This window comes from Nicotiana tabacum, chromosome 22 (assembly GCF_000715075.1).
Source record: "Nicotiana tabacum cultivar K326 chromosome 22, ASM71507v2, whole genome shotgun sequence".
In the NCBI taxonomy this organism is placed as follows: domain Eukaryota; kingdom Viridiplantae; phylum Streptophyta; class Magnoliopsida; order Solanales; family Solanaceae; genus Nicotiana; species Nicotiana tabacum.
In genome coordinates, this window is record NC_134101.1 from 52487363 (window position 1) to 52559451 (window position 72089).

Here is a 72089-nt window from a genome sequence, read left to right on the forward strand (position 1 = left end):
ACAGAGTGGACCAAGAGAAGGGACCACGTCCTCTGTATTAACTAATAGATCCCGGTCCAGAGGGATCAAAATAGTCTGCGTGGACCCCTCAAATCTCACCTCGAGCCGGGTGAGTCCTTCCCCCATCATCCTAACCTCCTCGGAATCCATGTAGGAGCCCGTCTCATAATCCTCTTCGGTTACACTTTTGCCCTCCGTATCAACCCGAGAGGAAGGATCCTCGGCCGATAACGAGGTCGATGGCTCATCCCCTTGTAAGGCGTCAGGTACTCGCGCCAACGGCCCTTCAAAACTCATTTCGGCCTCAGGAGGCAACGTACCTCCCTCGACCCCGACGACGACGGAATTGTGGGCAACATCTCAGCATCATCTCTGAGGTATATGGTTGTCGTTTCTCTGATGACGAAATCCTCCATCGCCGAACTCCCCACGCGGACAAATCCATCGCCGATATCTACATATTGCCTCTTGCAGGCAAGTAGATTATCATCCGGCAATGATCCTTCCTCATTATCCTTGTTGATTAGATAATGCAGAGGGGAAGTAGAAATACCCGATGCAGAAGTAGTCGATGACCGAGAAGGCCTCATCGTAGCTGCAGGAACAAAAACGGCTTTCCTCTTACGAAATGCTGAGCAGGAGCTTTCTGCCTCCTCGAAGACCCTCGACCTGCAAAAGAGATTAGAATGTCAACCCTTACTTAAAGTCGTAATGAGCAAGCGACCACAAGGTCAGGACGTCATATGTAAAAGGTCACTATATAGATGAGTACGGATGGACAAACTCACCGATCGCCGAAAGTTGGGGCCCGAACTTGTTGAAAAATGCTGGCCACTCAGAATCCCCACTGCGTGAGGCAAGACCTGGCTAACCCAGCCGTGAATATCCGCAACCAAATGAGGAGGCTCGGTCTCGGCTAAACGAGGAAAATACAGAATAATTAGGCTACGACCAAAATGAGCAAAATGAGCACTTAGTAAAAAAACTTACGGGCATAATTCCACGCCTCAGGAAATCCATTTGCATTTGCCACCATGTCCTCAATCTTGACGTAGAAGTAATTAAGCCAGAATCGACGATTTGCTTTATCATCCATCTTCACTACCAAGCTCTTACTTCCACGGTGACGAAGGTGCAACATCACCCCCTATGGAAACTGGGCGCGAAGAGGTGCATCAGGAGGCGAAGAGAGATCTCGTGGCCAGCCAATCCCGCATACTTCGTCAGCATGCAGATGAGCTTGTAGATATAAGGAGAAAGCTGGGTCGGGTAGACGCCGTAGTGGAGGCAGAATTCCTCCGCCATGGGAGAAGGGGAAAAGAGTAGCCCATATAGAACGGATATGCGTAGAACGCGCAATATCCGGGGTGATGAATCTGCACCCAATCGCGACCAACCGGGACCAAATCGATGTGGGCTGGAATTTTGAACTTCGCCCTAAAATTAGCAAGGGCAGTCGCATCCATCTCAGATTCCACAGCCTCGGGGTCGTCCTCGGGCAGCTTTGAGAAGTCAGATCTAGCCTTCTCGTTACGGGGAATTATTTCCTCCATCGTAGGAAAGCTTTCATCTTTTGCAACAATAGTAGCTCCATCGTCATGGGGAGGCATGGGCACTGCCAAGGGAACAGGGTCAGGTACCCTCCCAGAACTAGAAGACACGTTAACCATTTTTGTTTGTTAATAGAGGATGTGTAAACGCAGAAGAGTCGAGTAGCAGGAGCTATCGAGATCGGTGAAAGCAAGAATATGAAGTAAGATCAAGAAAACAGGGACTCTGAATGAGGAAGGAAGAAGAAGATACGAAAGTTTGATTTTTAGAATGCAAAGAGTGAATCAAAGGATTGTGTATCCCTATTTATAAGAGTTCATGCATCAATATCGAGAAAACAAATTATCGTTACCCATCTCGAGAATCGAAATGGCAGAGGCGCGTGAAACGATGCAAGGTATCGGAAAAATGCGCAGTAATGACGCATGATGACATGACGTCATTCTGAAACAATGTGACCCTAGGTTGCGGCTCACGGAAGGCCACATTTCCATCTTTTCCGAAACTCTACTACTCGACCTACTCGCCTAAAATTTCTCAAACATAACTAACAGAGTCCGCTCATCGAGGTCGCCCAGAGTCGACATCAGTAAGCAGATGGACTAACTGTATAGGTCAAAATCTGCCTCAATGGGATTTAGCATGAAGCGATATTATGGAAAGCGACGTGGCCGAGGTCGACTAGTAGATAACAGGGCTCGTAACTGAGCAGTCAATAACGACCGAGGTCGAGTATCAAGGGCACTTCTAACGGCTAGTTTTTATAATATGATATTTAAGCGAATATTCCACTGAATATTCTTTATACTTGTACTTTTAGGGTTGACTGGGATATGTCCCATATAAATAGAAAAAGAGATAGGGGGAAAGGGCATGTAACATTCCCTCACAAGAACACTTTTTGAGAATAAGACTTTCTCTCTAGAAAAGTTACAAATATTACCTTTCTAACAAGATTCGATTATCTATTATTCCACACTTTTTCATCAGATCCGAGAATAGTTCTAATATTATGGCATTTGTCTATCACTCATCACTGTTAGAAGAAGGAATCATCCACCTCATTCAATATTGGGTGAATCATTCTCCTTATTTACGTTAATGTCATTTATTCCTATTTATTACTTGATATTCTTCCATCATTAATCATCTTGAAACATTGAATGTACACAACATTTAATCCTCCATCAATACTATCCAGTTTTATTTGAGTTGACTAGTTATAAATTTGGGATATTATCATTAACTAGGTTTAATCTCTTTTTATATAAAATTAATTAATTTAATCAAAGATTTATACTTTTTGGTCAAGCAGAGAGAACAACGACAAAGCTCAAGCTTTCTTCCGTCTACCTGTGGTTGAGGGAGGTTGGGAAGGAAATGGTGGGTGGAGACTAGCAAATGAAAGAAAAAATGGAAGACGAAGGAAAAAAGAAATAGAGAAAGGGGAGGGGGAAAGAAACTAAGGTAGAAAATGAAAAAAGTTACGGAATATGGGTGGGATGTGCGGGGAAGACGAGAGAGGTGAGGGAGGAGCGAAAGAGAGAAGGGAAGGGAAAGGTTTTTTTTTTCTTTTTCGTTTTTCTTTTATATTTATATTTTATTCTATCTCTAATTTTTTTTTAATAAAAATAATACTATTCACGCGCCTTGGCAACGTGATTTGTACACAGTTTAACCATGTCAGTTGCACTACTACCACATAAACATAATTAATGGTCAAAAATATTTATTAGTACTCATTGTTTTTAAGCTGAAGTATTTAAATAGATAAAGTATAAGTTTATGTATCGAGTCTCTGCAAACTAATACAAGTTTGAAAGACAACGAGTGCATTTGGCCTTTCAATATTGAATAGCCAACTTTAATGGGTGAAATATTTTATAATTCATCATATATCCACTCATTCTTCTCTTCATATTATTCATATATAGTATCCGTCCTCTTTATCCGGTCCAACACACATATCAAAGCGAAAAACTCATTCTCCTCTTCTGACCACCATGTGCACGTTAGAAAAGTCAGGCAACATCTTCTATCTTACGCTTACCGGCGACGATGAGCACCGACTGAATCCTACTCTCATCACCACCATCCGTTCATTTGTAGCCGAAGTTAAATCCCAAGCCGTGAAGGGTTCCGTTCTGATCACAAAAGCCCAAGGCAGGTTCTTCTCTAACGGCTTTGATCTAAAGTATGCACAAGCCGCTGGTTCAGCGCAAGCTGCCAAAGATCGGCTACACAACATGGTGGCCTTGTTCAAGCCGCTGGTCGCCGATTTCCTATCACTCCCAATTCCGACCATCGCCGCCGTCACCGGCCACGCGGCGGCTGCGGGGCTGCTGCTAGCGATAATCCATGATTATGTAACCATGAGATCGGATAAAGGAGTGGTGTATATGAGCGAGTTGGATATAGGGATGACTTTGCCCGACTATTTTACGGCGATGATAAGGTCTAAGGTTGGATCCTCAGCTTCTCGGCGGAATTTGGTTTTGAAAGCAACGAAAATGAAGGCGGAGGAGGCGGTGGTGATGGGAATTGTGGATTCTGCGCATCCTACGGCGGAGGAGGCGGTGGTTGCGGCGGTGAGACTGGCGGAGGAGCTGGGGAAGAAGTGTTGGAATGGCAAAGTGTATGCAGAGCTGAGGAAATCGTTGGTTCCGGAAGTGTGTGGAGTTTTAGGGTTGAAACATACCGCTGTCTTGCCTTCACGCTTGTGAGAATCACTTTTTCATTCAGAAAGTTGTTTTTTTTTCGCCGGCTTTTTACAAATACTAGTGATGATAATAATTGACCCTATTTCATCTTTGAACAATATTGTGTCATCGCATGCTGTCTAAAAATTAATTCTCGATGTGAACGCCTATATTGAGATGCTAATCTAGGATTTAAAAGGTGACGGATGCCAAATTGTTTTTAGCGTACACGTTATAATAACTAATATATAGTTTGTTCGATTTTATTTTTTAAATTTTATTCGGACAATTTAATAGATATTTTTTTGTAAATATAAAAATTACATTACTTTTTTAGATCCTACTTATGAATTTTATTGGGTATGTTGTCATTGTCATATAAAAATTACATCTGAGACATCAAGAAGCAAATATAATTAGCATTTTAAAGAAAAAATCACACATCAATATTTTCATTAGAACTACATCTTTTTTGTATGCTAAAAATAAATTTGCACCGGTAAAATAAAATCTTCAATAAGGAAACTTCACTAATGAGAATAAGAAAAATAAAATAACATCTTCAATAGATAAATTATGTCCAATAAGTAAATGCAGAATTAGATAAACTACACGATCCCAAAACTTAAAATCATAAACTCATATTTTTCTAGGCGGAACTTGCAAAGTATTCATCATAATTTAATAATAAAGAGATTTAAATTGTATTTAACCATCATACAATAGCACAAATTTTTATGTTATAATAAAAAAAGAAATTATAAAAATTAAATTTGATCTCAATCTAAATATGAAGACCCAAGTTTTTTTATTTTGAAAGAAAAAACTAAAAGATTTGAGATTAAGAGAAATGCTTATTTATGGATTTTTTAAATTTTGGAGGTTCTTTTTTTAGTGTTCTTTCTAAAGATCACAAATAAAATAATAGAATAGAGAAAAATATATAAAAATAATAAATAATAAATAGGAAATTGGGAGTTAACCAAAAGGGAAAATGATGGGGACAGAAGAAATAAAAAATGCAACGAAAATTCAAATTTGAATTTTTACATACCAGAAAAGCTTTCAAAAATGTCTATCAGCTATGGTGCCTTTGTCTAGTTTGCGATTGGGGATGACAAGATCAAATATTTAACCTAATTTAAAAAAAATTATACATAAATATATAATAATTTTACGAGTGCCATACCACCCAGATGGTGGATCGCTTGTAAATGTATACTCTTTTCTTTAAGAGTTCAGTCGGTTGATTAAGTTAGCTAAAACCTTTAGGTTTATTTAATTAAATAATGGTAATGGGTATAAACAGATACTTTTGGCGTTTGCGCAGTTGTTACAGACCGGAGAGGGAGTGCAAAATAGATAAAGCAATCATAAATAAAGGGAAAATTGGAGAAATATATATATTTGAAACGCTCGTAAATCAGTTGCTTAAGAATTGATTCATTGGTATTTACCAGTCAGATAATGATACGTGTGGATGTAATTTTGAAAGTGAAAGCGCACGTTGGTTGATGCTTCTTATTAAAAAAGACAAAGAAAGTTCATTCGATAAAGGAATTTGCCTCTTTCGTTCCGCCGATGGACGGTTCTTCTTGTTTTAAAAAAAGAACTAATGTTCCTGAACATGTCGTCAGCTCTTTTTGGATTTTGAAATTTATGATTTTCGTGACTTAGTTATTGGGATTATTTTTCTTTAACTAGTCATGTGCAGATAGTAATTTTAAAATTGTTCCTAATCACCTTCGAAAAAGCTGGAGCTCTTATCTTTCTTTGATCGTGTGGATTTTGTTTATATTTTTAAATCTTGAATTTTTATTGCACATAAGATTCGTAGCTACATTTTCAGTTTTTCTTTTTTACTGCATAGGTTCTCTTAGGAGCTTGCTTTTTAAGTTGAATTGCAAATGATGTTGTAGTTTCATTTGAAAACTTACTTTCTTAATAAATACTTATTTCAATTTAGATGATATACTTTTCTTATTAGTTCGTTCCAAAAAGAATGACACATTTTTATATTTGAAAATAATTCAACTTTAAATTCTTCATTTTACTTATTTTACCTTAAATGAGAAGTTTTTATAGCTTTAAGACCACACGTTTTAATTTATTATTATTATTTTTTTCATTGTGCATAAAACAAAATCAAAATCATCAAGCTTCCTGCGGCCTCTCCAACACCTCTATGATTGAATTTAAGGCTACCTGACATTCCTTAGGTGGGGGTAGCCTACCAGTAGAATAATGGATTTAATGTTGTTGTTTGCATACGGAGTTGTTTGCATTTTACACTGCTCATTTATTTGATTTACAACTAATCTCCTTATTTTTTACAATTTACTTTTTTCTTTTTACCCATTCACTTATTCATTTCTAGGCAAAACTATTTGTGGTTTATTATTATTATTATTATTATTATCATTATTATTATTATTCTCATATTATTTTATCCTTTAATATTTAATATGTTATTTTTACTTCGATTATTTTATTGCTTTATTGTTTTGATGTTGTTATTGTTCTTGTCTTCATTATTTTCAACATGTCTTCTTCATTATTGTTTTCTTTTCCAAACCAACTTTGAAATGCTTTTTTTTTTAGCCGAGAGTCTATGAAAAATAATTTTTACCTCCATAGAGTGTCTTCATACACACTACTTTTCGTGCACTCCACCTGTAAAAAATACTCTGAGTATTTTTATTGTATTTTATGAGAAATAAAACAGGAATAGTAGTATATTTATATGTGGCAATATTTTAAAGCTTTTTGTTGACAAATGTCTTAACCAACACTATGTGGCAACCCTTCTAGAAGCTATCAGATAAATGGCAAAATGCTTTTGAAAAGTGACAATTGCATTTGCCACGTTCTTTTTCCTCAGCGTGATGGATACATGCACATGTCCCTATAAATAGGGTCAATTAGTCAAGAAAACAATTATTAGCAAGACTGTTATAAGAAAAATCAAATTATGGTGGATGTCTACTCTTCCTCCATGATCTACATCTCAAATGATTAATGACATATTCAATGACATATTTTTTTTCACTTTTCATGTCTATATAAAGGCCTTGTAATAAATAGAAAAATACACACAATTGAAGAAGAAATAAAAATCTCTCCTCTCTTTCTCTCTATATCTCTTAACTTGTTTTTCCTTATTCTATATTGTTACTTTGAGCTTTATTTCATACACGTTATCAACACAAAGTCTCTAACCTCAAGGTTGAATTTCACTTCTGGTAAGATATATCTCGATGATCTATTGTCAAAATTATCAAGCCTAACAATTCTTTTAGATTTTGAGATCAGATATACCTATCAAGTTACAACATTGTACCTGAAAACATGTTGGTTAATTCCTTAGATCAAATAGATGTATTGATAATGTGGAGTACCCTATCAAACTGCATAGTTTTCTATCACATTGATCATGTCAACAAGACAAGATTTTCTAGAATAACATATCAGATAATTTTTGTTTCTTGAATCGGTGGATTAAATAATTACATGTTAAATAGATAAAAGTGATCCTATATGTTATAGTCTTAACACTCTAACTTAACATATATCTACATGTATTAACACATGGATTGGGAATTCTACTTTTGGTAAGGTATATCTCGATGATCTATTGCCAAAATTATCCAGATTTTATTCAGAAAGGTATGTAGTATTACAGACACGTCTTTCTGCTACAGCAACAAGTCAGAGTTTTAAACCAGATAAGTTTGTATCACTATTTAGAACAAGCAATGGTCTGGTTATTAGAAAATTAGTATTTATATGGCTGCTAAGGATGTCACCTTGTTAAATTTTCATGAACTAAATAATAGGTGGCATGCGGTATACTAAATAATCTACAAAATTAAAATTATACTTTATTATGTATGCTTATGGTTTTACCTTATAATACGATTTTAGTATGCCTAGTATAATGATTATACATTAGTTTACTGTCAAATATAATATAATAATAATAATAATATTCTTAACTATTAATAATAATAATAATAATAATAATAATAATAATAATAATAATCATAACTATTTTATTTTGAGAAGATAAAATATTAGTACAAGAAGTATGTACTACACCAATTTTTTCATTGATGATAGTTCTTATCAAATTAACATGTTGAATCATTTCTATATGGAAAGCATATAGTAGTAGATAGTAGACAGAGATTTGTCCACTATTTTTTTGATCTCCTGATTGACTTAAAGGTTCTGCTATATCTTTTTATTTTTCTAGAGAGCATAATACTTAGTTTTTACAAAAGTGCATGGTAACTAGTAGTACTATTATTCTGTTTGATACATTATTTTTTCTTAATGTTCTGGTCATATCACTTTCATCTTGAAGTAAGCTTATTGCAGCCAAAACCACATGTGAATTTTTAATATTATTTTGTATTTTCATATATCTGTTTGACACTAATTACTTAACTGATTTGTGTAAACAAAAGTCTATTGTTGAGAATTATATCCAAATGACATTATGTAGAGTTTAACTCAAGAGGTAAGCATTTTCTTCATATTTGAAATTGTTTTTGTCATTTGCTATTAATGATATCAACTTCAATGAGTTCAAGTCGCAATACACTATGAGGGCAAGACATCAGGATCAAGTCTTGATACTCCATGATGATAAGAGTTGGGTTTGAGTCCCAATTCATTATGGCCTGACATGCCTTTATATTGGTAAGATATTGGGTTTGAGTCCCACTATACCATATTGATGACATAATGATGACTAAAAAAAATAATATATTTTTCATGAAAAGGCATGAAGATTGTCCCACTTGATTTGCTCCATTCTTGAAGTGAATGTGGTTGCAGCGCATAATAAATTTAAATGAATACAAGTGGTTGAACAATGAACGTGGGCATTCCAAAGATCAAAATAATAATAATCATCACTATGATTATAAAAGCAGAACATTAAGGGTTCTAAAAATAGTCCTTCAAAATGCGAAGGCAATATTTACCATCAAATTGGTATGAAAAATAATAAAGCACACCGCTGATTATGATCCATTCCTTGAAGAGAATGTGATTTGTGATAATCATTGAGAATGCAAACGCATTCCTAAAGGTGAATGTGGCAATATGTGATAAAAGTAATGAATAAAGACATACAATGCATGATCAGATGAATACCACACAACTCATCTCTAAGGGAGGTTTGAGTGAAATAAAGAGAATAAATATTATTGTGTGGTTACATGAATATGTCATTGGTCGCGTACATGTGATACGCCAAAAAATATTTTGTTGTGCCTTATAAAAGGTTATTAAAGGCAAAATTAAAGCAAGAAATGATTTTGCTTATGATGATTTTGCCCATGACAATTTATTATGATATAATTTTCTCCGTGAAGGAGACATTTACCATATGAATAGTGTGACAAAAGATCTTGTAGTACAAAAGTTGTTAAAAGCTCTAGAAAAATCAATTAGTTACTACCCGAATGAATAAAATTATTCACGATATTGATATTGTAGAGTCTTAAAAGAAATTTTTTGAGTTTCAAATGTATAAGTCAAAGTGGTTGGCATATTGAGACTACAAATGAAATATTTTCATATTTCTATAATCATAACGGGTAAATATGAAAGGTTACCCGTTTTTCTTTTTATTTGTACTACACAAATATAAGCATGATGATAGAATCATATGTCACAAGTAAACTAGAGGTTTACTAAAACAAATATTAGTCGGCATGACCGGTTGATCATCCCGGTTTAATTATGATGCGAAAAATTAATTGAAAATTACGTTGGCATATATTGAAGAAATAGAAGATTCTTCAAGAATTCTCTTGTGTTGCTTATTCTCATGATATACCAGTTAAGGTTGGGATTGAATCCCTTGATATCTGGAACAAATAAAAGGTGATAAATATATGAGTCCAGTCACCTGCCATGTGGATTATTTATTATTATATGATTTTAATAGATGCATCTATTCTATGGTTACATGTGCATTTGTTATCAACTTACAGTTTGGATTTTGCAAGATTGATTGCTTAAATTATTATAGCATAGTTCCAGAATATAAATTATAATAATTTATCTTGATAATGCTGGTTTAAATCCAAGTTGATTTAGCAGAAATTGTATGCCTCCAATTATAGCTAAACAATTGGTTATGAGAACAAAACTGCCAAAATAAAATTTAGTATGTGATGTATTATTTAATACAACAGCACTTGTATGCATCTAGCCAAGTTATGATAAGTTCTCCCTATGACAATCGGTTCAAGTTCAGGAACCAAATAATTTCCATCTAGAAATATAAATGTGCTATATGATTTAATTGTTCCACCACAATGCACAAAGATGGATCCCCAAATAAGGCTAGGGATATGTGTTGGTGATCCCAACAATAGGGGGGAAAAATGGGCAGCTGAAAAAGTAATGCATGTAATGAATTATTATGAGTACATCTAGATCCTCGTACAAGAAAATGTGAACTTGAAGTTCAAGTGATAATTCATTTGTAAAATATTTCTATGCGTATTTGCTGACCCAAAGCTAAATATCATATTCCAGCTATTAATGCTCCAAATAAAATAAAGTTCATAATGAATACAGTCTATGGCATGCATGAAGCATAATAGACTAATCAGTTTCAAAGATAAAACTCCTTGAAGAAGGAGAGGAACAAATGTTCAAGATGGTCATAATAAGGAGGCAAGTGCTCTAGAAGAGCACCACGACATAACACTTCATAAGACCTCATGTAGCGCTCAATATTATAAATATTGACGAGGATCTTGAGCTCAAATCTGTCATGAAATTTGGAGAGATAAATAATTGGCCAAATGAAAAATAAAAAAAATACGCAATCAAGATTGATTTCACCTGAAAAATGTGAAGTTAGACGGATAGTCCTAACACCTGAAAGTATAAAGCCAGTGGATGTATAAATGTATTCGTGTACGAAAAAAAAGGTCAAGTCGATAGACATAAAGACGACTTGTGTCACAAGAAGATTTGTAAATATCCTGGCATTGATTATATAGAGACATGTTCTCCTGTGGTGGATGTAGTTATTTCAGGTTTTAATCTGGCAATACATGAAAAACTTGATATGCGTATAATGGAATTCATTGAAGGATTTAAATTGTTCTGAAGCATATTAAGGTTTCCAAAAAATTTATTAAATAAAGCTTCCAAAATTCTTATACGGATTGAAACAATCAGGGCACGTGTGGTGTAATTGCCTGAGTGAGTACCTATTGAAAGAAGTGTACAAGAATGATTCAATTTGTCCTTGTGTCTTTATAAAAAAATTTGGATATGAATTTGTTATATTCGCCGTGTATGTTGATGATTTAAATATCATTGGAACTCCTGGGGAGCTTCCTAAATCAGTAGACTATTTAAAGAAAGAATTTTATACCACAAGTTCAAAAGTCTTTTCTTTTTTCTTAAACTCCGTGCTCAGTCAAATAGGTTCACACAAATTAAAATAAAGTATTTGAATTTTGTGATGTTAAACATATCATGTCATTCCAATAAGATACTTTCTTTTAGGAATAAAATGGAACCTATGGAATTAGAGACTCATTATATATAGACAGGTTAAATTTTTATGAAACATGTACAATCTCTTATTATTAATTGACTGAATAACTAATTTTCAGAAGTAATTTTGGTGAGAAACAATTTGTGTTTGGCATTACTTTGAAAAATATTTCTGAGCATGAATTATAGTTTGACCAAACTTTTAAAAAATACTTCTAAATATATTTTTTTTAAAAGTGCTTTTCAAAAAAGTATTTTTGGGGAGAATATACTTTTTTATGCCTCTACTTCTACTCAAAACACTTTTTTTCTTCTAAAAGTTTGACCAAATATTTTAACTATGAAAAAAACTTTTTTGAAGAAAAATAGAATCGAAAAAGTTTGGCCAAACAGACTATAATGGTCCAATGAAATTAATCACTTAGTTTATAAACTTATCTGTGTACGTTCTTGATGGGAGCAATGCTCAGCAAGGTCAAAATCCTTGAAATAATTGTCAGCAAATTAATGTGGTTCATTGTGCTATCGCAATTAACAACTTGTTTGGATGGTTGTTACCTATTGTATTGTATTATATTGTATTGTATTGTATTGTATTATTACTTTAAATACGGTATTTGTTTTGATTGTTACTTAAATATAATTGTAACGTATCGTTAAATCCGTCGTTACGTCACGATGAAATGTGCCACTTTATGTAATGATCGATTTGATGTGGTTGTGTCGGTACCTTATCTTTTTTTCTCAATCTCACTCTTCATTATTATTAAATACTTTTATTTTATCATTTAATATACAATTTAATATACTGTGTCATAATTTTTCTTTATAATATTGCAAGTTTATTCTTCATATTGTTGATGTGTGATATCATAAAACGACGGCAAACGGCACAATCTATCCAAACATTGTATTCATCAAACGATACAGTATAATACAATACGATACATTATGAAACGATACGTAACAACTAGGGGTAGGCATAAAATCCGAAAAAATAAATTCCGAACCAAACCGAATTAATTTGGAATTTCGGTTTCGGTTTTTTTTGGTATTTCGGTACAAAAATTTCGGTAATTCGGTACGGTATACGGTATTGAGTTTTTAATATTTCGGTATACCGAAATACCGAAATAGTTTTGTCACGACCCAAAAATCCAACTAGTCGTGATGGCACCTAACCCATCCCGTTAGGTAAGCTAATTTCCAACTAAACAATTTTAATAATAATTATTAAAGCAATTTAAGTGAATAAAGATCCGGATCTTACACAATCCCCAAGAACTGGTAGTACAAATCATGAGCTTCTAAGAATAGAGTATACAAAGCGAAAACGAAATAAATACATAGTCTGTTTGAATAATACATAAACAGAGCTTTTATAAATCTAAAGCTACCCTGAACAAGAGGCAGCTACAACAGGAACGCAGGTACATCTTCAAATCCCGCAACCATCGAGCACAGCAACAACAACAGCCAACATCTGCACGCAATGTGCAGAAGTATAGTATCAGTACAACCGACCCCATGTACTGAGTAAGTAACAAACCTAGCCTTAGGTTGAAAGTAGTGACGAGCTTCTACCAAGGTCAGGTCCAAATCCACTAATCCAACACAGTTAATAACGACATAAAGCAAATAATACCAGAAGTAACTCAAAGATAAAATGCTCAGTCACATCATGATTTCAGCAATAATAGTTCTTCCTTTTAAGTACATCAGTGAAAACCCAAATCTTTTGCCAAAGTTACCAAAAATGTGAATAAGTTTGAAAACAAAAATTTTTCCAAAATTCTTTCAATAATAAATAAAATATCTCATTTTTCTTTTCAGATAACCATTGTAAAACAAATGCATCACTATGCCCATCTGTCAACATATGTGAGAAATCATGAATAATGTGATACCGTACAGCATGAGAAAAATACATCTCTATGCATATATGTCATGTGTGCATGTCAACTCAATGTATCTCAGAGGTTGAACTAATGTACTCACACTCTCAAAGTACTCAATCTCACTGCCTCGCATTCTCTCTCGCTGTGCTCAGCACACTCAATCACTTAGCGCTATACAATACCTACTGCGACGTGCAGTCCGATCCCTATTTATAGTCGAATGCGCTCACTGGGGTGTATAGACTCATGAGGGGCTCCTACAGCCCAAGCGCTATAAGCACGGACAACTCACGTGCTGCACGGACAACTCACATGCCATAACATAAATATCTGGATCTGCACAGCCAACTCACGTGCAACAATAATATAAGCATCCGCACGGCCAACTCACGTACTGCATGGCCAACTCACGTGTTGCACGGCCAACTCACGTGCAATAGTAATATAAGGATCTGCACGGCCAACTCATGTGCAATAATAATATAATATATATAAAGCTAACATGGCCTGCTGCGGCGTACAGCCCGATCCCAAAAATATCCTCACAATCAGGCCCTCGGCCTCCCTCAGTCATCAATCTCTCCAGTCTCTCTTTCATGGACTCACAATGTCATGAGAATAGCCCAAAATGATGATATGATGTATCAATAAATAACAACAGAGACTGGGATATGATATGCAATGAAATGAATATGATTGAGTATGAATTTTCATTTTAAAATAAATATTCACAACAATATGACCTATGTGGGTCCCAATAATACTAGCACATAGCCTCAACATGATTTTTTTTAATATGCTTTTCGGCTAAATTTCTTTAACTTATAAAACCGCATGAAAAATGCCAAAATTATTTAACTACAAAATTCTACAGAAACAATTATGTCCCAATTTCTATAGTGCACTCCCACACGCCCGTCACCTAGCATATGCGTCACCTCCCAATAATTCACGAAATACATATATTCAGGGTTCATACCCTCAACTCCAAGATTAGAAGAGTTACTTACCTCGAACAAGCCAAATCCAATATCGAGCAAGCTAAGCAATGCTCCAAAAATTCCATTCTACGCATATCAACTTCCAAAGGGCTCGAATCTAGTCACAATTAATTTGATATAGCTCACAAAAATTATAGGAATTAATTCCATATAAAAATACTAATATTTTTCAAAAATCCAAAATTATGCCCCAAAAATCATCTGTGGGGCCCACATCTCAGAATCCGATAAAACTCACAAAATTCGAACCTCCATTCAACCACGAGTCCAACCATACCAAAATTACTCAAATCCGATCACAACTCGGTCTTCAAATCCTCAATTAAAGTCTATAAACTTTTCTACTATTTTCAACCCAAAATACTAATTTGTTGATAAAAATAATAATAGAATCGTGTAATTTAACCAAAACCGAGTTAGAATCACTTACACCCAATCCATATGGTAAAAATTGCCTCAAAAATCGCTTCAATCCAAGCTCCATAGATCCAAATGTGTTAAAATGGTTGAAACCTCGAAATATATCTTCTGTCCAGGCATTTACTCTTCGCGATTCGAAGCACAAAATTTTTTAGCCCCAAAATTGCTCTTCGCGATCGTGAAGAACAAACTCCTCAACTCTTCTAGACAACCTCTAGTATAATAGTCATAACTTTTTGTACAAAACTCCAAATGACAAATGATTTAACTTTTTGAAATTTAGACACCAAGGACTATAACTTTCATTTGTTAGTCATCTCCCAATTCCTTATAGATTGATAGATATAAGCTTCCAAAGTCAGCCCTGTGCAACAAAGATTTCCAAACTCTTCCCAGATAGTCTATAGTATATCTATCATAACTTTTTGTATATAACTCCAAATGATAAATAGTTTACATTTCTGAAAACTAGACATCAAGGGATACAACTTTTATTTTTGGATCATCTCCAAATTCCTTATAGATTGTGAGATATAAGCTTCCAAAGTCGGGTCAGTGCACCAGGATTTTCCTCTACGCGATCGCGAAAGGGCTTCCGCGATCACGATTCAGAGTGCCCAAACAATAAAATTGCACTTCGCGATCGCGACCATTTGTCCGCGATCGTGATGCATACCTCTGTGGCAAAAACCAGCAACTAAGAATGGCCTAGAAATGGTCCGAAACCACCCGAGCCCCTCGGGACCTCAACCAAATATACCAACAAGTCCTAAAACATCATACGAACTTAGTCGAAGCCTCAAATCACATCAAACAACGCTAAAACTATGAATCGCACCTCAATTCAAGCCTAATGAATTTTGAACTTTCAAATTCTATATCTTGTGCCGAAATACATCGAATCAATCCGGAATGACTTCAAATTTTGCACACAAGTCATAAATGACATAACGAAGCTGCTCTAATTTCCAGAATCTGATTCCGACCTCGATATCAAAAAAGTCAACCCCCCAGTCAAACTTTCCAAAAACTCAACTTTCGGCATTTTAAGTCTAATTCCACTACGGACCTCCAAATAATTTTTCGGACATGCTCATAAGTCCAAAATCAGCATACGGAGCTATTGGAATTATTAGAATTAAATTCCGAGGTCGTTTACACATAAGTCGACATCCAGTCACTATTTTAACTTAAGCTTTAAACCTTGGAACTAAGTATTCTAATTCATTCCAAAACCTCACCGGACCCGAACCAATTGCCCCGACAAGTCACACAATAACTGTAAAGTACAATTTGAGCAATAAATAGGGAAACAGGGTTGTAATACTCAAAACGACCGGTTGAGTCGTTACATTCTCCCCCACTTAAACATACGTTCGTCCTCGAACGTGCCAAGAGTTGTTTCTAAGCCATCAAATCATTGTTCCATCTTACCAAACACGTACCCGGGGGTTGAACCCATGTCACTCTATTCCATACGATCTTGACAACACAATACAACTGAAATCATTGATTTAACTTTAGCCCATAAAACTCTGAAGTTAATTTCCAACCTTTAGAATTTCTTTCAAGACACGAATCTTACATTTACACCCTGTATGAGTCTGAACAAGCTGTATCAAGCCATAACCATAACCATAACCACAGACATAATCACCTAACATATTACACAACTCGAATGCTCATAGCACCATTCCTGACCACAGTGATTACTCAAAAAACAACCAAATACTAGTATTAAACCCATTTCGAACCAAACCTCATCCTAAAACATTCGTACACTGTTGATAATAATAAAAAAAAAACATGCGAAATTTCATGACCACTTACCAGATCAACGACTCACGGAGCTCACTCGCCCCAACCAGAACCATAATCACTTTCTGAGCCAACTCTCAATATTATACTCCCGAATATACTGAAATCAAACCTGATACTACCCATTCTAGGTCCAATGACCTTATATTACTAAACACAATTGTTCCATAGACATGTCGCACCAATATAACTCAGAGCCACATCCCGTTCCATCCGTGCACCAATGCGCAACAATTCAAATGTACCTAGTCATGGAAATGACTTAAATGAGAGAACTGCCCCGCCAGATTAACAAATACCGCCATAACGAAACGCTGAAAATTCATTATACACCGTAGAACCATCACCCGATTCTAACACAAGTTTCATACCTTAACATAACTCCGCTGCAATGCATGACCCCATCCAAACGCTGGCCCATAATATGTACCTCGAGCCACCCCGCTCAAAATCAATAACCACAGAGAGGCAAATGACAAAATAAATGCCACACAAAACCTGAAAGAACATAACCATTATGTTATCGATCATGCAATACCCAAATACTCATCACACTCAAATTCCTCTATAAAGCTCAAATAGAACCGCACTATCTGTGCACATAACCAATGAATCACAACTCCTCGTAGCATAAAGGAGTAACTCACAGATCATTTGAGAACACGAATAAGTTCAACATGAACCGAATGACACATCCCTCAATAATAGTAATATGAAGCCAACCATTCCGGCTCGGTGTAGAATATATATCTTAATCGGGCCTACCTATGGACCCCCAAATCAACTCGGGTTACCCACAAATAGATAAAAATCCCTTCGAAAATCCATAATTACTGAATCATAACACATTTCATCATCTGGCTAACTCTGGCCACAACTTCACAGTCCACAACCATGAAACAATCTGCTCGTGGGAACTCCCAATCTCCAAATCTATTAAACGCGCGAATCACCATATTTGATTCCATCTCCACCGCCCGAATGCCTAACACCACTCTCATACACGATCATCCCACGAGAAATACTTTGAAAGTTCTTCCGTACCACTTGACAAAATTTGAATATCAGTAATCTATCAACCATGTGAGTACCGCAATACTAATAAAATATCCGTAAGTCAAAATACAATGCGCCTTCTAAAATACGCACCCTTCTCATACACCAAGTAGTAATCGTATTCATCTAGTCATTTGGAACCGCCCATGTTGTCTAAGAATTCATGACCATTCTGCCCAAACTTCGTTACCTTCCTTCAAGACTGAACTGCCACCTTGTACATGTAAATCTAACTTCCGCACAACACATAACATCTATCTTGCCATCATGTGAAAAGCACAAGAATCTCATTATCAACTCTGGTCACCAGCAAATTACATATCTGGTTAGTTAGAAACCTTTATCTTGCTTCCTTTCAAGAGGAAATCATAATACACAACACGATTCTTACACCAGTAGAAAATATCCGGTTCAAACCATGGAAAAAACCATCAAGAACACTTTAAATTCTATCTGTATAATCTCACCACATCATAATTACCCATGTAAATACCACAACCAAAATACCCACTCCGAGAATATCTTATTTGAGTCTAAGGCCGTTTCATTCACCTTCCTGATACCAAAATATAAAATCCATAATGATATACAAAACTGCCACAAGTCTCGACACCATCCACCTTAAATCTCAGATTTTAGCCGCAAACAAATCCGCCAAAAATTCTCAATTGTTATATATAAATCTCGAATACATTAGAACTTTCTCGAGAATTACCCCCTTTGTTCAAATCCATATTACATCGCCCAAATGGGCCAAAAGACACGTGCCCCATTAGCACAACAGCTCTCAAAGAAGTAACTCTACTTTAACACCATATACCAAATTCATACTCCGTGCGCACTATATCATTCACCAATAACAACTCACTCATCCCACGATTTTTTTCATATACTCATCCGTAACCAGAAATTTTCCTTATTCGAGTCATTTTCGAATTCCACCTCTGCAAGTCATCACTAATTCCCAACTATACTTTAGACCCAAACAAAATTTGACACATACCCATGAATTGATTTGTCTATAGCAGGCTCCCCCACTTGGCTCAAAGCCATAAATTAAAACACTCCATAATTCACAATACCCATACCCTATTACTATCATAATACCGTAGTCAGTGCCACAAAATCTTTCTCAAGCTCATGCAATGCCAACCATAAAAATACCCCAAATCATCTGCTAAGATCGCAATCATTCTCTTGATACCTAGGTCGACTTTCTCAGCCAAATTCGAATTCAAATCTCCACACATACGCCCCACTGGCAGAAAAGAAACCCTCCACTCATATTACAAGGAACATACCTACGTAGATTACTCTCCAGGAGATAACTCACCTCCCTAGCCTCAAATTGGCATCTTGTTATATCTTCTCGCAGCCAAAATTTCTACGCAATCACTAAATCTTTCTGAGTCCAACTCGTTAACGAGACCTAAGAGTTTAATTTGTCCCACAATTTAAACACGTGAAAGATCTTTCAAAACATTCACATTCGAGACTGTACGTCACATCAAAACGAAAATCAAGCACCCAATGGCCTTTCCTTTACATTTCACAGAAACACCTCTCGTCACATTCAAATCATCTTAACACATCCCGCAGTTACATCGTATTCATCATAAGGACATTCCACTGCTCATCGAGCCACAAATTCCACTCGTAGGAACATTACTAGACATGTAAGTCCAAATGTACAAGTTATAACTGAAGCTACCGCGCTTAAACTGCGGTCTAACCATGGCCTCTAGTCCTCCAGACTGCCCCTCACCAAAAAACAGAATACTCACCTCGAACCTCATTCATAGAATCACAAGCCGGTGATACACAGCTGATACCGAGCGCTCATGTGCGCGTACGAATACGTGGAAGGAATTCAAAGAGTTATGTCCCAAGTTGAATCAATCCCGCACGATAAGGAAAGAAAGATGGGAAATATATATCCTAAATGCCTTGTAGCCTCTCGAAGATAAGTATGGGCGTCATCATACCGATTCGCAAGACTCTACTAGACACTTGCTCATGACTTATAGAACCTATGAACCTAGGACTCTGATACCACCTTGTCATGACCCATTTATCCAACTAGTCGTGATGGCACCTAACCCATCCTGTTAGGTAAGCCAATTTCCAACTAACCAATTTCAATAATAATTATTAAAGCAATTTAAGTGAATAAAGATCCTGATCTTATACAATCCCTAAGAACTGGTAGTACAAATTATGAGCTTCTAAGAATAGAGTATATAAAGCAAAAATGAAATAAATACATAGTCTGTTTGAATAATACATAAACAGAGCTTTTATGAATCTAAGACTACCCTGAACAAGAGGCAGCTACAACAGAAACGCAGGTACATCTTCAAATCCCGCAACCATCGAGCACAGCAACAACAACAACCAACATATGCACGCAATGTGCAGAAGTATAGTATCAGTACAACCGACCCCATGTACTGAGTAAGTAACAAACCTAGCCTTAGGTTGAAAGTAGTGACGAGCTTCTACCAAGATCGGGTCCAAATCCACTAATCCACAACAGTTAATAATGACATAAAGCAAATAATACCAGAAGTAACTCAAAGATAAAATGCTCAGTCACATCATAATTTCAGCAATAATAGTTCTTCCTTTTAAGTACATCAGTAAAAACCTAAATCTTTTGCCAAAGTTACCAAAAATGTGAATAAGTTTAAAAATAGAAATGTTTCCAAAATCCTTTCAATAATAAATAAAATATATCAATTTTTTTTTCCAGATAACCATTGTAAAACAAATGCATCACTATGCCCATCTGTCAACATGTGTGAGAAATCATGAATAATGTGATACCGTACAGCATGAGAAAAATACATCTCTATGCATATATGACATGTGTGCATGTCAATGAAATGTATCTCAGAGATTGTACTAATGTACTCACACTCTCAAAGTACTCAATCTCACTGTCTCGCATTCTCTCTCACTGTGCTCAGCATACTCAATCACTCAGCGCTATACAATACCTGATGCGGCGTGCAACCCGATCCCTGTTTATAGTCGACTGCGCTCACTGGGGTATACAGACTCATGAGGGGCTCCTACAGCCCAAGCGCTATAAGCACAGACAACTCACGTGCCATAACATAAATATCTGGATTCGCACGGCCAACTCACGAGTTGCACGGCCAACTCATGTGCAATAATAATATAAGGATCCGCACGGCCAACTCACGTGTTGCATGGCCAACTCACGTGCAATAATAATATAAGGATCCGCACGGCCAACTCACGTGCTGCACGGCCAACTCACGTGCAATAGTAATATAAGGATCCACACAGCCAACTCACGTGCTGCACGGCCAACTCACGTGCAATAGTAATATAAGGATCCGCACGACCAACTCACGTGCAATAATAATATAATATATATATATAAAGCCAACATGACTTGCTGCGGCGTGCAGTCCGATCCCAAAAATATCCTCACAATCAGGCCCTCGGCCTCCCTCAGTCATCAATCTCTCCAGTCTCTCTTTCATAGACTCACAATGTCATGAGAATAGCCCAAAATGATGATATGATGTATCAATAAATAACAACAGAGACTGAGATATGATATGCAATTAAATGAATATGATTGAGTATGAATTTTTATTTTAAAATAAATATTCACAACAATATGACCTATGTGGGTCCCAATAATACTGGCACATAGCCTTAACATGATTTTTTTTAATATGCTTTTCAGCTAAATTTCTTTAACTCATAAAACCGCATGGAAAATGCCAAGATTATTTAACTATAAAATTTCACAAAAACAATTATGTCCCAATTTCTATAGTGCACGCCCACACGCCCGTCACCTAGCATGTGCGTCACCTCCCAACAATTCACGAAATACATATATTCAGGGTTCATACCCTTAACTCCAAGATTAGAAGAGTTACTTACCTCGAACAAGCCAAATCCAATGTCGAGCAAGCTAAGCAATACTCCAGAAATTCCATTTTGAGCATATCAACTTCCAAAGGGCTTGAATCTAGTCACAATTAATTTGATTCAGCTCATAAAAATTATAGGAATTAATTCCATATCAAATACTAATACTTTTCAAAAATCCAAAATTACGCCCCAAAAATACATGTGGGGCCCATGTCTCGGAATCGGATAAAACCCATAAAATCTGAACCCCCATTCAACCACGAGTCCAACCATATTAAAATTACTCAAATCCAACCACAACTTGGCCTTCAAATCCTCAATTAAAGTCTATGATTTTTTCTATAATTTTCAACCCAAAACACTAATTTATTGATAAAAACAATAATAGATTCGTGTAATTTAACCAAAACTGAGTTAGAATCACTTACCCCAATCCATATGGTGAAAATCGCATCAAAAATCGCTTCAATCCGAGCTCCATAGCTCCAAATGTGTTAAAATGGCCGAAAACTAGAAATATATCTTTTGTCCAGGCATTTACTCTTCGCGATCGCGAAGCACAAAATTTTTCAGCCCCAAAATTGCTCTTCGCGATCGCAGAAAATGCTTCGCGGTCGCGAAGAACAAACTCCTCAACTCTTCCAGACAGCCTCTAGTATAATGGTCATAACGTTTTGTACAGAACTCCAAATTACAAATGATTTAACTTTCTGAAAACTAAACATCAAGGGCTATAACTTTCTTTTGTTACTCATCTTCCAATTCCTTATAGATTGATAAATATAAGCTTCCAAAGTCAGCCTTGTGCAACAGAGATTTCCAAACTCTTCCCAGATAGTCTATAGTATATCCACCATAACCTTTTGTACACAACTCCAAATAACAAATGGTTTACATTTCTGGAAACTAGATATCAAGGGATATAACTTTTATTTTTGGATCATCTCCAAATTCCTTATAGATTGCGAGATATAAGCTTCCAAAGTCGGGTCAGTGCATCAGGATTTTCCTCTACGCGATCGCGAAAAGGCTTCCGCGATCGCGATTCACAGTGCCCAAACAGCAAAATTCTCTTCGCGATCGCGACCATTTGTCTGCGATCGCGATGCATACCTCTATGGCAAAAAACGAGCAACTAAGAATGGCCTAGAAATGGTCCAAAACCACCCCGAAACTCACCCGAGCCCCTCGGGACCTCAACCAAATATACCAACAAGTCCTAAAACATCATACGAACTTAGTCGAAGCCTCGAATCATATCAAACAACGCTAAAACTACGAATCGCACCTCAATTCAAGCCTAATGAACTTTGAACTTTCAAATTCTATATCTTGTGCCGAAATACATCAAATCAATCCGGAATGATTTCAAATTTTGTACACAAGTCATAAATGACATAACGAAGTTGTTCCAATTTCCAGAATCGGATTCCGACCTCGATATCAAAAAGTCAACCCCCCGGTCAATTTTTCCAAAAATTTAACTTTCGGTATATTAAGCCTTATTCCACTACGGACCTCCAAATAATTTTTCGAACACGCTCGTAAGTCCAAAATTACCATACGGAGCTATTGGAATCATCAGAATTAAATTCCGAGGTCGTTTATACATAAGTCGACATCCGATCACTATTTTAACTTAAGCTTTAAACCTTGGAACTAAGTATTCCAATTCATTCCAAAACCTCACCGGACCCGAACCAATTGCCCCGACAAGTCACACAACAACTGTAAAGTACAATTTGAGGAGTAAATAGGAAAACAAGGTTGTAATACTCAAAATGACCGGTCGGGTCGTTACATTCTCCCCCACTTAAACATACGTTCGTCCTCGAACGTGCCAAGAGTTGTTTTCAAGCCATCAAATCACTGTTCCATCTTACCAAACACGTACCCGGGGTTGAACCCACGTCACCCCATTCCATATGAGCTTGACAACACAATAAAACTGAAATCATTGATTTAACTTTAGCCCATAAACCTTGGAATTTAATTTCCATCCTTTAGAATTTCTTTCAAGACACGAATCTTACATTTACACCCTGTGTGAGTCTGAACAAGATGTATCAAGCCATAACCATAACCATAACCACGGACATAATCACCTAACATATTACACAACTCACATGCTCATAGCACCATTCCTAACCACAGTGACTACTCCAAAACCAACCAAATACTAGTATTAAACCCATATCGAACCAACCCTCATCCCAAAACTTTCGTACACTGTTCATAATAAATGAAACATGCAAAATTTCATGACCACTTACCAGATCAACAAGTCACAGAGTTCACTCGCCCCAACCAGAACCATAATCACTTTCTGAGCCGACTCTCAATATTATACTCCCGAATATACCAAAATCAAACCCGATACTACCCATTCTAGGTCCAATGACCTTATATTACTAAACACAACTATTCTATAGACATGTCGCACTAATATAACTCAGAGCCACATCTCGTGCCATCCATGCACCAATACGCAGCAATTCAAATGTACCTAGTCATGGAAAATGACTCAAATAAGAGAACTGTCCCGCCAGATTAACAAGTACTGCCACAAACGAAATGCCGAAAATTCATCATACACCGTAGAACCATCACCCGATTCTAACACAAGGTTCATACCTTAACATAACTCCACAGCAATGCGTGACCCCATCCAAACGCTGGTCCATAATATGTATCTCGAGCCACCCCGCTCAAAATCAATAACCACAGAGAGGCAAATGACAAAAGAAATGCCACACCAAACCTGAAAAAAAAAAAACCATTACGCTATCGATCATGCAATACCCAAATACTCATCACTCTCAAATTTCGCTATAAAGCTCAAATAGAACCGCACCATCTGTGCACATAACCAATGAATCACAGCTCCTCGTAGCATAAAGGAGTAACTCACAGATCATTTGAGAACACGAATAAGTTCAACATCAACCGAATGACACATCCCTCAATAATAGCAGTATGGAGCCAACCATTCCGGCTTGGTGTAAAATACATATCTTAATCGGGCCTACTTATGAACCCCCAAATCAACTCGGTTACCCACAAATAGATAAAAATCCCTCCGAAAATCCATAATGACTGAATCATAACACATTTCATCATCTGGCTAGCTCCGACCACAACTTCACAGTCCACAACCATGAAACAATCTGCTCCTGGGAACTCCCAGTCTCCAAATCCATTGAACACACGAATCACCATATTTGATTCCATCTCCACCGCCCGAATGCCTAACACCTCTCTCATACATGATCATCTCACGAGAAATACTTTGAAAGTTCTTCCGTACCACTTGACAAAATTTGAATATCAGCAGTCTATCAACCATGTGAGTACCGCAATACTAATTAAATATCTGTAAGTCAAAATACAATGAGCCTTCTGAAATACGCACCCTTCTCATACACCAAGTAGTAATCGTATTCATCTAGTCATTTGGAACCGCCCATGTTGTCTAAGAATTCATGACCATTCTGCCCAAACTTCGGTACCTTCCTTCAAGACTGAACTGCCACCTTGTACATGTAAATCTAACTTCCGCACAACACATAACATCTATCTTGCCATCATATGAAAAGCACAAGAATCTCATTATCAACTCTGGTCACCAGCAAATTATATATCTGGTTAGTTAGAAACCTTTATCTTGCTTCTTTCCAAGAGAAAATCACAATACACAACACGTTTCTTACACCAGTAGAAAATATCCGGTTCAAACCATGGAAGAAATCATCAAGAATACTTTAAAATCCATCTGTATAGTCTCACCACATCATAATTACCAATATAAATACCACAACCGAAATGCCCACTATGAGAATACCTTATTTGAGTCTAAGGCCGTTTAATTCACCTTTCTGATGCCAAAATATAAAATCCATAATGATATACAAAAATGCCACAAGTCTCGACACCATCCACCTTAAATCTCAGATTTTAGCCGCAAACAAATCCGCCAAAAATTCTCAATTGTTATATATAAATCTCGAATACATTAGAACTTTCTCGAGAATTACCCTCATGTTCAAATCCACATTACACCGCCCAAATGGGCCAAAAGACACGTGCCCCATTAGCAAAACAGCTCTCAAAGAAGTAACTCTACTTTAACACCACATACCAAATTCATACTCCGTGCGCACTACATCATTCACCAATAACAACTCACTCATCCCACGATTTTTTTTATATACTCATCCGTGCAATATAATCCATAATCAGGAATTTTCCTTATTCGAGTCATTTTCGAACTCCACCTCTGCAAGTCATCACTAATTCCCAAGTATAATTTAGACCTAAACAAAATTTGACATATACCCATGAATTGATTTGTCTATAGCAGGCTCCCTCACTTGGCTCAAAGCCATAGATTAAAACACTCCATAATTCATAATACCCATACCCTATTACTGTCATAATACCGTAGTCAGTGCCACAAAATCTTTCTCAAGCTCAGGAAATGCCAGCCATAAAAATACCCCAAATCATCCGCTAAGATCGCAATCATTCTCATGATACTCAGGTCGACTTTCTCAGCCAAATTCGAATTCAAATCTCCACACGTACGCCCCACTGGCAGAAAAGAAACCCTCCACTCATATTACAAGGAACATACCTACGTAGATTACTCTCCAGGAGATAACTCACCTCCCTAGCCTCAAATTGGCATCTTGTTATATCTTCTCGCTGCCACAATTTCTACGCAATCATTAAATCTTTCTGAGTGCCAAAATTATTTAACTACAAAATTTCACAGAAATAATTATGTCCCAATTTCTATAGTGCACGCCCACACGCCCGTCACCTAGAATGTGCGTCACCTCCCAACAATTCACGAAATACATATATTCGGGGTTTATACCCTCAACTCCAAGATTAGAAGAGTTACTTATCTCGAACAAGCCAAATCCAATGTCGAGCAAGCTAAGCAATGCTCCAGAAATTCCATTCTGCACGTATCAACTTCCGAAGGGCTCGAATCTAGTCACAATTAATTTGATTCAGCTCACAAAAATTATAGGAATTAATTCCATATCAAAATACTAATATTTTCCAATCCGAAATTACGCCCCAAAGATCACATGTGGGGCCCACATCTCGGAATCCGATAAAACTCATAAAATCCGAACCCCCATTCAACCACGAGTCCAACCATATCAAAATTACTCAAATCCGACTACAACTCGGCCTTCAAATCCTCAATTAAAGTCTATGAATTTTTCTACTATTTTCAACACAAAACACTAATTTGTTGATAAAAACAATAATAGATTCGTGTAATTTAACCAAAACTGAGTTAGAATCACTTACCCCAAGCCATATGGTAAAACTCGCCTCAAAAATCGCTTTAATCCGAGCTCCATAGCTCCTAATGTGTTAAAATGGCCGAAACCTAGAAATATATCTTCTGTCCAGGCATTTACTCTTCGCGATCACAAAGCAAAAAAATTTTCAGCCCCAAAATTGCTCTTCACGATCGCAGAAAATGCTTCGCGATCGCGAAGAACAAACTCCCCAACTCTTCCAGACAACCTCTAGTATAATGGTCATAACATTTTGTACAAAACTCCAAATTACAAATGGTTTAACTTTCTGAAAATTAGACATCAACGGCTATAATTTTTATTTGTTACTCATCTCCCAATTCCTTAGAGATTGATAGATATAAGCTTCCTAAGTCAGCCTTGTGTAACAGAGATTTCCAAACTCTTCCCATGACAGTCGATAGTATATCTACCATAACTTTTTGTGCACAACTCCAAATGACAAATGGTTTATATTTCTTGAAACTAGACATCAAGAAATATAACTTTTATTATTGGATCATCTCCAAATTTCTTATAGATTGCGAGATATAAGCTTCCAAAGTCGGGTCAGTGCAGCAGAATTTTCCTCTACGCGATCGCGAAAAGGCTTCTGCGATCGCGATTCACAGTGCCCAAACAGCAAAATTGCTCTTCGCGATCGCGACCATTTGTCCGCGATCGCGATTCATACCTCTGTGGCCAAAAATCAGCAACTAAGAATGGCCTAGAAATGATCCGAAACAACCCCGAAACTCACCCGAGCCCCTCGGGACCTCAGCCAAATATACCAACAAGTCCTAAAATACCATACAGACTTAGTCGAAGCCTCGAATCACATCAAACAACGCTAAAACTACGAATCGCACCTCAATTCAAACCTAATGAACTTTAAACTTTCAAATTCTATATCTTGTGCCGAAATACATCAAATCAATCCGGAATGACTTCAAATTTTGCACACAAGTCATATATGACATAACGAAACTGTTCTAATTTCCAGAATCGTATTTCGACCTCGATATCAAAAAGTCAACCCCCGGTCAAACTTTCCAAAAATTTAACTTTCGGTATTTCAAGCCTAATTCCACTACGGACCTCCAAATAATTTTTCGGACACGCTCGTAAGTCCAAAATTACCATATGGAGCTAGTGGAATCATCATAATTAAATTTCGAGGTCGTTTACACATAAGTCGATATCTGATCACTATTTTAACTTAAGCTTTAAACCTTGGAACTAAGTATTCCAATTCATTCCAAAACCTCACCGGACCCGAACCAATTACCCTGACAAGTCACACAACAACTGTAAAGTAAAATTTGAGCAATAAATAGGGAAACATGATTGTAATACTCAAAACGACCGGTCGGGTCGTTACAAGTTTAGTCCAAGCCCAAATTTATTTTTATTTTTTAGTCCAATAACCTTAAGCCCACACCCTAAAAGTCCAAATTCTGATACGAATTTCCAGAGCTCAATCAAGGTATACACTTCGAATTTTTCAAAGTCAATAGAATCTGTAGTTCTCAAGTTGTCACCTAATTTTCAGCTCATTGCAAAAGCCCAATGGTCAATCTTTCCATATACAAACGATTGACGCTTAAACAAGTTTTCAGTGGTTATTTTTCTCCACGAACAGAAGGAACTATAGTCAAAATTTGGTTGTTTTTCAAGGGACTAATTCTAAAAATACGACTCGCTATTTTATGGTATACTGATTTTATTTTTTTTAACATTCCGAAACTTCTTAAGTCTTAATATTCCATTATGTCGTCGAACACAAGCTTTGATAGGACCAAACTGATGGAGTCCTTGTTGCATGTAATGACTACTATTTATAATTTTAAAATGTTTCAACTATTGGAAGAATTTCAAAAAGAGTATTATTAGGATTATTCATATTGTTATTAGCAAATAGTTTTATATCTGCCTTTGATTTTAATGGAGTTCCAACGTGAACTTAGTGAATTGTTAATGTCAAAATATATCAGGAAAAATGTTAAAATTTATCCTTTTACTTTTGATTATGGTTCAGAATGATCCTCTATTATGTTTCAGCTGGGAGCTCTAGACAGTGAAGATTTCGTTTAGAACGAAACCGTACTGAACCAAAATAAGAAATATTAAACCGTACCGAAATACTTTGGTACGGTATTTAGTATATACAATTGATAAATCGAATACCGAAATACCAAATTGAAATTTTTAAATACCGAACTAAAATATCGAATGTCCACCCCTAATAACAACCATCCAAACAAGGTGCAAGGGCTTCCCCACTCAAGATTTGTACTTGAAACTGGTTTTGCAGGGATCCTGGAGGGCCCCAACTTATAAATTAATATAGTTAGCAAGAATTTCAATTTCTTTGTTTCATGATATCTATTGGGAGCTTTTTAGTTTGAAGATTATTTCAAGTGGAATACTAGTTTTCACTCATAAATTTTTATTGACAAGAGGGGTTGCTCTGATGGTAAGCAACCTCCACTTCCAACCAAGAGGTTGTGAGTTCGAGTCACCCCAAGAGTAAGGTGAGGCGTTCTTGGAGGGAAAGATGCCGTGGGTCTATTGGAAACAGCCTCTCTACCTCATGGTAGGGATAAGGTCTGCGTACACACTACCCTCCCCAGACCCCACTAGTAAAATTATACTGGGTTGTTGTTGTACTCATAAATTTTTATGTTTTGTGATTTTTTCTAAGTAAAGTTCATGTCCATATACCTTGCTCAAACTTTCTTCACTTTAATTTCTAATATTACTCTTTTTTTCCGATTACCGAATATATTTATTGTCTAAAAGCCTACTTAAATTTTTATACTTGAACTTCTGAATAACACCTAAATGTTCTAGTGTCGGTATTCCCTTAATTACGCTTAATTGATGAGTCATCTATTTGTCACTATTCACTAACAATAATTTCAAATAGAAAAGACATTCTCTTATGTTAAACACAAGATATTAGTCTTATGTTTGATAACTAAGTATTTATTAGAACTTTCGAAAGTGACTTATGGAGTTAGGGATCATGACATATTTTGGCATTCGTGAATATGGCCAAATGGTTTCGTGGTCATTTAAATTTGTATCTGTTTGTAAAATTGATACATGAACTTATATTTTTTTCATTTGTACATTCCAACTTGAAAAAATGGGTACTAATAAACACATCCAACAGAGCATGTACATGTACAACACGTCATATACTAAATTATTTATTACTTGACATGTGTTATTTGTGGGTCCCATTTTTTAAATACAAAATCAGCAAGAAATACAAAAAAGAAAAAAAAAGGAAAAACACCTTAAACTTACTACACCAGTTTTAATCTATACACAACCATCCCCTTCTTCTCCATTAACCTCCTCCCTTCCTTTCCTTACTCTTCTTCTTTCTTCTCCTTTCTCTTTTCTTCATTATTCTTTCCTTTCTTATTTCTAAATCAAATTCACAACATCACTATGGTCATGATTAAACCATAACAAAAAAAATTAATTTGAAATTTTAGAAAGAAAAAAAATAGAAACCCATGATTTTGAAAGTAGAGGTCGCCCAATACCATTGCAAATATGCCTTTTTTGCTACTATTTTGGTAAAGATGAATTTGATGATAGTGTATAGGTCAAAAATTGCCTCAGTGGGATTTAGCAGGGAGCGATATTATGAAAAGCGACATGGCCGGGGTCGACTAGTAGATAACAGGGCTCGTAGCCGAGCAGTTAATAACGACCGAGGTCGAGTATCAAGGGTAGTGCTAACGGCTAATTTTTGTAATGGGATATTTAAGAGAATATTCTTTGTACTTTTACTTTTAGGGTTGACTCGAATATGTCCCATATAAATAGAAAAAGAGATAGGGGGAAAGGGCATGTAACATTCCCTCATAAGAACACTTTTTGAGAATAAGACTTTCTCTCTAGAAAAGTTACAAACATTACCTTTCTAAGAAGATTCAATTATCTATTATTCCACACTTTTTCATCAAATCCGAGAATAGTTCCAATATTATAGCATTTGTCTATCACTCATCACTGTCAGAAGAAAGAATCATCCACCTCATTCAATATTGGGTGAATCATTCTCCTTATTTACGTTAATGCCATTTATTCCTATTTAATGCTTGATATTCTTCCATCATTAATCATCTTGAAACATTGAATATACACGGCATTTAATCCTCCCCCAACACTATCCGATTTTATTTGAGTTGACTAGTTATAAATCTGGGGATATTATTATTAACTGGATTTAATCCATTTCCATATAAAATTAATTAATTTAATCAAAGATTTATACTTTTTGGTCAAACAGATAGAACAACGACAAAACTCAAGCTTTCTTTCGTCTACCGGTAATTGAGGGAGGTTGGGAAGAAAATAGTGGATGGAGACTAGCAAATGAAAGAAAAGAAGAAAGATGAAGGAAAAAAGAAATAGAGAAAGAGGAGGGGGAGAGAAATTAAGATAGAAAATGAAAAAAAATACAGAATGGGGGTGGGAGACGTGCTGGGAAGACGAGAGAGGTGGGAGGGGAGGGGAAAAGAGAATGGGAAGGGAAAAGTCCTTTTTTCTTTTTTGTTTTTCTTTCTTATTTATATTTTATTTTAACTCTAATATTTTTTAAATAAAAATAATATTATCCACGCGCCTTGGCAGCGTGATTTGCGCACAGTTTAGCCATGTCAGAGTCAATGATCAAAAGTATTTATTAATACTTATTTTTTCAAATTGAAACCTTTAAATAGAAAAAGTATAAGTTTATGCATTGGATCTGCAAACTGATGACCGCGAGACCATTTGGCCTTTGAATATTGAATAGCCAACTTTAATGGGTGAAATATTTTATAATTCATCATATATCCACTCATTCTTCCCTTCATATTATTCATATATAGTATCCGTCCTCTTTATCCGGTACAACACACATATCAAAGCGAAAAACTCATTCTCCCCTTCTGACCACCATGTGCACGTTAGAAAAGTCAGGCAACATCTTCTATCTTACGCTTACCGGCGACGATGAGCACCGACTGAATCCTACTCTCATCGCCACCATCCGTTCATTTGTAGCCGAAGTTAAATCCCAAGCCGTGAAGGGTTCCGTTCTGATCACAAAATTGCTCGTTAAACTTGAGCAACTCATTGAATTTGAAGTCTATCTTATCCGACTTCATATATCTTGCTACACAGCAAATGCCTAATAGTATTATTAATTTATTTTCATTATCATTCTCATATATTTTAATAATTTAACGTTGGCACCTTCTGTTAGCACATATATCGAAACCTAAACAGAATTAATTAATTTTCTTTTCAAGAATATCACTTATAAAATAGTAATTCTCTAAAGAAAAATGAGAATGAGTCTAAGAGCCAATGCAACAGCTGAACTCTACATATTCTTAATGAAAATGAGAATTGAAGAAGCAATATGAATGGCTAGAGGATAAAGGAAGAAACTTGCAGGTAGAAAAGCCATTGCAACGGTAGGAATTCTTTATTCTTTATAAATACATATTGTAATGGTCCATAAATATGGAATATGAAAGGTTGAAACCACCACAACCATTCTATTTACATTTATAGATAATAAAGTAAAAATATTTTGGTACCCAAATTTTTTATATATAACATTTACATCTATAAATAATCAACTGATTTTAGTTTTACTACATTTCACTAAATAAGGCATTTACAAAACTTGAGAAACCCATTGCACCGGATAGAAAAAGCAAAAAAACACATGTAATTACTCTTTTACGTTACTACATAATTACAACATATTTTTTGCTTCTCCCTTCACATGGAGAAATTAAAAGAAATTACCGAATTACTTGCCACAACTATAAAGTCAATTACCAAATTATTTTAAAAAAACAGTGACATACCTGGTATTATTCTACCAATTTCTGGCTAACCATAGTCTCTTGTTCTCCATTTTTATTTTCACTCTTAATTAGAGAGGGAAGTGAAACAAAGAAAGGCTGAAGCTACCACATCCAAATTCAAATGCAATTGAGGAAATCAAACATGAATATAAACATTGCATAAAAATAATGGAATTAACCTCTTCTACTACCTATCATTATTAGACGTTTAACTTTTAACATGGATTAGAACAACATGTTGAGTGAATCTAAAGTATAGTGCAAATGAAGAGACACTGCTATAATAACCTCATTATGTTCTTGGGGTTAATATGTCATTTTAGTACTCACATCAAAACATAGCAAAATCTTATTCAGAGCATCATGTGTATCATACCCAAGTCGAAAACTAAGAATTTGCATTGAATTAAAAAGAAAGTAGGGGACAGAGAGAGAGCAGAAACAAAAGTCCAAACTAAGAATGATGAGAGAGCAAACGTAAAAATGAAAAAATAATAATAACAGTGTCGGTGTCAGGAGGCCAAAATTAGATCTCCCAACCAAAAATCATAATCATACTACTGCCTCAAGCAAAAGAATTCTGAAGGCTTAATAAACCATGTACCCAGGAAGAAGAGCGCAGTTGTTAATTATGTCCAATGAAGATGGCCACAAAACGATTTCAAGCGTGTCTTTTTAGCTTGTGGGAGTATGTCCTCAAGATGGATTTCTTATGATAAATATTATGATTCGAGTTTTGAATACTTTAGTATGAGTTCATTTTATTAAATATGCTCATTTTAGTTCAACAAATATTGGGCATGTTATGATGCTCTACAAATAGTTCATATTTCATTTTGACCTTTTCTATCACTTAATTTAAAAATCACTACATAAAAATTAAAATTTTATATGTACTTTTAAATTTATTGTTTTGGCATGCAATTTTGCTGTTACTTCTTCCACTGTCAAGTTAGATCAATATTCATCATTTAAATTTTTTTGTATGTTGTTAGTTAAGTTTTATTTGATAACTCAGACATATTTTTTTATGTGAATTTTAAATGTTATGTACTTATTGATAAAGAGAACATGCGCAACGCGCGTGCCCAAAAACTAGTTATTATAAAAGTATATAAATGTTGAACGACAAAAATATTCCCAAAATATTATCGGCTATTATGCCCTTACAAGGCTAAATTCATTCTAAGAGATAATCCATATTGGATAGAATTGTAAATTTAATTTCACCAAATATTTCGAACTCTGAATTCAACTAAACTTCTGCGTACTTGAATTTTGGTCAATCCCCTATGAATTTGAAACCGTTCACAATTCAAGTTGCAATTGTTTCCACTCTAATTTCTCCACTTTTCTTTCTTCGACTATTACAATTTAATAATAATTATGTCGTAATTTTTTGTATACTTTATTTATGTTCTACATAATTGGGTTAAAAATTTAGCATTTTAATGTACTATTTTTCTTATTATTATAAAAGCACAGCATTAAAAACGCTACTTTACCTAATAAATTGTATTACATGGACTTCTAATCTTTATCGAATTCCAATAATTTAGCTATTTGGGATATCATGTCCTACCTATAATTGGAAATTCTAAAAGCATACCAACTCTACAAGTACGGAAGCGATTTTAACAACTCTTACCTCTATTCTTATGAGTAGAAGTCTTATTTAGTACTCCTATCATAGTTAAAGAAAATAAAAGTATTCCTATTAATTATGGGGTTAGCATGAAAAAGATGGTGACCGGATGATTCATAGGTCTAGACGAGGATGATGGTAAAAAAAATCATGTTCCTGGGTAAATCATAGTATTCGAGTCTCTTCAAGCAAGACATAGAATCGACATCGAATACAATTTAAAATGGTAAGAAAAACAAATTTGTTGTATTTAAAAGTAAATAAGAAATTTAGAAGGATAAAAAAAAGGACTTAGATTAGTGGAAGAAACCAATATAGGTGCCATGCTAAGGACAAAGAGTTGTTTAAATAAGCACATTTGATAATGTTTTTACTTCTAAGTACTTCCTTCTTTATTGAATGAATGTTGGGTTGGTTTTTGTTCTGAATTACTCATTATATTTTTGACTGTATATAACTTTAAATTTACTTGACTATTTGACTCTCCCTCCCTCTCTCTCTCTCTCTCTCTCTCTCTCTCTCTCTCTCTCTATATATATATATATATATATATATATATATATTCCTATGTGTGTATGTTGCTTTTGTGTGTAAGTTTTACGTACAGAGTTCTAGAAGAGATAATTATTTATCAAAAGACAATAAATAAATATATTAATATGACAAAAGTATAGCTTTTTAATCTGTCTACGAAGTGTAAGTTTTGTGTTTAATTTTTTATTCTTTTGAATCGATGGAAAAATATTGATAGGCTTTTATACATAGAGTATTATTTTTTTTCTTTTGTCTTCTAATATTTTTGAGTTTTATTGATAATGTGATGTTATTTATTACGATTGTATTTAATATTGTATTTATGAAAACTGTAGAGGTTATATGTATATTTAATCTTATTGTATTTAAATTGCTCTATGAAAACTTTAGAGGTTATACTCAATTTTTATTGTATAAATTGAGGTGAATTGTTTAAATGACTTACGACCATACTTCAAAAATTGCTTCTTTTGGTTCAAAAATTTTGTTTAAAAACTGAAAATTATAGTAGAAAATAAAATTTATTTTAATAAATAAATAATGCATTGAAGATACTTCAAACTTATTAAAAAAAGATCATATCTTCAAACAAACTTATTTCTCGTATATATATTTCCTTAAGTTTAATTTTTTGCTCCTCTATGCAAATAATTCATGACCGGAGATTTACATGCAAAGCACATACATAGAGACTAGTTATTATAAAAATAGAAACCCCAGGAGGTAGAAGTTGAATTACTGAATTGCCCTTTTAAATAACCTAAATAACTTATTTAGGTATTTAAAAATAATATTAAATAATATTTAAATAAAGAAAAGAAAATTTTAATTTAAAGTGCCTCTTCTAAAAATTGTGTTCTTTTATAGAGCAACTACAAGTATTGTATCCCTTCTAAATTAATAAAACAACAAACTTATTTAAAGGGGTGTAATCCTTCAAATAATTAGTCACTAATGTTACTACCGTTTTCTATTTTTTATTTGGTTTGGTTCAATTGCTGCTACTGTTAAATTATCAAACCACTCTTTTTAAATACCCTATTTATTAAAAAAGTTATTTGAAGAGGTGTATTTTGATGTTGAACCATCCCTACCGTTGGCTAAATTTTAAAAAAAAAACGGATTTTAACCAAATAGTTACAACATCCTTTTTAAATTATGACCCAAAGGAGACTTGAGAAGACAAGATTTTGGACACAGAAGCTCCAAACAAAATGAATTATCAGCAAGGTTCTAGGTAATTACTCTTTCTTTTATTCTTGAAGAGAAACATATATAAATTTAAGATCATCTAACAAGATCTGTAAATGGTGCAAGACTCTAAGGTGTTCTAATCGTGTTTATTTTTACATTAGTTTTAAAATTGTACTGAGTGTAAGTACTTGCTTTTTAAATAAATATGTTTAGTATTACTGAACGATATACACGAATAATTATGAAAAAAAAGCTTAAATAAGATATTATTGCACAAACATTAATATATTATCTGATAAAGGTATGTAAAGATTTGTTTTTGAACTCCAATTAATATTTTCTTTTACATTTTTTGATTGTCAAATGACAATTATCCATGTTAAAAAAAACTAAAACAAAAGAAAAATCAAGAGATTAAAAGAAGTAATATAATTATCAATTGAAGCAGAGAAAGAAACATATATTGAAGAATAATAATAGAAGTCTAAGTATACTATAATGGATTAAAAGTTTATATGTCATAAAAATCAATTTAGGAGAGCAATAAATAAGATGGGACGACCAGTTCATGTAACTACTTGGATTCAATAAGTGTATATGGACGATTAATTTGTTATTAAAATTATTACTTTATTCATGTTTAATATGAAATTAAATAAAGAGTATCTACGAAAACGGCAAAAAATCTTGCTACCGGGCAAGGGCGGCTCAAGGGCATTTGAAGCCTAAGGCGAAAGTCAAATGTGAGGCCTAAGTATTTAAATTAAAAAAAAACATAAATGATATGTATGGAGTAAAATTAATAAAATATCAAATACCAAAAAAAATAATACTAGAAAGATATTACCCGATTACTGATTCAGGAAGTTTGAAGAATGAAGACTTTGAGTCCAAAATATCTAGTTGTTGCTTGTCTACTTCAAAATTCTTGCTGTAAATTTTGAAAAATATACTATATTTTTTATAAAGTAATAGAAATATAGAACTATTGAAATCTTAAAAATATTATTGAACACTTGAACTAATAAACTTTTTGCGAAAGAAGGTGAAAAATAAAATTTTGGAGAAAGAAAAAAATATTGGAGAAAGAATTCAAGAAGGTGATCAATAATAAAGAGAAAGGAAGAATATATGTAGGTTCTAGAATATGAAGAATAAGATTGAAACCTTGGAAAAGAAGGAGTAAAATATAGAATTATTAAATCAACTCAAATTGAAAATTATTCATCTATTATTTTTAAGTAAGTCAAATTTGTACTTTATTTATTCATTTTCTTTCCATTTAAATGAAAAACACAAAAGTACTACTATATATTATTTTTTTAAATACCTATAAAATATATATTATTTTTAAAAAATGGGGCCCCTCAAAATTGGGGGCCTGAAGCACATGCCTTACCCACCATACTGTTAGAGCCGGCCTTGCAACCGGGCTATGTTTTTTTAAGTAACAAATAAAAACTAACTTTTAACCAATAAAATACAATATCCTATTTAAATTATGATTCAGAAGTGAATCACAAAAATTTGGAGATATAAACTCCCCAAACAAATTGGATTACAAGCAAGGTCTAGGTAATTACTTATTTTATTCTTGAAAAAAACACATATGCATTTTAGATCATCTAACAATATATGTAAATGATGTAAGTCTCTTATTTTCCTCAAGTTTATTTTGTGCAATACTTTTTAATTATACTAAGATATCCAAATATCTTTTTGTAGTAAATATCTTCCTGTAATTATACTGAGAGTCATACCGTCGCTTTTCAAGACTTTGAAAACATGGAATGTGATAGATTTTGTAAAGCTTTCATTACATAACGTATTAGTGAGTAATATTATATTAGTTATTCAATATTAGAATAACATGAAAATGGTTTAGACAATCTATAATTACACTCTACATTTATCTTGATATTAAATATTCATATTTAATTTTTATACACACTACAAATTATTTGAATACAAATACTTTGAGCTCTATTTTATAATCCAACTAAATAAATTTAGAATATATAAGATAAAGAGACTAATATTATATCGATTTATAAAGGTATACTCTTTCTTTAAGAGTTCGGCAGGTAATATATAACCCAAAAAAGAAGAGTTTGGTCGGTTAATTAAGTTAGCTAAAACCTTTAGATTTATTTAATGAAATAATGATAATGGGTATAAACAGATACTTTTAGCGTTTGGGCAGTTGTTACAGACAGGGAGAGGGAGTGCAAAATAGATAAAGCAATCATAAATAGAGGAAAAATTGGACAACTATATATATTCGCAACGCTCGTTAATTCAGTTGCTTAAAAATTGATTCATTGATATTTACCAGTCAGATAATGATACGCGTGGATGTAATTTTGAAAGTGAAAGCACGTTGGTTGATGCTTCTTATTAACGAAAGAAAAAGCAAGTTCATTCGTAAAAGAATATGATGTTGCTGAACATGTAGTCAGCTCTTTCTGGATTTGGGAATTTGTGGTTTTCGTGGCTTAGTTATTGGGATTATTTTTCTTTAACTAGTTGTGTGTAGATAGTAATTTTAAAATTGTTTCTTATCACGTTCGACGAAATCAGGAGCATGTGGATTTTGTTTATAATTTTATTGCACATAAGACCTAGCTAGGTTTTCAGTTTTTTTTTTAATACTTCATAGATTCTCTTAGAAGCTTTCTTTTTCAAGTTGAATTGCAAATGATGTTGTAGTTTCATTTGAACACTTACTTTCGTAATATAACAAGCTGTCTTTGGAAAAAAAAAAATAGAGAAGGAAGGAGGTCATCAAAGTGTTGAGGCAACTAGTTGTGCATAAAACAAAATCATTACCTTCCAAAGATTAAGATAGCTCAACTTTTGGCCAGCTTCCTGCGGCCTGCCTCTCCAAATAGTCATCCTATAACGCATCTATCATTGAATTTGAGGCTATATGTGGGGTCCAACCCATTATTCTTATTAGAATAAAGAAACAAGCAATAGACATGTGCCTGTGCCTGTGGATATCGTCGAGACTTTGAGCCAAAATTTAGATTTGCGGAGGAGAATTAATAATTCTCGTGTTACATTTTTGGAGACTAGGTTTTGGTCTCTTGGGGATCTCTTTCACTTCTTAAGACACACCAACAAAGAAAAAAAGAAAGAGTGAGACATCACAAATATGATATAAGAAAATAGTTTGTTAGGAAAACAAAGAATGTGAGCGATATTGTAAGTAAGGCGGGAATATCAAAAAATAATTATTTCTTTTTAGTATTGTAGTGATTTTTGGAGTATTTTATTCGGACCTGTAAAGTGTAAAATTTATTACTATAGTGATATCAGTTGCTCCTCTCGGGACAGGAACGGAGTCACCTTATGGGAAGCGGTGTCACGTGGCACCGCTTCATCGAAAAAATTTATTAAATGTACGTATATAAACATAGATTAAACCAAATAATAGATATATCGAAAAACGGGTAACATCACTTACACCGAAATGGCTCGCTGGTCTGGTGGTTAGGCGCTTCAAATACTTTGGTGAGCTCAAGAATTCGACTCCAATTTGCAGCATGCTTATGCTTTTTTCGTTTTGGGGGCTTTATTTATTAAAATATAATTTGTTATTAGTGAGGCTTGAACCACTGGCCTCTAACAAAATTAAGAATCAACAAAAATCATTTGAGCTAGAATCCATTTGTTTGTTAGGTAGACAATAAATATACTCAAATCATTCTTGAAAAAAGACATATAAGCACTATTTCTAACGAGACTATACATTTCAAAAAAGAAAAAGAGAGTCATAGTAACGTTTTGAATTGTGTGTTTTTTTCCAATACGATGTCATTATAGTACTTATTCATTTATTCACCTCTTTACTTATTAAAAAATGTGACATCGCTTACAAAAAGTTCTGCGTACGCCGCTGTCTCGGGGCCGTGGTTTTTTCCCTTATTCAAAAGGGTTTTTCATGTAAAAATTTTGGTGTCGTTGTCGCTATTTTATTCTTGTTGATTATCGTATCTCTGTGCTACGTTATTATTCCGTTTTTATTATCGTGAATATTATTTCTGTGGGGGATTTATTCCCAACAACTGGTATCAGAGCACAGATTCTGCTCATACGCAGAAATATTATTCCTGGTCGGTAGTACTATACTCGAAAAAAATATCTGGAGTAAAGTACGAGGTAGAAAAATTCAACGGAGATAGCGATTTCTCAACATGGCAAAGAAGGATGAGGGATCTACTTATCCAACAAGGATTACACAAGGTACTAGATGCCGATGCCAAAAGCATGATACCATGAAAGCTGAGGATTGGGCTAACCTGGATGAAAAGGCTGCTAGTGCAATCAGGTTGCACTTATCAGATGATGTGGTAAATAACACCATTGATAAAGATACCGCATGTGGTATTTGGACAAGGTTGGAAAGCCTATACATGTCCAAAATACTGACAAATAAATTGTACCTGAGGAAGCAGTTATACGCCCTACACATGGGTGAATGCACGAATTTTTTGTCATATTTAAATTTGTTTAACGGACTAATCACACAGCTCACCAACCTTGGAGTAAAAAATCAAGGAAGAAGATAAAGCCATCTTGCTCTTGAACTCATTGCCATCTTCGTACGATAATTTGGCAATAACCATCTTGCACGATAAGACTACCATTTAGTTGAAAGATATCACATCGGCTCTTATACTCAATGAGAAGATGACAAAGAAGCCTAAAAATCAAGGACACGCTCTCATCACAAAAGGTAGATGCATGAGTTACCAAAAGAGTTCGAGCAACTATGGTAGACCCAGAGGTCGTGGGAAGTCTAAGACCTGATCCAAATCAAGAACCAGAAATTGCTACAATTATGATCAACCAGGTCACTTCAAAAGAGATTGTTCAAATCCAAGGAAGGGCAAAGGTAAAACCAGTGGCCAGAAAAATGACAACAACACAACCGTCGTGATGCAAAATAATGATAATGTTGTTCTCTTCATAAATGAGGAAAAAGAATGAATGCACTTGACATATCCAGAGTCGGAATGGGTGGTTGACAAAGCAGCATCTTAACATGCTACACCGGTAAGAGATCTTTTTTTGCAGATATGTAGCAGGTGATTTCGGCACTGTGAGAATGGGTAACACAAGTTACTCAAAGATTGCGGGGATTGATGACATTTGTATCAAGACAAATGTCAGATGCACATTGGTTCTAAAAGACATACGACATGTACCTGATTTACGGATGAACTTGATCTCGAAAATTGCTTTAGACCGAGATGGATATGAGAACTATTTTGCAAATCAAAAGTGGAGGCTCATCAAGGAATCATTGGTGATTGCAAAGGGAGTTGCTCGTGGCACGTTGTACAAGACATATGCAGAAATATGCCGAGGTGAATTGAACGCGGCACAAGATAAGATTTCTTCAGATTTGTGGCACAAAAGAATGGGTCATATGAGTGAGAAGGGATTGCAGATTCTTGCCAGGAACTCACTCATTTCTTTTACCAAAGATACAACGGTAAAACCTTGTGACTACTATTTATTTAGTAAGCAGCATAGAGTCTCAGACATCGTCTGAAAGAAAATTGAATATACTTGATTTGGTATATTTTGATGTTTGTGGTCCGATGAAAATTCAATCGATGGGCGGTAACAAATATTTTGTTACTTTTATTGATGATGCATCACAAAAATTATAGGTTTATATTTTGAAAACCAAAGATCAGGTGTTTCACGTTTTCCAAAAGTTTCATGCTCTGGTGAAAAGGGAGACAGGCCAAAAGCTAAAGCATCTCCGAAGTGACAATGGAGGTGAGTACACTTCAAGGGAATTTGAAGAGTACTCTTTGAGCTATAGGATCAGACATGAAAAGACAGTTCCTAGAATCCCATAACACAATGGTGTAGCTGAGAGAATGAACCGCACCATTGTTGAAAAGGTGAGAAGCATGCTCAGAATGGCTAAACTGCCTAAGTTATTCTGGGGTGAAGCAGTTCAGACAACTTGTTACCTGATCAATAGGAGTCCATCAGTTCCATTGGAGTTTGACATCCCAGGGAGAGTTTGGACCAACAAGGAGTAGGACTCGCATCTGAAGATGTTCGGTTGCAGCGCTTTTGCACATGTACCAAAGGAGTAGAGAACAAAGCTGGATGATAAATCTCCTCCCTGCATATTCATCGGATATGGAGATGAAGAGTTCGGGTACAGATTGTGGGATCATGTAAAGAAGAAGGTCATCATAAGCAGAGATGTAATCTTCCGAGAAAGCGAAGTTGGAACTCTAGATGACTAGAACTTTGTTACCATTCCTTCTACTTCTACCTAGGGCTGTGCATAATTTGGTAAATATCGAATTACCGTACTGAAAACGAAAATATTGATACTCGGTATTTGATATTTTGGTATTCGGTATGGTATTTGGTTTAAGTTTTAAAAAAATTGGTATTTTAAAATAAAATACCGAAATACTGATATCGTATCGAAATATATATTATATTACACAATACAAATTTTTTTAGTTATAACATAAATATAAAAAATCTAAAATTTTACTTTCCTTTATTCTCTATGTTCATCAATTAACTCTAAGCAATTAAGTAACAAGATATTTCTCTAAATTTTCTCTCTCTAGGTTAGTATTTGCTGGTTTTGGACAAAATTTTTATCAACAAATGTTTCTAGTTTTATATTTTTGAGTACTTTAATTAAGAATATTACCGTTTATGACTCTATGCACTAGTTAGTATTCAAACCGAATAAACCGAAGTTACCGAACCGAATAAACCGAAACCGAAAGGAGAAAAACTGAACCATACCGAATTTAATTAGGTATAGTATTGGTATAGCATTTTATGAAACCGAATATTGAAAATACCGAACCGAAATGTCTAAATACCGTATTGTACCGACCGACGAACACCTCTACTTCTACCAATCCCTCAAGTGCAGAAAGTAGGACCGGCGAGGTTGCCGAGCAGGGGGAGGGGGCAGTCTGATGAGGTTATTGAGCAGGGGGAGCAACTTGATGATGATGTCGAGCAAGTGGAGTACCCAACTCAGGGAGAAGAACAACCTTAACATCCGAGGAGATCAAAAAGGCCAAGGGTAGAATCATGCATGTACCCTTCCATAGAGTATGTCCTCATCAGTGATGAGGGGGAACTAGAAAGTCTTAACGAGGTGTTGTGCCATCCAGAAAAAGACCAATGGATGAAATCCATACAAGAAGAGATGGAATCTCTACAGAAAAATGGCACGTACAAGCTGGTTTAACTTCCAAAAGCAAAAGACCACTCAAATACAAATGGGTCTTTAAACTCAAAATAAAAATAAAAATGGCAAGTTGGTCAGATACAAAGCTCGATTGGTGGTTAAAGGCTTCGAACAGAAGAAATGTATTGATTTTGGCAAATATCACTTATTGTCAAAATGACTTCTATTTGAACAATCTTGAGCTTAGCAGATAGCCTAGATCTTGAAGTGGAGTAGTTGGATGTGAAAACTATATTTCTTCACGGATATTTCGAAGAAGAGATTTATATGGAGCAGCCAGAAGGGTTTGAAGTAGCTGGAAAGAAACACATAGTGTGAAAATTGAATAAGAGTCTTTATGGATTGAATCAGTGGCACATGAAGTTTGACTCATTCATGAAAAGTCAAACATACATAAAGACCTATTCTGATACATGTGTATACTTCAAAAGATTTTATGATAACAACTTTATTATATTACTGTTATATGTGGATGACATGTTAATTGTAGGACAAGACAAGGAGCTGATTGCAAAGTTGAAGAGAGATTTGTCCAAGTCATTTGTTATATAGGAATTGGGCCAAGCACAACAAATTCTGGGGATGAAGATAGTTAGAGAGCGAACAAGTAGAAAGTTGTGGCTATCTTAGGAGAAGTACATTGAACGTGTACTGGAACACTTCAACATGAAAAGTGCTAAGCCAATAAGCATACCTCTTGCTGGTCATCTGAAGTTGATCAAGAAGATGTGTCCTACAATAATGGAGGAGAAAGGGAACATGTCTAGAGTTTCTTATTCTTCAGCAGTCGGAAGCTTGATGTATGCAATGGTATACACCAGACCAGATATTGCACATACAGTTGGTATTGTTCGCAGGTTCCTTGAAAAACCTAGAAAAGAATATTGGGAAGCAGTCAAGTAGATACTGAGGTACCTGAGAGGTACTACTTGAGATTGCTTGTGTTTTGGAGGATCTGGTCCAATTTTGAAGGTTACACAAATGCTGATATGGCAGGTGAACTTGATAATCGTAAATCTACTACTGGACACCTGTTCACATTTTCAGGGGGAGCTATATCATATCAGTCGAAGTTGCAGAAATGTGTCGCACTTTCTACAACTGAAGTAGAGTATATTGTCGTTGCTGAAGCTGGCAAGAAGATGGTATGACTGAAACGGTTTCTTCAAGAACTTGGATTGCACCAGAAGGAATATATAGTCTATTATGACAATCAAAATGCAATAGACTTGAGCAAAAACGCCATGTATCATGCAAGAACAAAGTGAGAATCCTTCAGATATGCTGATCAAGGTGGTACCAAGAGACAAGTTCGAGCTATGCAAAGAACTTATCGGTATGCATTCAAACTAGAAACCCGATATTATCTCCTTCCAGTGAATAGGTCTGGAGGGGGAGATTTGTGGGGTCCAACCCATTATTAGAATAAGAAAGAAGTATAATAGGATGTGCCTATGGAAAGCCTCGGCAGAGAGCCTTGGAGCCAAAGTTTAGATTTGTGGAGGAGAATTAATAATTCTCCTGTAGCATCCTTGGAGACTAAGTTTTGCTCTTCTATAAAAGGGGGATCTCTTTCACTTCTTAAGACACACCAAGAAAGGGAGAAAGAAAGAGTGAGGCATCACAGATAGGGTATAAGAAAATAGTCTGTGAGGAAAACAAAGAGCGTGAGCGATATTGTAGGTGAGGTGGAAATATCAAAAGAGTGTTATTTCTTTTGAGTATTGTAGTTGTCTTTGGAGTATTTTAATCGGACCTGCAAAGTGTAAAATTACTATCCATAGTGATATCAGTTGCTGCTCTCGGGGTCGTGGTTTTTTCCCTTATTTGAAAGTGTTTTTCACGTAAAAATCTTGGTATCGTTGTCGCTCTTTTATTCTTGTTGATTACTGTATCTATGTGGTACATTATTATTCCGTTTTTGTTACCGTGAATATTATTTTTGTGGGAGATTTATTCCCAACACTATCTAATATGCCTAAGGGGAGGCAGCCTACCAATAGAATAATGGATTTAAGGTATTCTCTTACCATATGAGTTATTTGCATTTTGCACTACTCAATTATTTGATTTACACCGTATCTCCTTATTTTTTACTATTTACTCATTCACTTATTCATTTGTAGGCAAAACTATTTGTGGTTCATTTTGGGTTCAATATATTATTATTATTATTATTATTATTATTATTATTATTATTATTATTATTATTATTATTATTATTATTATTATTATTATTATTATTATTATTATTATTATTATTATTCTTCTTCTTATCCCTCGATTTCTATTACTACATGTTGTTTCCTTTACTTCGGTTATCTTATCGCTTTGATATTTTGTTGTTGTTACTGTTCTTGTCTTCATTATTCTCAACATGGCTTCTTCACTACTATTTTCTTTTTCAAACCTGCTTTGAATAGCCGAGAGTCTATGAAAAATAATTTTTACCTCCATAGAGTGTCTTCATACACACTACTTTTCGTGCACTCCACCTGTAAAAAATACTCTGAGTATTTTTATTGTATTTAATGAGCTTTATAAGTAATAGTATTATTATATTTAGGAGAAAAGGTCAAATATAGCCATGTAGGTGTTCATAAAAATCCGAAAAATCGAACTAAACTGAAAATCAAACCAAACCGACCAAAAAAAGATACTTTTTAAGTTTGGTTTGGTTTTGGTTTTAATAAAAAAATAACCGAAAAAATCGAACCAAACCAACTATAAAAGTAACTATTTAAATTTATTATTACACCTATATATATGTATATTTTTATATAAAGTTTCTAAAATTTTATGGTACATATTAGTCATTTGTATTTTTAATCTAATTCTTTGCTATTATAATAATCTATATCTTTACCTTTATATTCTAGTTTGATTGGTAATTTTCTTTTGCTAAGTACAAGAATTTATTTCATGTGAAAATAATCGATTTTTAATTAAGTACTTAAATTATTTATCACTATTTGATTCAATTATCATCAATATATATTAGTAAATAATAGGTTTCTCAAAAAGCAATTGGTTTGATAGTGTTATGTTGAAAATGTAGTCGCCGGAATATACGTTTGGTAGTGTATGTCTCATATTTAAAAAAAATCTGATAAATAACCGAAAAATATAAAAAACCGACTAAAACCAAATCGATAAAAATAAACTTAATCGATTTAGTTTGATTCCAATATTTAAAAAACCAACTTACTCGATTTGATTTCCTTCTAGGGACAAACCCACCCAAACCAAACCATGGATCTCACATGGCCGCACAGGATTAAGTCGACCGATTTCCCTTTTTTCAAACTCGGTTCACTTTAAAAAAATATTGTCCAACCCAAAATCCACCCCCTTATATATCAAACCATTGCCAACATACAAGACCCACATAAACACTGCAGCCGATACAGCACCCAATAGCAGCATCTAAACCTTCTTTCTAGGTGCAAATTTGCAGATCCAAAGAAATAATCCTTTTTTCTTATTTTAGTGGTAGGAGGAAGCACAACTATTTTAGCTGCCATCAAGTCAAACTTCCATATCATACGCCCGTAGGAAACAAATAATTCAACTGATCAAAATAATAATCCACAAACAGGGAGGGCAAATCTGATGAATTTATGAAAAAATCTGAACTCAATTGAGAGAAAAAAAATTAAAAATTTGATAGTAAAATTTTATGATATAAATCTGCAAGCATATGATCTAAAACTTTCTTGTCAAAACAACTTCTGAAATCTTCTAAGAAGTTAAAGGTCTCTCAGTTTACTTCTTCAATTTGTAACCGCCTGAGACGCTGCTACGTCAGCGTTAGACACTGGTGCAGGTGTGCAGCGGTCAGAGAGAGAGAACATGGCGCACAAAAGTTGCCAGAAAATTCTTCGGCAAGATTCTGACCATACTCTGAGCTCGGAGTTTCAGCTACTATTTCGTCTCCCTTCCGGATCTGATAAACAAAAAGAAAATATGAGAAAAAGAGTAATGGCTCGCCGAGAAAATATATTTTCAGTCAGATCCAGTAGAATTCGAACCCAAAACTTTCAGATCTCCGGCCTCTTGTATATATGTCTCTAGATCTGTGTATAAATGTGTGTGTAGGTATAGAGAAAGGGGAAAAGAAGGTGTGAGATGACAAATCAGAAGCTTCTCCATGCTTTCCGGTGAGTTCGCTGTTACGAAAGAGAAGAAAACTTCAACATTATTATTCTTAGTTCTTTATTATGTATTGGAGTCCTTAAGTTTAATAGTTGTCAGTTTAGTCTTTTCTTATTTATTATATAGTCCCTAAAAGCTGGCATTGTTATATGTTGCCAGGTGTCTAGTTTGTTAGAGTCATTTTGCTATTTATTCCCTGTATGTCAGAGTCTAGAATCATGCTGAATGAAATGTCATCTTTTTCATTTTAATTCTGTCCTATTTTACATTCTTCTTGGTTTTGCTTGCATACCCGTTACATATTGGTATCAAAGCGGTGCCGGCCTGGTATTTTCCGGCAATGGTAGAGTCTCAGAAAATGAAAGTAACTAATGATGGGTGGCAGAAATTTAAAACCCAGCTTCAGGCGTATATGGTGGATACTCAGCAGAGGATGGCTAGGATGGAGGAAGTACACGCTCAACAACATGAGGAGAGTAATCGGAGGTTTGAGGCATTGTTGGCTCAAATGGAATTTGACCGGCGGGCAGAGTCGAACGCGGCAACTCGAGCTCATGCACTTCTCTTACAAGGAGGGCCATATGCTGAACAAGGTGAATCCTCCGTCGGGTGTAACCTCCGGTCAACGGCATCGGTTTCCCCTCTTACACCGACTGCTACTCTTAATTTTTCACAGGTTAGTAGAGGTATGACATTTACTCCAACTCCCTTCAATCCTAGATCTACCACTGTCACTGTTTCTCCAACTGTCCCTACGTCCACCATTATTCCTATTTCATCTATTGTTGCTCGTACTGAAGCTTTGCAACCAACCTTTACAACTCACCTTCTCTTTTACCCTAGCATCACCAACTTCGCTTCCTATCCCTACACTTCATCGACCTCTCTTACTACTATTTCTACCACCAATTTCTCACCCATGAACTATCCTTCACATAAACCTTATCACTTCTCTTCTAGGCCTAACCCAACGATAATTACTCCACCACTGATTACCTCTTTTACCCAGCCCAACAACAGTTTACCCGCCCAAAATATGATGTCTCAGCCTAGTTTTCAAACACCTGCAGTCATAAATAACCAAGTCAGTTCCTCAAAATATTAACTGTCATTTCCTGAGTTCGACATCAATAATCCTAGAGAATGGATAAGTAGGTGTCAGAATCTTTTCCACTTTTATCACATTCCACAATAGTCATGGATGAGTTATGTGACGGTGCACATCAAAGATAAAATTGACACATGGTTTGATGTTTATATGATGGACAAGGGTGGAAATGTCTCCTAGGAAACATTTTGTTTGGATGTTTGTCATCGTTATGGGAACATTCGACCATTAGACGTCGTTAACGAGTTTAATAGGTTGGAACAAAAAGCAGATGTTGATAGTTATCAGGCAAGGTTTGATGAGTTGCATTTCTACATGTTGCTCATTAATTCATCTTTGAATGAAGCATACTTTGTTACTTGTTTTATTATTGGCCTTAGATCTGATTTACAATCGATGGTCAGGGCTTTTAATCCTCAAACACTGCTTGATGCCTCAGAAGTGGCTAAGTTGCACGAAAAGACCCTTGCAGCCATCTACAAAAATTTCCAGCCAAAGTACTATGTTACCTACCTCAAAGATGATAGTCCAATAGCCAAAAATGATAGCTCAATACCCAAGACCCTTACTGCCCCAGCTCCGGCACCAAGGGCACTCCCTGGTGTTACCATTAAAAAGCCTTTACCCAAAAATGTCTCTTTGGATACACTTCGTGACCTTAATTTGTGTTTCAAGTGTCACGATAAATATTTACCGGGCCATCAATGTAAGCCCAAGTTGCAGTTGATGATTGGTGAAATGGAGGTGGGAGAATACTCAGGGGTGGAAAAGGAGGCCCAAGAAGAGGAAGCTGTGGTTGAAGGGGAGCTACAGGCCCAAGAGCAAGGTGAACAAGCAGAAATTTCATTAAATGTGTTGTTGGGCCTGGATTACACATCGAATACTATTAAAATTATGGGTAACATCAAACGAATCCCATTGATTATTTTAATCGATAGTGGTTCGACCCATAGTTTTATTGATCCTCAAGTGCCTAAAGGTTTGAGCTAAATGGGTGTGCTCATTATGGGTCTCTTGAGAGTTGCTAATGGGCATGAGCTGTTTTGCAGTCATTTTAGCCCATCATTCATATGGGAAATGGGGAATAATCAATTTCATTTTGATTTAAAGTGGCTGCAAGTGAAGGGTTGTGATATTGTGCTGGGAATGGATTGGATCAATTCAGTTGCACCTCTTATTTTGCATACTAAACCACATAGTATCTCTTTTATGAAGGATGGTCGCTTTTTAACATTGATTGACAGTAGAGATGCTATAAAAATAGCTCCTGCCAAGGCCAAGTCCATTCAGAAATTGCTCAAGAGCAGTTACTGTAGCTTTTTAGCCCTAGCCCAATTCAATGCCTTGGAAGAAGTAGCTAAGACCTTTCTTGATCAAGCCCAAATGGAACAGCTGGTGTCCAAATTCGAGGACTTATTCAAAGAACCAAGTGGTCTTTCTCCTAAGCGTGACTGTGATCATGCAGTTGATTTGGTTCCTGGTGCTACTACAGTTAACCAAAGGCCATATCGATACTCATTTAAGCAAAAGAACACGATCAAAAAAATGGTCCAAGACATGCTAAAGCAGAATACTCTGGTTCCCAACTCCTCTCCTTTTGCTTCACCTGTTATATTGGTGAAGAAAAAAGGACTCATCTTGGCGCATGTGTGTTAATTACCGCAAGTTAAATGATATTACGGTGAAGAATAAATATCCAATTCCGGTAGTGGAAGATTTGTTAGACGAATTGAATAGAGCTTTCTTATTTTCAAAGCTTGACCTGCGGTCTGGCTATCATCAAATATGCATGGAGGGGGACGAGTTCAAAACAGCATTTCGAACTCACCATGGGCTATGGTAATTCAAAGTAATGCCTTTTGGGCTTACAAATGCTCCAGCCACGTTCCAGGCCTTAATGCACAAGAGTTTTGGGCCTTATCTTCGCAAATTCGTGTTAGTGTTCTTCGACGACATTCTTGTCTAAAGTGTTTCTGCCTTAGAACATTTGACTCATCTTGAGAAGGTTTTTGAAGTATTACAAGCTAATCAGCTCTTTGCTAAGCGCTCTAAATGCAATTTTGGACGTGATAAGATTGAGTATCTCGACCATATAATTTCTAGTGGAGGGGCAAGTACAGATGAGTCCAAAGTCGAAGCAATACTCAATTGGGCAGGCCCAGTAATATTAAAGGGCTTAGAGGATTTTTGGGCCTAACAGGTTACTATAGGAGGTTCATAAAATATTTTACAATCATCAGCATGCCTCTTACTAATTTACTAAAGAAATGGGCTTTTGTTTGGAGTGAGGAGGCTATGCAGGCATTTGAGGCCCTAAAACAAGCAATGGTCCAAGCACCTGTACTGGCCCTGCCTAATTTCTCTCAGCCTTTTGTCGTAGAAGTGGATGCTTGTGGAACATGAGTGGGGGCTGTTTTGATGCAGCAAGGTAGACCTTTGGCTTTCCTTAGCCAAGCTTTAAGCTCAAAGCATCTGGGCTTATCTACCTATGAAAAAGGACTGGTGGCACTACTGTTAGCCATTGAAAAGTGGCGACGCTATCTACAGCCAAAGCTCAAAGCATCTAGGCTTATCTACCTATGAAAAAGGACTGGTGGCACTACTGTTAGCCATTGAAAAGTGGCGACGCTATCTACAGCCATCTCATTTTATCATTAAGACAGACCACTTCAGTTTGAAGTTTTTGAAAGATCAAAGGGTGACAACCTCTCTTCAACATAAAGGTATAACTAAGCTTTTGGGGCTTAGTTACGAAATTCAATTCAGAAAAGGAGTAGAAATTATTGCTGCTGACGCATTGTCACACAGATTTGATGAAGAGGCAGAATGCAAAAGTATTTCAGTAGTGTATCCTTTGTGGGTTCAGGAAGTCTTGGCTAGCTATGAAGGGGACTCAGAAATCATGGCAGCTATGGCTAAACTGGCACTAGATCCTAATGTTATTCCTAATGTATCCTTGCAGCAGGGCTCATTGAGGCATAAGGGTCAAATTTGGGTAGGAAGCACTGGACAGAAGAGACAACAATTAATTGAAGCCATGCACACCACAGCGTGGGGTTGACATTTAGGGGCTCATGCCACCTTGCAAAGATTGAAAGCTCTTTTTTACTGGCCCAAGCTCTCAAAGGATGTGAAACAGATGGTATGAGAATGTGACACTTGCCAAAGGAACAAGGGAGAAAATATGGCTTATCCAGGATTACTTCAGCCTCTTCCTGTCCCTTCAAGGGCATGGGAACACATCACAATGGATTTCATTGAAGGATTACCAAAATCCGGGGGAAATAAGTAATATTTGTGTTAGTGGATCGTTTTACCAAGTATGCTTATTTTATAGCTGTATCCCATCCCTATACGGCATCACAAATTTCTCAATTGTTCCTTGACAATATCTGTAAATTACATGGCAATCCAGTTTCTATTACTTCTGATAGAGACCCGATTTTTACAAGCCTATTTTGGAAAGAGTTGTTAATGGATTGGGGGTACAAATTAAGCTCAGCTCAGCATACCATCTGCAGACGAATGGGCAAACGGAAAGGCTTAACAGGTGTTTGGAAGGTTACCTTCGATGCATGACTGGTCACAAGCCTGCAGCTTGGAGCAAATGGTTAAGCTTGGCAGAGTTCTGGTACAATACAACTTTTCATTCAGCGATTCAAATGTCTCCCTTCAAGACGTTATATGGCTATGATCCTCCCCAACCTACATTTGAGCTTGTGGCTAAATCCAAGGTGAACTCAGTTGATGAATTGTTGCGAGAAAAGTAGATAATGAGTCGAGTTTTACAAGAAAATTTAAGGAAGGCTCAAGAGAGAATGAAGTTGTATGTCGATGCAAAGAGAACAGAAAGACATTTTCAAGAAGGCGATTGGGTGTTTCTTAAACTCCAGCCATATCGACAACTTTCTGTGGCTGTTCGTAGAAATTTGAAATTAGCTTCAAAATACTACAGACCTTACCAAATTGTCAAGAAAATCGGGCATGTCGCGTATTAGCCGAAGCTACCTGTCGGGTCCAAAATTCATCCAGTTTTTCATGTCTCCCAGTTGAAGAAAAAAGTTGGAAATCAAGTGGTGCCATCCATAGAACCCCCAATTTGTAACAACAATTGATAGATTTTGGTGGAACCTGTGGCAATTTTGGATCGGAAGATGGTGAAAAAGAAGAATAAGGCAACTGTGGAGGTGTTAGTGCAATGGGCAAATCTATCTCCAGAAGAAGCAACTTGGGAGGACTACAATTTTCTCTGTTCTCAGTTTCCAGAGTTTCAACCTTGACAATGATGTCAAGGTTCTTCAATGGGGAATGGAATGTTACGAAAGAGAAGAAGACTTCAACATTATTATTCTTAGTTCTTTATTATGTATTGGAGTCCTTAAGTTTAATAGTTGTCAGTTTAGTCTTTTCTTATTTATTATATAGTCCCTAAAAGCTGGCATTGTTATATGTTGCCAGGTGTCTAGTTTGTTAGAATCATTTTGCTATTTACTACCTGTATGTCAGAGTCTAAAATCATGCTGAATGAAATGTCATCTTTTTCATTTTAATTCTGTCCTATTTTACATTCTTCTTGGTTTTGCTTGCATACCTGTTACATTCGCCAATGGAGATTCCAGCTACGGTCATAACAGTGAGGCAAGAGAGGAGGAAAAGAGGAGAGAGAGAAGCAGTAGGGGTGAACTTTGGGTCGGATAATGAATTCTTTTAAGTAAACCGGGTTAAAGAAATGAAAATGAGTCAATTTAATCATGTGCAACCACGTGACATACGGTCATATATTTGTTCTATATTATAACAGGGGTATATTGAAACTATTTTTGACCGTACAAGGATATATATTTATAAACGAAAAAGATTAAAAGTGCCCCTAGGCCCAGCGTATTCAATTTGTCTTGCAAATAATCTTAGTTTACCTATTGGCTCATGGATAACCTTACCCATATCATTCTTAAATTTACCTTTTGCCACTTGCAGACCACTTAAATTTGCGGCGTATAAAGCTTCCACGTGTAACCTCCAGTTCATCAAAAGACCAACCAACTCGCCCAAAAACACAATCCGCTCCATAAAACCCAAACCCAGCAATTTTAACATAACCCATGTCCTGATTCCTTCTTCCTCATTTTCTTTCAATTTCCCCTCTTCTTTTCCCCAAAGTTCAGCCATGACATAGAATAAGCAGAACGTCCAAATACTTAGAATAGCAATTGGCCCAAAATCTTGGACCAAAAAAGTTGAGAAGTTATCAGTAAGAACTGTAGGTGAAAACTGAGATGCATATTTTCCCAACATTTGTCAGGAGATGGGACGCAATAGTATTTTAAGAACACTAATATTCGAGTGTACAATGAGTCAAAGCTCATTTAACTCAAATGAATTCTACAAGGTAAATTTTTGTTGCCTTCATGAGTAATTGAAAATGAAGCTGATTTAAGTTCCAATAAAAGAAAATCCAATTACACTTAAAAGGCAAACAAATTCAAGGTTCCACCTAGGAACATGCATGTCTAAGAATAAAAAATAAACTCTTAAAAAATAGGATATGTGCGTGGATTACTAAGTTGAAGAACGAATAGGAGAATCTTAGTACATAGCTACCTAAATTTTCACATAATTGATAAGTCCCTCATTTCCCTTCCCCTATACCCTTATATAAAACTCCTAAATTCTTTTTGTTTCTTACAATCTTGTCCCCCGTTTCCCTTCCCCTACCCTTATGCAATAAATTCTTTTTGTTTATGTTTATCCAAAAAATCGGATAACAATTGAATCTATACATGATTACAAGGATATGTGATCTAATTTGATACAAATTGAGAAATCAAACTTAATATGGAAAAATAAATAGAACAATAAATGCAAACCATGCAGATTGAACAACTTAAGTCTCACAAAGTTAACTTCCTTCGAATTTAGACGTGATATTATTGAAGTCAGAATAATATGAACAAAGCTGAAAAAATAGTATGTAGTTCTTTCAAGTATGTTACAATGTGCCCCTATGAATTATCAAGTCCTCCTTATATATTGGGGGAGATCTTCCTTTTACGACATTATTTTATCAAAAACATAAGTCCTTGATTTTGTAGACCGTTGGCCACTTTTTTGACTTAATCCCGTGATTTCTGCCATAATGATTGGTTAATGGCGAGAATCATGGATCCTTGTCGGATGAGTTGGCGAAACTTTTCTCCGAGGCCGCTAGAAGCAGGATCGGTGGTGCCTTCGGTAAACTCGAGGGCAAATATGATGGTCTTGTAGAACTTCGAACTTCAATATTGAGCTCGGTTTCATATGTAACTTCGATCTCTAATAGATTATTCGAGCATGGTCTATTGTTTCAGATGCTCGATCAAGCATCGAGCTCGGTTTTACCCGTATACAGATAGTCCCCTCATTTTTTGGAGAGTAAATGATGAAAAACGATATGAACCCTCAGTCCTCACTTCGATAAATCATGACGACGAATTCATGACATAGGTGATAAGAATAGTGGAAACAACCCGTCAGTCCAGTCTTCGAGGCATTAAATGTGTGTCAGTCAATAGTTAGCCATCTCGAGATATGCACCACCGTGATTTGAACCGCCATTTGGGAACACTATAAATACCCTTCAAACCATCTATTAGAACTTTTACATTCAAATTATTCTTGTGTTCTAAGAAAATTTCACCTTCTTCATCTTCTAGTTTTCTAACTGTTAACCTCAAAACTTCCCTTACCAACAATTTCTTTTCTTCATTTTTTACAAAAAAATGGTAAAGACTTCAAAGTCTGTTCCTAAAAAAGAAGCACCTTTTTCTTCAAAACCTTCTGAAAATGTTTCTCACGCTGCTACTGAGGAACCTCTTCTGAAATCATACATCCCTACTAGGTGCCCAACTGTGGCTGACTTCAAGGTCGAGAATACGCCCATGGTACCGGGTCGATATGAAACCAGTTTCGAAGTACATATGTACAATTACGAACAACATCCCCGATAAAGTTAAAAAGGACTACAACTGGGTAGATAAACTCATAGTAGTTCCTACCCCTAAAGAATCAAACACCACCTACGTGGAGGATTTCTTAAGTGTTTACACTTACCCTTTCACGCTGGGTTCTCTAGACCCAGTTATCATAGCCTTTTGTAAAAGGTATGATGTGACGCTCGGGCAGATACATCCTTCATTTTGGAGGATCGTGATTCTGCTTCGATTCTTTGTGAGCAAGGTCAAGGGATGTCCATTCACCATCAACTATCTCATGCGCATGTACAACCCTTGACTTTATCGAAGAGGATTAATTAAGCTTGAACGCCGAGCCACCAAGACCTTGTTCTAAAGTATCGACGAGGATCAGGACCGGGGCTGGTTTGATCGATTTGTTCGAGTGAGGACCTCGGACTTAATCTCAGCTGCGGACATGCCATTTCCTGAGAAATGGAACATGAAACGTAAGTTTAGATTTGCCTTCGGTATTTCTTTTGTTTCTTTTCATTCCGTTGGTTTCTCATAGATATTATGTGATGCAGCTGTCGCCCAAATACTGAACCCTGTCCCTGAACTTAAAGAGTGGGTCGAGGGCATCGTGACGCAGAGGTATTACTCCGAGCGCTTATGGTATGAACTCTCGAAGGGCCGATAGGAGGCCTATAATCACGGTAAGAATTTTGTTTTCTAATAATATATCTGATCTTTATTTTTCATTATCGGTCTCTGATCCGTTATATTTTCATTTTGCAGGTTTACCAAAGGATGTCAAGATGAGGCCTCCATCAGCTGACGATGATATACATGCCGATCCCCATGTTTCGAAACATGACGAAGAGAAGAAGAAAATAAAAGCTCAAAGTCCCTAGGACCCTGAAAAGAAAAGATCGAGGAAGCGGCTGACGCGCAAAACCAAAGATGCCAGTGGCTGACAGATCCCATCGGACATACTCTTTCAGTTGAGGGATGAGTCCGAAGAAGAAGAAGAAGATTCCAATCTGGTGGCCCGCGTGAGAAGTGGTTTTGAACTGCCTCAGACCATGGAGGTCGTCGAAGAAGTAGCGACCGAAGCCTCCGAACCAGGGAGGGCCGAGGCCGTTTCGCCCCCAGTTGTCAAAAATGACAAAGGGAATTTGGCCGGTACTTCCCGATCAGAAGATAATATGCCTAAGGAGGCTCTTGGGGTGATCGACCTCTCTGGGTTGCCTTCGTTTACCGATTGAATGATAAACAAGGCCCAGACACTGAAAGGTAACCTCGGCGAAGGGGCCCAAGGATTCTACCACCTCAGAGGATATTACCGAGTTGGGCGACTTATCGGTACCATAAAAGACATCATCCCCGGGAGCCGGCGGGTCCTATTTGAGCCCCAAATTAGTGAATCAGTTCCCAGCCCCGAGTGTTGATCCTACTCGGAGACGGGCAATTTATATGTCCATCCCGGAGGATGCCCGGGTTCTTTCTTCCCCGGTGGGAATTTGTAGTTACCTTCGGTGCTTGGTGACCGAAGAGGATCAAACCAAAATGAACGAGGTAGAGGCACCCTACCTATTCGACGAAGCTCAACAGGCGCTGAATCGGGTAATTTCAAATGTCCCTTCATTATGTATTTAGCTTTAATCATGAATAATCATAACAATTTTTTTTTTGTGTTTATAGGCCTCTGTACTTCATCATGAGGCCTTTCTTCGATACTGGGAGGAGTCAAAGCGTTACGAGGTTGAGGCCCAGGAGCTTGCTGAAAAGAGGGACGCTTACAAGCTCCGTAGTGAAATATTCCAAGCTGAGCTAGAAGCGGCTCGTAGAGAATATACCGAACTGGTCGAGTACGTACAGAGAATTTTTGGAGTCAGTGATGATGAGTGAGACTCAGTAGCTAATAATCCGAACTCACAGGTTCAGAATAAACTTGACGTTATCGAGCAACTCCAAGGTGAGGTGGATGCGGTCAAAGTCGAGACCGAAGAGTGGAAGAAAAATATGGATCGCCTGGCCTCGGAGAAAGAGACTGCCCCGGCATAGTTGGCTTCAGCTGAGGCTCATCTTTGGGATACAAAGGAGAAGAATTTAGCGCACGCCAAAACTATTGAGGGACTCAAATCTCAGCTGAACTCGACCGTTTCTAGTCAAGAGAATCTGGCTAAGGAGCTTGAGGCTGCCAAGTTAGAGGTCATCACAAGCCAAGACCGAGGCCGATAAAAAAGTGGCCCAATTCAAGGTTGATGTCGAGGCTATCTAGGAGCAGGCAAAAAACTCGGTGAAGCATGCAAGGTGGGAATCCCAAAGGGACACCCTCGAGGGGGGTCCATGCTCAGAACTTCGACATATTGACCGAAATCAAGAACGCCAAGATATGCGAAGCCAATGCCCGAAAGCTAGCTTTTCCTGAGGAGGATTCTGAGAGGTCTGAAGAGTCGGGCGAGTCCGACGGTGACAAAGACCCCGTAGGCGACGACGTAGCCCCCGATGAAATTTAGGCCATTTTTCATCTTTTGTACTAGTTTTTTGTTGAGGTTGTTCAGCCTTTGTAGAAAACATGCATCGGGGCTGTCCAGCCCTTGTAAATAAATTTTGATATATATATATATATGTATGGCTTTTCCCTTCTATGGCTTTTTAAACTTTTCCTTTGCTTTTCTATTTGTGTTTGTAAAGGTCGAAATGCCTTAGCATGCAATGGTTAAGTTATGTTCGAAGGTTCGAACAAACCTTGCTTTTACAACAGTCCGCGAGTGAATGTTCGAACTCGGATTTAAGATTGCCTTTAGGCTCGATGCTTAGTCCCCGAGTGAATGTTCAAACTCATATTGAGATTTCCCTTAGGCTCGGCATCGATCGACAGTTTGCCTTTTGGATCGATGCCTAGTCCCCGAATGAATGTTTGAACTCTAATTGAGATTGCCCTTAGGCTCGACATCGATCGATAGTCCCCGATCAGTATTAGTATGGCCGTATCACTAACCCATAAATATTCAAGCCCTAAAATTCAATACCCATTGAATACCCACACTAGGGTTGGGTCACAACCCTAGCTATGGGTCTAGCTACTCATAGCAATAGCAAAAATCAAAGATGAAAAGAAGATAAAATTCATAATACTATATTAAAAGATGAAAATCTAATGTTATAAGGTGAATCTAATACAAAATTGCCCCAAAGGGAAGTTTCAGCCGTCTCACTTGCTCAGCAAAATACACAACATAACCTAGAAATAACAAAAAAATTATATTTATACTAAGTTGAAATTTCCGGACAAAAATACCTCTGCGGAGGTTACGCGGCCGCGTAATTCTGACCGCGGCCGCACTCCTGCTTTAGCGGCCGCGTAATTCTGATCGCGGTCCGTGTTCTTCACTTCTGGATCTGGGTTTCGCGGACCGCGTAATTTCCATCGCGATCGTGTAGGAGACTTCCGCGGCCGCATAATCTTGACGCGGACCATACTTCTTGTTTTTGCTTAAAATGTAAGCTCTCTGAACTTCAGCAACCGTGGTCCGCGTAATTCCAATCGTGGCCGTGCAGGGACTTTTGCGGCCACACCTTTGTGACGCGGTCCGCGTTCATGTTTTAGCCCAAAAATCCATCTCTCTGAATCTTCCTTTCGCAGACCTCGAAATAGTGCTCGCGACCGCGTTGTAGCTTTCGCAACCGCATAATATTTGTGTGGTCCACGTTTCACATCTTTTGGCCCAGTCTTGGTTTTGTTCCAAGTTTTGACTCCTTTATGAGTTGATTATGACTCCTTTGGTTCATTTGGAACAATCCCTGCATGCAAGCAAGCATATTACACTAGTTTCCGGGAATACCTTCACGCATTTTTGGCCCTAAACACAAGTAAAAGAGAGCAAATAACAGGTTAAAATCCCTACTTATCAAATGCCAAATAAGCTTTTATGCCCTCGAGTGTTTTTAACTCGGTACGGCCTTAGCCTTTAAATTCGGGAAATGCCAAATAGGCTTTTATGCCCTCGAGTATTTTTAACTCGGAACGGCCTAAGCCTTTAAATTCGGGCAATGCCAAATAAGCTTCATGCCCTTGAGTGTTTTTAACTCGGAATGGCCATAGCCTTTAAATTCGAGTAATGCCAAATAAGCTTCATGCCCTCGAGTTTTATTAACTCGGAATAGCCTTAGCCTTTAAATTCGGGCAATGCCAAATAAGCTTCATGCCTTCGAGTTTTATTAACTCGGAATGGCCTTAGCCATTAAATTCGGGCAATGCAAAATTAGCTTCATGCCCTCGAGTTTTATTAACTCGGAATAGACTTAGCCTTTAAATTCGGGCAATACCAAATAAGCTTCATACCCTCGAGTTTTATCAACACGGAATGGCCTTGGCCTATTAAGTTAGGCAATGCCTATAGTCCCCGAGTGAAGTAAATGTTCGAACTCAGATTAAGGTGGCCCTTGGGATTGATATCTTTAGGGGATCAGGTGTAGGAAATTCCTTGAAACATGCAAGTGACATTTTTGAAGACAAGCTGTTTATATGCGAAGAAGAGTCTCTTTTTATATTCCTATGCATAATAATTGTACATGTATACACGTTTTGTGCCAGGGGTCGAGTGATTTGAGCGGGCACAGTTCCTTTGACTGTTTGGCCCTTACGATAAATCATGTTGATCGAGGCCCTTCAATCATGAAGCCGAAATGCCTTGTTAAATCCGATATCTGATGATATTGCCTTCATAGTGTTCGAGGTTAACCGATGAGAGTCCTCGAATGCTATCATGATCATTGTCACTGGTTCGTATCCCGCCTTTGATTCTAAGTTAGCACGATTACTTGTTACCTCGTTAAAAACCTTTCCAGAAAACCCATTTGGGACAAAACCGGTCCAAGGAAAAAAGAGTGCAACGCATGCTTTCAGACCTAGGGTCTCGTATCATCATTTGTAGATTGCCTACAAGTGTCATTTTGAAATGTAAACAACAAATAAAAGAAAGAATAAGGGATGTACCCTAGCAATAATATTATTTTAAGTGAATTATATTCTAGTTGTTCGATAATTTCTTGTCGTTCATTATTCCGAGCTTGTAGGATCCCTTTCCGGTGATCTTGATAATTTGGTACGGTCCTTCCCAGTTCGAGCCCAATTTTCCTTCGTTCGAGTTTCGGGTGCTCATCGTAACTTTTCTTAGTACCAAGTTCCCGACGTTAAAATATCGAAGGTTGGCCCTTCGATTGTAATACCTTTCGATCCGTTGCTTTTGGGCAGCCAATCGAACAAGGGAGGCTTCACGCCTTTTGTCCAATAGCTCCAGACTTGTATTCATGGCCTCATCATTTGATTCCTTTGTTGCATATCGAAATCTGATACTTGGCTCCCCGACTTCGAACGATATTAGGGCTTAGGCGCTATAAACCAATGAGAACGGCGTAGCCCCGGTACTGGACTTCATAGTCGTGCGGTATGCCCAAAGGACTTCGGGTAGGATCTCCTTCCATTTTCCATTGGCATCGGTTAACCTTTTCTTTAGGTTTTGGATTATGGTTTTGTTGGTCGATTCGGCTTGTCTGTTCCCGCTAGGGTGATAAGGTGTCGATAAGATTCTTTTGATCTTACGATCTTTGAGAAACTTGGTCACTTTTCTACCGATAAACTGTTTCCCATTGTAAATATCTAATTTTTACTCTTTTCATTTCTCCTACGTTATATTATTTTTAGGTTTATTGTGTGTGTTTATAGAATTTAGTATTAGATTATTAATTAATTTATTAAGGGGATTTAAAGGTTTGGATTAATGCCATTTTCAGTTGAGTTATGCACAAATCAGACCCAATGTTTTAGTCCAATTCGGTCGATCCAGTCCAATTGTTAGGTTGCCAAGACCCGGATCAAAACGATGTAGTTTCATAATAAAACTACGTCGTTTTGTTTAATGAATCAAAGATCCAATCTCATCCATCCATGACCCTCTTGATCTAATGGCCACCATTCAATCTCTCTTCTAATATTTAAAACCTCAATTTTCAGATTTTGGCCCCCATTTTTACCCTACCTTCTTCTCTCCTCTTTCTCTTTTCACTCTCTCTCACCTCCTCTCTGGCAGTCGCCTCTCTCCATCGTGCGCCGCCGCCTGAAATCGCTCACCGGTGGCGAACCACCTCCAAACCACCCCAATTTCGCACCATACAATCCCCTCTTTCCATATCTCCAAACCAAATCCTTCAAAAATCCCTCAAACTCCTTGTATCTTAGATATAGGAAACCCTATCCGCCGCCTATTTTCCCAAAATCAAAGAAACTCCGGCCACTACTACCCTACAACACACACATGAATGTATAGAGCTATGCGATACCAACACTTCCCCCCTAATTTCACCTATAAATGCCGCCCACCACCGTTGGCCACCTTACTGCTGTCGCGGCTCCACTGCCTCACCACCACAAAAATGCCCTGAACCCCTACTTTAGCCCACTTGACCCAAATACTCATGTTCCCTTTCTAGTATAATGCCAAAACTTACTTATTTTGGGTGTTTGCTAAAAGGGAACTTGTGTTCCGGGGTCGGACAACCGCCTCTTGGCATCTCCAGTATCTTCTCGTGGCTTGAACAACGTCAAGCACGCTCGCTAGGTATAATCGTCATCTCTTTACTTAATTTTTGATTTTTTTAGTAGTAATAGGTTAGTTCTTGATTTTAATTTTAGTTTCTGATTTTAATTTTTCTATTTTGGATTTGTTGTTGTTAATTAGAGTTTCAAGTTAGATTTATTTAATTAGTTATTTCCATTTAGTTTAGTTATTTGTTAGACTATTATTAATTAAACATAATCTTCAGTGTATTAGTTTAATCGTTTGCTTAGTTAATCGATTGTTTAGTTGTTGAACGTCGTCGTCTGATTGTTAACGATGCTCGTTGTACTTTGAGCATTAGTTTGTGAATTCAGTTATTTGTTCTATGTTTAGTTTGCACAAATCAGTTTGAGTTTTAGTTCCATTTGAAGTCTGATTTCTGTTTTGTCAATTCTTAGTTGTTTGAGTTTGATTTGGTTCAAAATCAATAGGATGGTATTGATGGTGTTAAAATTTGAAGTTTAGATATGGTTTATCATAAAATAGGGTACTAGTGGCCTACTTTTTACTAGTAGGGTGGCTGAAATGATATTTTTTCTTCTTGCTTCTAACATAGCAGATTTTCAGGGTGTCCTTTCACTTTTTGGACAGCCTTTGAACAATGTTTAGCACATAAAGTCAGTTCTTTTGGACAGATTTGGATAGACTTTTGGTGAACCAAAATCTGTCCAAAAAAGTAACTTTATTTGCCTCTGTAAGGGGATGCTCTTTCCTCACTTCAGGCACTCTATCTTATATTGAGAGATATCTGTACACTCTAACTTATACTTACACACTTCTTAAGAGCTGCTTGAGTGCACAAAAACTTGAGAGAAAAATTAGCAGCTGAACATAAAGAAAGTACGTTGAAATTGTGAGCTTTGTGAGTGTTTCTTAGAGTGAAAACTCTTTCAAAAAAACAAGTGTTTTAGAGTTGGTTATGGGCTTCTACTCTAAGATCTTCAGGTTGTTTCAACATTCATATTACTGCTGTTTCACAGCTGTTTTTGCTGTCTTTGTTGCTGATTTTCTGCTCGTTCACTGTTGAATTTCATTTTGTTGCAAATCAGATAACCTACTAAACCTTTGTATTGCAGATTCTTGATGACAATGAAAGAAATTTGAACCTGTTTAGAATGTTGGACCCATTTGATTTCATTTTACGAGTTTGTTTAAAGTGCTTTAATATTAAGACGTGTGACTTATGCACATAAATATGTGGCAAGTAGCTGAAGATGCGTTCTTCCTTTCCTTCTATTTGAAAGGACTAATGTCTGTCTCTTTTGTTTAATGTCTTAGCAAAAGGTTTAGTTGCTCGTATATTTTGAGGTAACGTATATGTGTTTGTTAGTAAGTGATGTATGAAATCAGGAATTGATATGTGTGCAAAAGTAGGAAATATTAGTAGAGTGAGGCAAGTAGTGTGTAACTTGAAAGCTGAGATGTAAGGCTTTAGGGTACAATATTAAATGCTAGCAATCTTTGATTAGTATTAAGTAGGTTTTTATGATTATTAATTACTATAATATTTATTAAACTAAGGAAGTTAATTTGGGGGTGGAAGTGGTTAAAAGAAAAAGTACACTCACGTGCCTTTTTATTTATTTATTCGGGTTTGAAGTTAGTCTCTTTTTTTTGGCTTTGTTATAGATTCTAAGTTACTACAATTTTGTTCACAAATCTGAAGTTCTTCAGCATTAGTTGTAGGTGTTAGTTATTTATTTGGTTTCCTTGTTTTCGAATATTAGTGGTTGTGGGGTGGGGTTTAATTTAGTAGAAACCTTTTAAGGTCCAAGCTGAAATTTGTAGGCCCATAATGATATTTCAGCTAGCCCATATCTTTTAATTATTCCAGCAGGCCCAATATTCGTATAGTCCAGCTGGCCGTGTGCTGTCATAAATCCAATAAGCAAAGTTGGCTCAACTTTTATATTTTTATTTAGTCAAGTAATCTCAATAAAAATCAGATCTTTCTTTCGAAATAATGCATCAAGAGGTCGAATATGATGAAGATAAGATTTTTGAGGAAATAAAAAGAGAGTTGGAACAATTTGAAAACAAGCCTAGGCCCAACCTCAATGAACCTGAGCCAATTTATATCGGAGGTCATGAAGAACTCAGAGAAACAAAGATAAGCATTCACACTAAACAAAAAACCAGAGATGCCTTGATTCAACTTTTATTTGAATACATAGATGTGTTTGCTTGGTCTTATGATGATATGCCGGGCTTAAGCGATGATTTAGTGGTTCATAAGCTTACCACATATCCTTATTTTCCACCAGTCCAACAAAAGCAGCGAAAATTTAAAACGGACATGAGTGACAAAATCAAAGAGGAAATAATGAAGCAACTGAGTGCCAATATAATTAGAGCCGTACGATACACCACATGGGTGGCAAATGTTGTGCCTTTTGCCGAAGGACGGAAAAACTGGAGTCTGTGTTGACTACAGAGACCTGAATAAAGCAAGTCCAAAGGATAATATTCCTTTACAAAACATCCACATACTTGTAGATAATTGCGCTAAGCATGAGATACAATCTTTTGGGATTGCTATGCCGGATACCACCAAATTCTAATGGATCGGGATGATGCAGAAAAGATCGCTTTCACCACTCCATGGGGTACCTATTGTTATAGAGTCATGCCATTTGGTTTGAAGAATGCAGGGGCAACTTACATGAGGGCCATGACCACCATTTTTCACGACATGATGCACAAAGATATTGAAGTATATGTCGATGATGTCATCATAAAATCAAATACACAGGCTGATCACGTGCACGATTTTAAAAAGTTCTTCAAACGGCTTCGAAGGTATGACCTTAAGCTTAATCCAGCCAAGTGTGCATTTGGGGTTCTATCTGGAAAACTTCTCGGTTTTATAGTCAGTCGGAGAGGCATCGAGTTGGATCCATCTAAGATAAAGTCCATTCGAGATCTGCCACCCCCGAAGAACAAAAAGTAAGTCATGAGTTTGCTCGGGAGGTTGAACTACATCAGTAGGTTCATTGCTCAGCTCACAACCACATGCGAACCCATCTTTAAGTTGCTGAAAAGGGATGTTGCTACCAAGTGGACAGATGATTGCCAAAAAGTTTTTGACAAGATCAAAGATTATCTGTCAAAACCCCCGTACTAGTCCCACTTGAACCTGGTAGACCTTTGTTTTTATATCTATCGGTGATGGATAGTTCCTTTGAATGAATTCTGGGGCAACATGATGCGACATGCAAAAAGGAACATGCAATCTATTATTTAAGCAAGAAGTTAACCAATTACGAGGTTAAGTACACCTTTTTAGAAAGAAAATGTTGAGCCTTGACTTGGGTCGCTCAGAAGCTGAGGTATTATCTTTTGGCCTACACTACTTACCTCATATCTAGAATGGATCCTTTAGAGTACATATTCAAAATGCCAATGCCCACTGGCAGTCTCACAAAATGGCAAATCCTGCTCACAGAGTTTGACATCGTCTATGTCACTCGCACCACAATGAAAGCACAAACTTTGTTAGATCATTTGGCAGAGAATCCAGTTGACGATGATTACAAGCCACTTAGTACATACTTCCCAGACGAAGAGATCAACTCAATAGAGGAAGTAGTTCCAGACGACAACCATGTTTGGAAAATGTATTTTGATGGGGCTGTCTATATCAAAGGAGTTGGGATCGGGGCAATCCTCGTCTCACCTATTGGACAACATTACCCTGCAATGGCCCGACTTCGGTTCTTCTGTACCAATAATACGGCATAATACAAAGCTTGTATCATGGGTTTGAAAATGGCCCTCGATCTGGATGTGCATGAACTATTAGTTATGGGAGATTCCGACTTGCTTATCCGGCAAGCCCAAGGCGAATGGGAGACTCGATACATCAAGCTTATTCCATACAAACAATGTGTACATGACGTGAGAAAAAGATTCAAATCCATAGAATTCAGGTACATCCCCAAGTTTCACAACGAGCTAGTCGACGCCTTGGCTACCTTAGCCTCAATGCTCCCTTATCCAGTCAACACTCATATTGATCCATTACAAATCCAAGTCCGGAATCAACACGGTTACTGCAATACCATTGAGACAGAACCAGACAGTGAACCATGGTATCATGACATGAAATGATTTCTGAAAATAAGGTAATACCCATAGCATGCCAAGGAAGATCAAAAAAGAACTATAAGGCAACTCGCTAGCGGTTTCTTCCTGAATGGAAAAATTTTGTACAAAAAGACCCAGATTTGAACTTGTTGAGATGCATAAATGCCACAGAAGCTGAGCGGATCATGGTTGAAGTGCATTCGGGGGCATGCAGACCTCACATGAATGGATATGTTTTGGCGAAGAAGATTTTACGGGCAGGGTATTATTGGCTCACTATGGAGCGAGATTGCTTCAGTTTTGTTCGCAAGTGTCACCTATGCCAGATTCATGGTGACTTGATTCACTCGCCTCCTTCGGAGTTGCATCCCATGTCCTCTCCTTGGCCTTTCATTGCTTGGGGAATGGATGTTATTGAGCCAATCGAGCCAAAGGCTTCAAATGGGCATAGATTCATTCTAGTCTCCATTGATTACTTCACCAAGTAGGTGGAGGCAATTACTTTCAAAGAAGTCACCAAGAAAGCAGTGGTAGACTTTGTTCATTCCAACATCATCTATCGCATTGATATACCAAAGAACATTATCACTGACAATGCAGCCAATCTAAATAGTCATTTGATGAAGGAGGTATGCAGCAGTTTAAAATTGTGTATTGCCATTCTACCTCTTACCGACCTAAAGCCAATGGAGTCGTTGAAGCGGCCAACAAGAACATCAAGAAGATCCTTAGGAAGATGATCCAAGGGTCCAGACAATGGCATAAAAAGTTACCTTTTGCTCTTTTGGGATACCGCATGACTGTTCACACATCTGTTGGTGCAACTCCTTATCTGTTGGTATATGGGACGGAAGCTGTAATACCGGTTGAAGTTGAAATACCCTCCATCCGGATCATTGTGGAATCGGAGATTGAGGATACAGAATGTGTAAAGACCTGTTTGGAACAATTGATGTTGATTGATGAAAAACGGCTAACAGCAGTATGTTTCGGCCAATTATACCAGCAAAGAATGGCACGCGCTTACAATTAGAAAGTGCGCCAAAGGAACTTTGAGGTAGGCCAACTCGTTTTGAAATGCATTCTTCCACACCAAGTAGAAGCTAAAGGAAAGTTCGCCCCGAACTGGCAAAGACCCTACATCATCAAGAAAGTGTTACCGAAAGGGGCCTTGCACTTGGTAGATGAAAAGGACTGGTACCAGACATGACTATTAACGCAGATGTAGTCAAAAGATATTATGTTTGATATATACCTACTGTAGAACTTCCACACATAATTTTCTCAGATCGATATAACGAAAGTTATCTTTGCTCACTACCCTAAAATGGTGTCGCCCTTTTGTTAACCCTTTTGTGCCATATTTGTCTTCTTGGTTTTCCCTCTTTTTGGAACCCGTGTACTTGTAAAAAAAACAAACAAATCTTCTAAGTCAGTGAACTACATCCGACCTGATTCCGAAAGAATACGTAGGCAGCCTTACCTTGGGTTCGGTCCCATCTCAATAAAAAATCCATATTCTCAATACTCCAAAACTAGGACAGAAGTTTGTTTTATTTTACGGTTTCTTTGTCTGTAAAAACGGTTCCAAAAGTTGTAATTTGGTTCAAGGTTCTTTTTGCCTTTTACCTGTTAGGAACTTCTGATCGATCTTTGAGAATGTTTGAAGTCCACATGCCAAGGGTGTTTGGCCACCTTCCGCATTCAGTATCTTAGTAAAAAAATGAGAGAGTCTTATCAGTGAAAACCCATATGGGAACTGTAAGGCGACAATAAACAGAGAAATGAGAGTCTTATTGGTGAAAACCCAGATGGGCACCATAAGGCGATGGTGAGTAGAGAAATGAGAGAGGTCAGTTAGCGAAAACCTGTAAAGGGCGCTATTAACCGAATGGGGGTCTTCGATACTCCAGTATGAGCACAAACAAGACAATTTCAAGATGAACATTGGCGATGGATTTTGAGAATTAGACATCTCAGACGGATTAGGCGTCCAGTCCAAAATGGATGTCATGATTCATTGAAGTCAGCACACACCTCCAGATAAATCTCCCTATTCCTCTCCCCGAAAGGGACGCCTTTTGTTTAGACACAATTCCTTTTATTTTGTAGTTGTTACTTTTAATTGCTCTTCTGTTTTTCCCATTATTTTTCTTTGAGTCCCTTTCGGTCTAATCTTGCATCAAAAGCAAAGCAAAGAAATGACTGTAAAACTGGCTATAGTTTTCTCATAATACCGAGCATAATTTGGGGCATATACGGCATTAACAAAGGCACGAATCCATCTGTGATATCTTTTGCTAGGCCGAACAAACTATCTCGAAGAAACTGATAAGGTCACCTAAGAGGGACTTGCTTCATGGGAAAAGTGGACATGCACTACGGACACAAACTGATATTGGGCTTGCCACGTTGAACCCGTTTAGGACTCAAACTGCTGACATGATCCTGTCTTGTAGACCGAGTTGTTCTACGACCTTCGATCGAATAATGTTGGCCAAACTACCTGGATCAATTAACACACGTTTGATTCTAGTTTTATTTACGAATACATATATTACCGGTGCATTATTGTGAGGTTGTATGATCCCTTTCGCGTCCTCGTCGCTGAAGGATAAGGCTCATTCAGGTATGTAGTCTCGAGTTCGTTACTCCCTAGTGACGGAGATTCTGGTGCGTTTCAACATGGGCCCTTGTGGGATGTCGACTCTACCGATGATCATATTTATGATGTGTTGAGGTTCGGTATCTTCTTGTCCTGTCTGTTTGTTAGAATCCCTGTTTCTAAGTGGTTCTTGGCTCGGTCGCTCAAAAATTCTTGAAGGTGCCCATTGTTGAATAAACGGGCTACTGATCTCGTCCAAGTCACACCTCTATTCGGGGTTGTAAAACAGTCGATTGCAATAATAATACCCAACAAGGAGTCGGGATCGAATCCACAGGGAGCTGAGATGGGATTAGTGGTATATATTTGGATAAAGCACGTGAGGTATCTTGGTTGCACTTTCACAAATATGGTTTTGTTTTTACTTCTAAAATTACGTTAAGGATTACAATTTTAAAGATATAAAACTAAAGAATATTTTTTTTGGATGGTTTTCAAATATATAAAAAGTCCTAGGGGTATGACCTTCACCTAGGTTTGCCTAACGGGTTGTAAACTTTAAAGCTTGTTTCGTTGGCCTGGGTGTATTATAGCAATCAACACTCAAATACCCACTCAATACCTCTCGGTAAGAGAATGATTTTGCTCAATTTGGCTTTTTCGAGTCCAAATGGGTATTGAACAAAACAGTTGATAAAATACTCAAGTCGGGTTTTACTATCTCTAGGTTCAACCCTTTAATTGAGACTATCAATCTCTTGATTTATCCCAAATTCTTGTTAGCTAAGTTTTCCTAGACTAAGTCTCTCTTTATCAAGTAGAGACCAAGTCAAATAGGCATAAACTAATATTTGTAACCATTAATTCTACAATTAAAGGCAAGAACAAGGCTAAACAATAAACACCCAACCATAAATAAGCCACAAATCAAACACCCATTAGGTTCACACACAAGGGTTGGGTCACAACCCTAGCTAAAAATCTAGCTACTCATAATGGGTATAGAGGAAAATAGAGAAGGAAAATGATAAAATTCATATTGCAAGATTAAAAGATTAAAATCCAATGTTAAATCACCAAAGCAAGCTAAAGTTGCCTAAAGGGGTAAAGAAAAACTGCTACAGTACTTTCAATATTTAGAACTTGACCTAATTTCGTGAAAGTAGTCTATTTATACAAATCTCGAATTTTCGAACTAAATTGCCCATTCGGAGGTTCTGCGGCCGTACAATTATATGTGCGGTCCGCACTTCTCTTTAGATCTTGACAGAAGTTGACTCTGCGGCCGCACATTTCTGGATTTCGGCCGCATCTCTCATGTTCTGCGGTCCACACAATTCTGGGTGAGGCCGCACTGGGCTCTTCTACGGACCACACATTTCTTGAGTGCGGTCGCATAGCTATTTTTGCGGTCGCACAATTATTGTGCGGTCCGCATTTCTTCTTGAGCTTGAAATGAAACTCTCTGAACTTTGGCTCTTACTTGGCTTCTGCGGCCGCACAATAATTGTGCGGTCCACACTTTGCACTGGGACTTTGTTGATTTTCCTTCACATTCTGCGGCCGCAGATAGAAATCTACGGTCCGCACTTGAGCTTCTGTGTCTGATTTTTGTCCTTGTTCAGATCACTCCTCCTTGAGTTGGATTTCATCGTAGTGTCTTATTTTCCAATACTCCTGCAGGTAAGCATATTTCATCAGTTTTCGGGAATACAATTAGACACTTTTGGACTAAAACGAAAGCTAAAAGGCGCTAATAAGTAGTCAAAATTTCCACTTATCAGCTACTTCTTCTCTCAGTTGTCGACAATCTTCCATTCTATGACCGTGAGTGCCATGATATTTGCACATCTGGTTAGAGTCCCTTTGAGCTGGATCTGATTGTAAAGGTCGAGGCCATTTGGTGTTACTGATGCGCCCAATAGCAGATATGATAGCGGTAGCATCGTTTTTAAAGTTGTATTCTGATAGCCTCAGTGCTTCTTTAGGCCTGATGGACCCGTCGAAGCTATTTTTGGTCACGAGTCCCTGGTTGTTTCGACCTTGATCACTTCTCCTGTCATTTCTTACGGGGTTCCGCCCCGACCCACTACTCTTTCGATCTCCATTATAGGGCTGATATCGATCCCTGTTTGATCCTAGTTCACGATCGATGTCCCTCTTAGCTCTATCGAGAGTCCTGGCGGGATATATAGACTTTGAAGGTACCCCGAGTTGATCATCTTCGAATCTAATTTTCGATTGATACCAACTGTGTACATCGGTCCAGGTAATGGTAGGGTATTCTATCAGGCTTTGCTTTAATTGTTACGAAGCCACCGAGCTTCGAATATTGAGTCCCTGAGTGAAAGCTTGAACAGTCTAATCATCAACGACCGGTGGCAGATCCATTCGTTCCATTTGAAAACGGGACACGAACTCCCTGAGCATCTCGTTCTCCTTCTGTTTGACTTTGAAAAGGTTCGATTTCCTGGTTTCGACCTTGATGGCACTGGCAGGTGCTTTTATGAAAGAGTCTGCAAGCATAACAAATGAGTCAATAGAATTAGGAGGTAAGTTGTGATACCATATCATGGCTCCCTTCGACAAGGTCTCCCCAAATATTTTTAGCAAAACAGACTCGATTTCATCGTCTTCTAAGTCGTTCCCTTTGATGAAACATGTATAAGAGGTTACATGCTCATTTGGATCGGTCGTTCCGTTGTACTTAGGTATTTCAGGTATACGAAAATTCTTGGGGATAGGTTTTGGGGCCGCGCTTGGAGGAAATGGTTTTTTCATGAACTTCTTGGAATCCGTCCCTTCAATATCAGGGGTGCTCCTGGGATTTGATCGACCCT

General features: G+C 36.8%; 2 protein-coding genes and 2 long non-coding RNA genes across 4 annotated transcripts; 2 read left to right on the top strand and 2 right to left on the bottom strand.

Moving 5' to 3' along the window:
- Positions 1-3301: 3301 nt before the first annotated feature.
- On the top strand, positions 3302-4369 carry LOC107773754 (enoyl-CoA delta isomerase 2, peroxisomal-like). Its single transcript, XM_016593180.2, has one exon. It carries the CDS (start codon positions 3555-3557, stop codon positions 4272-4274), a length of 720 nt encoding a protein of 239 aa, XP_016448666.1. The 5' UTR covers positions 3302-3554; the 3' UTR covers positions 4275-4369.
- Positions 4370-13037: 8668 nt separating this feature from the next.
- On the bottom strand, positions 13038-33332 carry LOC142176507 (uncharacterized). The gene is made up of 3 exons (XR_012705158.1): positions 33107-33332; positions 21907-21994; positions 13038-13269 (listed from the first exon to the last, which is right to left on the bottom strand). It is a non-coding gene; the product is annotated as an uncharacterized LOC142176507 (long non-coding RNA).
- A 14006-nt stretch (positions 33333-47338) lies between these two features.
- LOC142176411 (uncharacterized) lies at positions 47339-47950 on the bottom strand. Its single transcript, XR_012704983.1, has 2 exons — positions 47772-47950; positions 47339-47686 (listed from the first exon to the last, which is right to left on the bottom strand). It is a non-coding gene; the product is annotated as an uncharacterized LOC142176411 (long non-coding RNA).
- A 2043-nt stretch (positions 47951-49993) lies between these two features.
- LOC107773757 (transposon Tf2-1 polyprotein) lies at positions 49994-52773 on the top strand. Its single transcript, XM_075242852.1, has 6 exons — positions 49994-50650; positions 51009-51117; positions 51204-51343; positions 51522-52054; positions 52143-52323; positions 52438-52773. The coding sequence occupies exons 1-6, from the start codon at positions 49994-49996 to the stop codon at positions 52771-52773; spliced, it is 1956 nt and encodes a 651-aa protein (XP_075098953.1).
- Positions 52774-72089: the final 19316 nt, after the last annotated feature.

What these genes read in the sequence shown, in the direction of transcription:
- LOC107773754 (XM_016593180.2), top strand. Translation starts at nt 3,555, where the DNA reads ATGTGCACGTTAGAAAAGTCAGGCAACATCTTCTATCTTACGCTTACC.
- LOC107773757 (XM_075242852.1), top strand. Translation starts at nt 49,994, where the DNA reads ATGGGTGTGCTCATTATGGGTCTCTTGAGAGTTGCTAATGGGCATGAG. An exon ending in AAGCAATGGTCCAAGCACCT is followed by an intron (nt 51,344 to 51,521) that starts GTACTGGCCCTG and finishes CACTACTGTTAG; the next exon opens with CCATTGAAAAGTGGCGACGC. An exon ending in GAAGCCATGCACACCACAGC is followed by an intron (nt 52,055 to 52,142) that starts GTGGGGTTGACA and finishes GATGTGAAACAG; the next exon opens with ATGGTATGAGAATGTGACAC.